Genomic DNA, 64,831 nt, shown 5'->3' with positions numbered 1-64,831 from the left:
AGTGGGGTTGATGGCTCAAATTGCTTCACTACTTAGCACACGTTAATTCGATATATGACAATGACAGTTTTTACAGAAAAGAAGTTTACCCTTAGAGTGTTATCTTATGTAGGTTCACTACCTTAAAGTTGCATTTATTGAGCAATTCCCATGTGCCAAAGACTACCCAAGGCTCTTTTTGCACATTGTCTTATGAAATCTCACAACAGCCTTGCAAGACAAGGATTCACATGCTCATTTTTTAAATGGCCAATTGTGACTCGGAGTGGTTAAATAATTTGCTCAAGTCAGGCAGCTGATAAATGGTGGGATTAGGGTTTACACATATTTGCATCTACCAAACCATCCGTGTACCAAGGACAGCGTAGGGCAGGGAAGGAAGCCACTAGAAATTCCCCATCACTGAGATACACTTCCATATGGAACAATAGGAAAGCATAGGTCTGGGATTTGACCCAGGTATCTATTAGAAGGCATACGAACTTAGGCAAAATCTTAGTCAACTGAGCCTAGATTTCTTAGTCTGAAACGTGGGGGTCAAAATAGTTTTCCTGTACTACATCTGTATCAACACTGCCAAAAGAATGACTATAGTTCCAGGGTTTATTTAGAATCATCTTTGATTTCCTTCATGGAACATTCTTGCTTTTGCGATCTACCCAAGGGACCAAAATCCACGTGAGACGTGATATTCATCTCTGGAAACTTTTTGCATCAAAAACCCCAAAGGTCCTGTCTTCCAGAACTGAAAACCCAAGATAGATGAATGCAGAACCACTCAAGATGCTTTTCTGTAGTTACAGTTCACATCAAGAGCTAGATCATGTTATTTTACCCCCTGTTATCTTGCTTCCCAGCCTTGTCCTGCTCCCCTTGGCACTCAGCCTCTTGCCCTGTCCCTTTACCATCGTGCGCTGGCTGTGGAAACTCAGGATTCGATACTGTTCTTTCTTGGCTGCTATTTGCTTCTGGTCTTCAGAATAGCTCCCTCCCTGATCCCACTCAGCCTCCCTGGAGAACGTCTCTTTGTGAATCACCATGTGACCCAAGTCACTTAATCTCTCGTGATCTCAACTTCCCTGTTTTTAAACAGAGGAATAAAATAAAATACCCAACACATAAAGTTGCGAGGACACTAAATGACAAAAAGTTTATTATAAAAGCATCTGGTAAACTCTAAGCCATATACCAATATAATATGTGCTATGCTAATTAAACGCAGTTACCATATAGGATAAAAATAGACAACCACGTGTCTTACTTAATAAGGGTTTGGTGTCAGCCTGATAGGAGACAGGAGCCCAATAACTTCTAGAGGGCTCTGCTCTTATATTTAAATAAGAGCAGAAGAGTGAGCGGATGAATTTAGGAAAAGGAAATGGAGAACAGACCCACTAGTTTATAAATAGTAACAAAGATACATTCGGTTAGCCTCCCCTAATGGGTTGTTATGGTAGAAACAGAAGTGAAGCGTGTACCAACACAACTCTAGTGGCACAAGGTCCACACACAGGTTCTTACTACTTTGGTGTGGACTAGCCCAGAGCCCAGGAAAGGCTGGAAATGCAGGGTGAAGGGTTTTAGTGGGGTACAAGGTAGACCACTGCTTCCAAAAATGAGATAGGAAAGAGCCTGAAAATGCTTCCCGATGAGCTTTAAGTAGGGATTGCAGGCTACAAATTCTAAAAGCAATCAATATTTGGTGACATCCACTCAGGATGGGGGTTCTTGCAGGTGTCTAGCAAATCTGACAGGGGTCTCCTGCAGAGCCCCAGCCACATCTATTTAGATGCAAACAAGGGGGGAAAAACCCAATGGCACAGCTGCATTTGGAGTTTCAATGAACCATTGATGCAGTTCTTGTATTCTGAAAAGTACTAGTGACACAGCTATCTGATTAAATCACTCAAGCATTTTATTTCAATTCTATTCTACATTGGGGTTAGGTTCTAATTCTTCTGACTTCTTTGCAAAATTGTCTGTATACCACGAAACTTTAGTAACCACTTGGTAGGACCCACTGTATTACTTCGGAATGCTATAAGCTCCAAGCAACAGAATACCTGACTAAAAGGGGCTTAAACCCTAAAATGGTTTAATCAGCCCACATAATAAGTGCAAAGATAAAGGTCCAGGTTTAGCACAGAAGCTCAAAAAATGTCATCAAGGATGCAGACTCTTGTCTTTCCAATCCTCGCGGTGTCAGCTTTTTGTCCTTAGGCTTATACCTCAGTGTTGCAAAATAACTGTCAAAGTTTCATTTGATATAGGAAGAAAAAGAAGCCTGAGGAAAAAAGGGATTTCCATTTACAGCAGAGGAAAATCTTTCCTAAAGGGCCCTCCCGTACCTCCCCTCTACCATCTCGTGGCCAGACCTGGGTCAAATAGTTGCAAAAGAGTCTGGGAAAAAGGGTACATGGGAGAGATGAATGATTGTCATAATTGGCCTAAACCAATCATGAATCATTGTCTGGAGCTGGTCAAATTGCCACCCTGAATAAAATCATAGTTTTGTTAGCAAGGGGGAGGGCTGGAAATAAATATTGGTAGACAGAAGCTTTTACCACAACTGAACAATGCAGCTCTAAGGTTTTTAATTCCATTGGAGATGTAATCTCCTTTACTGGGCTACAAGTAAACTCTCTGTCCCAAAGAGCTGATCCTTGCGAGGGAATTTAATATTTTTTTCTTAACAACAGAATTTATTTACTTATTTATTTAAAAAAAAATTAATGTTTATTTATCTTTGAGAGACAGAGCGTGAACAGGGGAGGGGCAGAGAGAGAGGGAGACACAGAATCTGAAGCAGGCTCCAGGCTGAGCTGTCAGCACAGAGCCCGATCCGGTGCTCAAACCTACGGACCGTGAGATCATGACCTGAGCCGAAGCTGGACGCTTAACCGATGGAGCCACCCAGGCGCCCCAACAGAATTTAAAACAAGAGTAAAAGACATAGGATTGGTGTTATGGACCAACAATATTTAGACTGAAGGCGATTCAGTGGTCTATCAAATATTTCTATATGTTCACAGCCATGAACAAGCTCTTCCAAATTAATCCAAATGAATTACTCATACATTTTCAACTTTGGTTATTATCCTCACAGGATAATGCAATGATAAATTTTAGTGCCACATTTCTGAGAACAAGATAGGTCATGAATTTGTAAGTGTGGAGACTTCTACATATTGGCACAAGACAGGAGGAACATTTGCGTAGAAACAAAGGGCTTGAAAAACTGCTCTAATGAATGGCTCATCGCATAGGTTAAGTGCTGCAGGGAAATACAGCCCAGAGAACCCAAGTGCTCCTCAGGTTGTGAGTCTCAGGCATGGGGATAAGGTTTTGTCCCCATATGGATACCAGGCACTTCAAAAACTTGTATCTGCTTCTCGTTACGCTGGAGAGCGGTCAAGAAAGTAGAAACACTTAAAATTCATCCCATTATTGGAAGTACCTCTGAGCAGTTCTTACTCTCCCTTTGCCTTGCTCCCCTTGGTTAATTTGTACTTTTCTTGCCATAGCGTAAGCAGCAGTTGAATCCTCTCCGATCCTGCCTGATGTAGGGGGAGGCTGTATACAAGCACTTAACCAACCAAACAAACTCAAAATGCATATTCCACACGTGTTCAGCGACACCGTGAATATAAAGAAAAGTCTTTCCCCCCTGCCACAGGCCATTTAAACACTCGTGAAAGATGTCCTTTGTGTATAGAAAGCATACCTTAAAAAGAAATGAAAAATTAAAGCATATAGACTTCAGCATTCCACATCAAGGCCAGCCACAGAGGAGCTGCACGGGCTCGTTCCTCTGCAGAACAAGGACACCTGGAAAAAAGGATAAAGAACAACACAAGCCATTTAAAATCTCTGAAATACTTCCAAGGGCATGCAGCAAATGAAGAAAATTTAATCAAGAAAATCCATCAAAAATCTGTAAGAACCGGGGCGCCTGGGTGGCTCAGTCGGTTAAGCATCTGACTTTTGATTTCGGCTCAGGTCATGATCTCACAGTTGGTGGGATGGAGTCTGGCGTCAGGATTTGTGCTGACAGCGTGGAACCTGCTTGGGCTACTCTCTGTCTCTCCCTCTCTCTGTCCCTCCCCCACTCATGCTCTCTCTCTCTCTCAAATAAATAAGCTTTGATTAAAAAAATCTGTAAGAACAGTGTTTGTGGCATTTGAACCACAACTTCTCTCAGCTCCTTCAAAAAACATGAAATCCTATAAAGCAGTAATTTTGCCATGTAATATTGAATTCCTTTAAAAAATTTTTTTAATGTTTATTTTCAATAGAGAGAGAGAGAGAGACAGAGTGTGAGGGGAGAAGGGGAGGAGAGAGAGGGAGACACAGAATCTGAAGCAGGCTCTAGGCTCTGAGTTGTCAACACAGAGCTTGATGTGGGTCTCCAACTCATGAACTGCGAGATCATGAGCTGAGCTGAAGTCTGATGCTTAACAAACTGAGCCACCCAGGTGCACCTGTAATATTGAATTTTTAACCTATGTCTATATGTAGTATGTGTGATAACTGTAGATCAAAAAAGGAGGGAAAGTAATAAAACTATTCAGGAGTCATGCGTCTATATCTCACTGGAAGTAAGTTGGTATAAATCTGAAGAAGATACTGATAAGGCACCTAAACTCTAAAGTAACCACTAAGACCAGTGTTATTGATCACAAATACAAGGTAACTGTCAAAATAATTGAAATGAAAACAAAACAATGCTTAAAAGTCCAGGTAGATGTCTTTCAAAGCTCCAAGCTTATGTCTTTGTTAAAGGGAGATTATAAGAAGTGTTAGAGGGTGTTAAAGACTCATAGCACTAAACTGGCTTTTGCTTTGATAATATCACAAGGATTGAAAAGGAGCTGAATGGAGATCGAGTCCTATGTAGTTCAATGTGGGTATGCGCCATCTAAATAATTTCTTAGGGAACTTGCTGGAGATAATGTGTTAAGAGTCTTGTTTTTTTCCCTGCACGTTCATGTCATTTGCACTAGAGAAATGTATTTATGGATCTATGTTAATCAGTGTCACAACAGGATGGGTCTAAGGCAAAGTATGTGTGTGTGTGTGTGTGTGTGTGTGTGTGTGTCTGCGTGTGTGATACTCTTACTACCCATTTCTGCATAACCAATGGGGTGAAGGCATTATGGGCTCTGAAGTCAGAAAGGCATGGTGTATTTCTGTCCCATTTCACGGTCACTTTTCTGGATATTACTAGAATTTCCACCTATAGTCATAAGTAAACTTGTTTTCATACATTCAAAAAAACAATAAAGTAACCACTAAGAAACCAACTCAAAAAATATAGTGAAAAATCATTGAAGGAGTGCAAATGTTATACTAGTTGATACTCACTCACTGCAAAAGGAAAGCAGGGAGGAGGAACAGGGGACCAAAAAGCACACGAGGCATATAGACAAAAGCAAATTGTCACACATGAATACAATTATCTCTATGATAACATTAAGTGCAAGTGGATCTTCATTGGACAACCATTCATTCAAGGGACCCATCACTGTGCTGGATGAAAATACGAGCTCCAAGTACATTTGTCTCTAGGGGAAAAACCGTAGGTTCCAAGATGCAAATAGGCTGCAGGTAGAAGGATGGGGAGAGATGTGCAAACAGTGACCGTAAGAGAACTGCAGAAGCGTTGCTCCTGTCGGACAAAAGATACTTTAAAACCAAAACCAGGGGCACTGGGTGGCTCAGTCAGTTAAGTGTCCCACTTAGGATTTTGGCTTAGGTCGTGATCTCACGTTTGGTGGGATCAAGCCCCACATCAGGCTCTGTGCTGAGCACGGCGCCTGCTTGGGATTCTCTCTCCGCCACCCCCCTCTCTCTGCCCTTTCCCCTGTACACGCAGAGCTCTCTCTCTCTCTCTCTTTCTTTTGCTCTCAAAATAAATAAATTGAAAAAAACACGTTTTTAAAGATCAAGAGGAACATTTTATGACAATAAAAGGATCAGTCCATCTGGAGGATACAACAATTATAAATATAAGCACTGAGCAAACAGAGCCCCAAAACACATGAAGTAAAAACTTCCAGAATTAATAGACATCTGTAGAACGTTCCACCCAACAAGAGAAGAATATGCATTTTTTTCAGAATATAGAAAAGACCTTCTCAAATATTAACCATATACTAGATCACAAAACAACCTTCGTTCAGTTAAAATGATTGAAGTAATACAATGTCTGCTTTCTGACCACAGTGGAATACAATTAGGAATCGATAACACAAAGAAATTTGGGAAATCAAAAACTATGTGGAAATCAAACAACATACTCCTTAATAAACAATGAGTCATGAGGAAATCACATAACATACCAAAATGTATGGAATGCAGCTAAAGCCGTGCTTAGAGATAAATGCATAGCCGTAAATGCCAAACATAATATGAGAAGATCTCAAATTAACAGCCTAACCCCCCAGCTTGAGGCACCGAAAAAAGAACAGCAATCTAAACCTAAAGCAGGCAGAAAGAAGGAAATAATAAAGGTTAGAGTGGAAATACATAAAATGGAGAACAGAAAAACAATGAAGAAAATCAATAAAACCAAAGTGGTTCTTTGAAAAGATTAACGAAACTGACAAATTTTAGCTAGAAAAGTATACATATTTTAAGAAAATGTGATCAATGTTCACTTTGTAGCCTGGAGTCATCTCCTGCAGCTTCCCAGTTTTCTAGATAAGATAGAGCACAGGATGTATAGCTGAAGTTCACAGCAGCAGTAATAAGTGGCTGATACGGAAAACAGTACGTGTAGCTTTACTAAGAGCAAGGCTCTCTAGAACTTAGCAGGAACAAGGTAGGGGACATCCAGACCCCTGGACGACTGTTGAACCAGAACAACTTGAAGGTACTGGCCAACCCCGAGATTCCCTGACTTTATAAATTTCAGTAAAATGTCCAAATTTGCATACCCCAAATACTAGTATATCTGGTCCCATAAATCTCTCCTATCAAGATGTTGGGAAATACACCACCATTTAGCAATAATACTTTTTTTAAAAAAAATTCCAGGGATACACAATGCTGTGATTTATTCAGTTAATTTGGCCAACATTGCTGGACAGATGCCATACATGAATATTTGGGTATACAGTGCAGTCAACAGGCACATCTTCAGGAAATACAGATAAACAGCCAAGCGAGCAGTGTGGAGAGAAGACTGGCTGGTAAGCTTGATCCTTGGTGGTCTGGTCTTCTCTGAACTTTTCAAGGACTATTAAACGAGTTGCTTGCCCTAGCTAATGAGATCACTCTTACCTTCTTGTCTCATGTGGGCGGAAGGCATCATTTGTAGCTGTCACCTTCTGTGGCAGAGATCAGCCTGCTTCTTGTATGTGTCCCCAGAAGCTTGTACTGGGCCTGGCACGCACGATTAAGGTTTGTTGGTGTAAGAACAATAAGCACGATTTTTTGGGTGCTTATGATGTGCCGGCTAGCTACCTGTCATGTGTCTCTTTTCTGAGCTAGCTTTGTGCCTGGTAAGTGCGTCGTCATTTTCTTCATCTTCTTAAACATCATCATCACACCAAAGGTTGGCTGCCTGATATAACCCTGGCACATGCCCTCTTTGATGTTGAAAGATTGTATGGAATGATTGCTGACTCAGCCACCTCCTAGCTGTGTGGCCTGGGGCAAGGAACTTAACCTCTCTGGGCCTCAGGTTCTCCTCCTATAAAATGGGGTGAATGGTTTACCCCATTCTGCCCTCTAGGTTTATTTAAAAATTTAATGAGTTGAAACTTCCAAAGCACTTAGAGTAATGCCTGGCAAACAGTAACTATGTGTTTCTTAAATAAATAGAACTCGTCAGCGAGTTAATTCTTCCTTCTCTTATATGAAAAAAAATTAATTTGCTCCAAACTTTACAGCCTTTTCTGCCAATAACCATGTGGTTTTGCCAGAGGGGAAAGGAAAATAGACTTCTGATATCCCCATTTCAGACTGGGGCACAGCCTTCTGCTGAAGACTGTATTTATCCTCACCTAGGATTTATTCCCTCCCTAACACCAGCTTGAGGGTATCCCCCCGAAACTACCTTTTCCCAGAAGCGATGCGTCCTTTTTGCCGACTCAGATACTCGAGTATTTTTGCCAAAGCAGAAACATCCCAACGAAACAGACAACACAGATACTTCTGCCAATATCCTGTTGCCCCTTCTAAGAGGAGGAGACCCCAAACAGGAAACATGGGGTCTTGCTCGATTCCCCTCCCCGGTGTGGTCACTGCTTCCTTGGAGCTTCCTATAGTGTCTGCACACTCCAGGACTCGTCTGCCTGGGGCCTCCAGACCCACAACCTCCTAAGTGCTGCACCATTTTCATTTCTTCCAGTCAGTGTTACTGCGTCAGTTACCCTGGTGGGACGCAATCAACCTTTCATACCCTTCATGCTCTGGGTAAATTCGCTATAGAAACGCAAATAGGAGAGTAGTAAAACCTCAATAATACCCAAAATGTGTTCTGCTACATGACATGCTCCGTAGGATGTCAGACTTAGCAAAAACAAACCAACAAGCAAAACCCAAAAAGGATAGCCAGTTGAATTTGAATTTTAGATAAACAGTTAGTAATTTTTTTAGTATAAGTATACCCCATGCAATATTTGGGAGATACTTATACTAAAAAATTGTCTGTTGTTTATCCAAAATTCTTATTTAACTGGACATCCTTTATTTTACCTGGCAACCGTACATGCCCCAGAAAGGAAGATATTCAGAAGAAGCCCTACAAGGCTAGTTAGTATCTCGTGGGGGACTACCTCTCTCTAGAAATTATTATTATTATTTTTAATCAAGGGGACCATGTTCTGCCTCCCACAGACAAAAGGGACCAGGGGTAGGGTTGTGGACTCAGCTGCACAGAAGCTACAGGAGGAAAGCTACACAGGGCTTCTCATGCAAGACAGTGTGTCCCAGGAAACCTCGAGTTGGACCCAAATCCCTGTATGTGACAGAGTTTAGTACCTGCATTTATTTACTTACCTCTCCCAGAGAACCGTCTCATATTTCCAAGGTCCATAATTCATCACGAATCCTCCACACTGGCCACACGCTAGCCACTCTGGAAATACGGCATGCGTACTCACCACGGGAAATGGGATTTCTTGGACTCTAATCACCAGGATTGAGCTAAGACAAAGTGACAAGCATAAAAGCACATGTACGTATTCACGCATATGCTTTTATATATTATCTTTATGCTTACTGTGGCTGAGGCTCATGTCTGTTACACAAGTAATCTCAGTACCAGATTCTGAGATGTCTCTGGAGAAATGGGAACAGCGTCCTGAACAATGGAGCTTGATCATAAAGGATGTCATCTTCAGATGTCCCATGATGGCTGTAGTTAGAATTCAAAGTTTATGTATATTACACAGATGGTGAAAGACACCTATATGGGAAACAGGAGGAGGAGGGAAGAAGGGAAGACAGAAGAAAAAGGAGATCCGAGACAGAAACAAAGAGAAGAAAAACATGCCCAGTAGTTAATTTCTCCTTAGGTTGCATGAACGTTTAACAATCAAGCTTCTAGTCTTGTGAGCCTGAGTTTAGAAAAATCTTTGAAAAAATCAAATCAATTTAATCCAAGAATCACTTTTTGGGAACACAAGGGAAAGCACCGTTGAACTCAAATGGCAGATGCAGAGTGTTTTGAGATGGTGATTCTCTCTCCATATAGTTGGTATAAGGTCCATATGTAAGTATATCTAAGTAAATACATTTATCTGTAACTAAATATCATGAATTAGTTTTTGTCCCCCAAAGGGCTTAAGGATAGTATATTTTTTTGTCATATATATATATTTAAAAAATTTTTTTTTAAATTTTTTTTCAACATTTATTTATTTTTGGGACAGAGAGAGACAGAGCATGAACAGGGGAGGGGCAGAGAGAGAGGGAGACACAGAATCGGAAACAGGCTCCAGGCTCTGAGCCGTCAGCACAGAGCCCGATGCGGGGCTGGAACTCACGGACCGCGAGATCATGACCTGAGCCGAAGTCGGATGCTTCACCGACCAAGCCACCCAGCGCCCCTGTCATATATATTTGTGCATTTTTAAAGATGATTGTGGAAATAATAACGTATCCTGAAGCAGTGTTTTGTTTTCTGTTTGTTTTTTCCCCTTGTTCCCCAGCACAGTTACGGCGCCAGAAGAATAGTGAACCAGACAAGTATTCCTGCCCTCGTGGGGCTTGTGCGCGCTCTCCCCACACCCCTGTGCCCCGAGGCAAACAGGAACATCGCCCTACAAGTGTCACAGATCACTCCTTCCCTTTTCAGCTTTGGTCTGTGCAGGCCTGGCTTCCCGGGCACGGGGCCCGTGCAATCACACAGCCCCTGCTTGGAAGGGCCCCGTGCTTGGATTAATGCTCTGCTGTCCCCAGCCTGAAATACATACTAAGTTTTGTCCAAGGGCCTCTCGTGTTCACTTTGCACTGGCTCTTGCAAATTATGTAGCCTGTCCCACATTTGTGCATTATAATAAAAAAAAAAAGATCAAGTTAATAATTATATTTCCATAGAGAATTTAGAACACGTCTCCTAAATTATTTCAATCTCTTCACATTTGTAACTTCTAAATCCCTAGGAAGTCATAACTTTTTTTTTTTTTTTTTTTTTAACGGGGACAGTGAGGCCCCAAGGGATTATGTCAGAGTTGATCACTCCACCTCTGTGCTTCCAAGAGCTGGGTCTTTCTTCTCCTCATTGCAGCCGAGGACTTCACTAAAGACGGGGACTCTGCGCTCTGTCCTTGCCACTCTTCTGTGCATTAAACCCCATTTTTATAACCTGTGGGACTCAGCACTTCACAGCCAATAACTTTCCAACCATCAAATTTCATTGTGGTTTGGCTGATCGTGGGCAGATTTCGACCTCTTTTCTCTAGTTGGTAGACAACAGGAAGCACAGGTTAGGGATGAAGCGGGCGGGAGGAATCTCGTTTTCCTAACTCTGGCCTCTGGTCCAGCAGGCTGGACCAGCCCCAGAGCGGTCAGGAGCCGCTGACGAGGAAAGTCCTGGTGCAGGAGGCCGAGGCGGTCCTGTCACTGCAGACTTGCAGTGGTCCAGAGGTTACTGATTCTTTTGTTTTCAGAAGCTCCTGTATCTTGCACTTATTGCAAATTTGTGTTCTGAACACATGACTGTTGTGGAGAAAAACATATCACAGCTCTACTTTGCAAGGATCAGGTTAAATCCGTAGCAGGGTCTGGTGCTTTCCAAGACATCGTGATCTTCTACCTCTAACGTAATTATCAGATCTCTGGAGGTGAACGGGAGAAAGAGGATTTTCCTTTTCTGTGGGACTGAATCCCTCCTATCTTGTTGTCAAGAATCCATGACCTCAATCATGTTTTCTTGTCTGTTTGTGTTGCATCTCTGTGTGGGTATATCTGATATATACATATATACACACATTGTGCGTATACATATATATATATATCATATTTATGCAAACTATATATATATATAAATCATATATATACATGGTTCTGACACAGAAGCTGCAAAAATTGTTTGCTGGATTCAAATCTATATTTTGATCAATCCGAAATACATTATCTACTTCAACATTGTCTGAAAAGTTTAGAGAAGGACTTGGCCATCCGTCGCCTGATTTTCCAATGTGACTTTTTTCCTGAGGGCCCACTGAAGAGGTATCGTCCTCCTCCCTCAGCAATGGTTGTGTGCAATTCGGAGCAGGGAGATTCTTTCACATCTAAAGTCAGTGGTCAGATTAAACTTGGGTGACATGTAACACCAGTGCATTGTAACAATCTATTTTCTGCTTTGCGGTCCACGATATCCATTTTAGGTAAATCACAAAAGATTCTTGCAACGAAGGCTATTCCCCTAACAAAAATAGAGATGGAGTGATCTTCCTTTTTTTCTTTTTCTTTTTTTTTTAATACAAACCCCACAACTTTCTCATAGAGAAAGAAGTCCAGTGTGCCTGATCAGGATAGTCGTTGCAATTTACAAAGGCCAAGGCTCCCCCAGCCCTAAATGTAACCCCCTTTCCCTTTTTTTCGAGCCCGAAACTTTCCTTCTGTATTCTCAGACTTTGAAAGCAGTTTGCAGATTTTCAGGAACAATGGCAAATTTTCAAACATTCCCTAGAAAGGGTGTAGCCCTGCATTTCTCATTTATCTGCTCTCCTTACATCAGCCATCAGTGATGTTTGCAACCCCAGGCAGTTTTTTTTACTGCAGTTCATTTAAGGGTGAACCAGAGATGACAGGCCCTCTGGGCTATGGCGGGAAGGCCATAAGAATCAAAGAACAAGCAAATGCCCTCAAGGAAGAAAGTTTGATAAGTCCCTGCTGTATGATTTCTATCCCTTCTGCAAAGCTGTTTTGTTTCCAGCCATTTTCTTATAATTTTTGACTCTTTTGGAAAAGTCTTGCTACTTTCCTAGGAAAAGTCTCCAGGGGAGCAAGCTTTCAAAGCCCGCTGCTAAATATGTGCCAGGCTAACATGTGGAAGGCCGTTTGTTTACAAAAATGGGGTAAACGCACAGATTGCTCCCCACCAGGCCCTATACCCCCACGGCCACTCAACAACCAGTGCTGAGACTTGCGGGCGTCTAGGGCACATGCTGTTTTGAAGCCATTTGTTCTCTAGGATTCTTGACTGTTATTATGTCATGCATGTTCCTCTGGTTTTATTCCAGATGTATAACATTAACATGAAATGTTGGAGGTCATGACAGTGTTGGACTCCAAAAACATTACTGCTTGTCTTTTCAGCGCCGGTCCCCAAAATGACTCGCTAAAGAAGGAGCTGGCATCCCTTCTGGCATTTTACACCACCGGAGGTCTTGTGTGTGTAGGGTGGGAGTGGGGATGGAGTGGGTCCACTTCACCGGGGATCCCAGTAACATTACAGACCCAAGAATGTGTCCAGTTCTCAAGGTTTAACTATTGTGAAACGATTGTTTAACTATTTTTATGGGTATTTCAGAAGGGCTTTGGATTGTCTTACAAAGTTATGGAAGGGCTACTAAACACACTTATAAGATTCGTCAACTGCAGAGATACTTGCACAGCCACAGTGATGTTCAGAAGCGGCCATCTCCATTGTCCTACCTCCAGCTGCCCTGAGTGAAAATAGTGGCTTGGTATGCAAGCATAGCTTCATTACGAATCCCCAGACCCTTCTTCTAACCAGACGGCCAACCCCAGGCCCATTATTTCTTCTACAGAGATTCATATATGCTGGCAGTGAAACCAGAGTGATCTCCAAAAGTCTGTGCAACGGTTATCGGTTGCCGCATAACAAATGACCCCAAAACTTCATGGCTTAAAAGACAATCATCCTTCGTTATTTCTCCCCAGTAACGAAGACCTCCCCATGTGACCTGGGCTTCCTCACAACGTGGTGGCTGGCTTCTCAGTGTGACCATCGTGAGACAAAGAAAGATCCAGGCAGAGCTGTATGCCTTTTATGACCTAGCCTTGGCAGGCATGCAGAATCACTTCTACTGTGTTCTGTTGGCCAAGGCAGTCACAAAGGTCTGCTCTGGTTCATGGAGCCCACCTCTTATTGCAGAAATGTCAAGTAGGACTGTGAGAGTATGTGGGATGGAAAGTATATTGCTTCAGCCACTTTTGGAAAATACAATCTACCAGAGGTACCGCCTCCATGTACAGTGGCTCTCTCTTCGGCCAAAGAGGTGGATTTTTTATCAACGTCAGTAAAGGCACCACCTGAATAAATACTAATGCAGCCTTGTGAGATGTACAGAGACTCCAGATCTCCTGTGGGATGAACAGCGGTCAGAAAGCCCAACAATTCAGTGGAAACTCTAGAAGAACTTGCCAACTGGGAAGGGAGGAGAGAGGACTGCTAGGTTCTTCTCTCAGCTATGCTTTTGGATAAACGTCTGGAGAGCACAGGGCTCAGCAGGTCAAGAACCAGCTAAAGCAACACCATAAAAACAACACCCTACGTGTTATTGCACGCAATGTTTTTATATGCACTATCCCATCTCATTCAGCAGACAGCTAGCTCACTGAAGGGTGGGCAGTCTTTCACAGGGATTCAACAGCAAACAGGGGAGACGCTTCTTCTGTGTCCAAGGAATCTGCACTTTAGTAGGAGGAGATGGGCAATAGACAAAGCGGAATAAGCCAAGTGACAAATGAACAGGAAGGTGACAGCTAGTGATGGGCACTGTAGTAAAACCAGTGCAGCGTGTGGTAGAGACGTACCCAGTGCCGTACCTAGCACAGCAGTGCATGTTAAGTGGTCAATGATAGCCTCTCCCAGACTCTGGGGATATAGGTCAGACACAGCTTCAGTCTATGGATGGAGGAATTCAAGTCACTGGGGACATCCTGTGGCTTGGGTTGGTTTAGCAGCAAGGCCAAGGTGAGTACTCCAGATTGTTGGCTGTAGTCCCTTGTTCCCCGCAGGCTGCACGGCTCCAGGCAACGGTGGCTGATCAGGGCCTGGTCATTCAGTAAGGGTACGTAGCCTGGTGTGGGTGCTGTCTCCACGTGGGGCCTGGAAGGTGTGCCAGGAGCCCTTTGAGAATGGAGAAATCAGCGAGTAGCCAGCAGAAGAACACGATCTTCCCTATCTGTTTAGATCAGGAAATGAGTTAAAATTGTCTTTCTTGGGGCGCCTGGGTGGCTCAGTCAGTTAAGTCCACTCTTGGTTTCAGTTCAGGTCATGATCTCATGGTTTGTGGTTTTGAGCCCTGCATTGGGCTCTGTGCTGACAGCTTACAGCCTGATTGGGATTTTCTCTGTTCCCTCTCTCTCTCTTCCCCTCCTCCACGAGCTCTCTCCTTCTCTCAAAAACAAATAAACATGTAAAAAAAATGTCTTTCTTTACATAGTAGGCTTGGCCATGAAAAGCTAGATGGAAATACAATCTTTGTGGATTAAACTGTATTTTAAGAGCTGACATCAGGATTGGCAAAATGCTGATAATCCTTGAAGTTGAACAAATGATCCATGGGGCTCACCATATTATTCTACTTTGGTGCATGCTTGAAAGTTTCTCAAATGAAGAGTAAGTAAATACAAAAATATTAGCAGAAGATCTCTCTTTCTCTCTACCTCTCTTAAAATAAGAACAATTAATTCAAGCAATCTTTTTTTGAAAAAGGAAATTTTGCAAAAAAAAATGTATAACTCTCCAAACATATGCTTTTTTTCTAAAGCCAAGCAATAGCGTATCGAAATAATTTGTAATATTAGCTCCACCTTTATGTTCAGTGATAGTTAACATGAATAGGTGTGTTTCTACCCACTGGGAATATATTATGAAGTACCAGAAGGAGACAGCGTGGTCACAGTGGTCACTCAGGAGAGGCAAGGTGAACCTGGACATTCTGGGAACAGGGTCTGGTCCCATCTCTCCCACGGCAGTTCTGTGGCTCCGGGCAGGTCTCCTCACATCTCTGGTCCTTGGTTTTCTCAAGTAAAGGAAGCATTTGCTCTGGATCACTTCAAGGATCCTTCCTCCCAACATCGGAAAGAGAATTCTGGGGGTCAAGGCATGACGGGACTGAAAATACCAAGACCACTTAGGACAGACGACAGGGAAGACAGAGACAAATTTCCAGCTCCTTGGACGAGGACCCACCTGATGCCTCAAGGCCTTTCAGGATGTCCAGATCATCCGTGGCTCCTCACCTTCCATCTGCCTCCCCGCCTCCCCAGGCTAACATCTTAGATGTTCTGTAAAGGAAACCGATGAAAAGATGAGTAACAGCTTCTGAGTAACAGCTTCAACAGCTACTGAAGATATTTTCACAATGTCCTTGAATTTCTCAGACAACACAGCATATAAATTTCTTTCTCTTCATCTGGAAGAAGGTACACAGATCTTCCGCCAAATGGTGACCACCACTGCTGCTCTGCGTGGACAGAAACCCTGTGCGTGGGCTCGGAGCCACGGTTTCCTTTCCTTTCCCCTTGGGGGATGATGTGACCTCTCTGGGGACTCTCTCCTTTTCACCCCCCGACCAGAAACCAACCCCAGTATCTATAAAATACAGCAAGGAGACGCTCAACGCTCATGGTTTAATATGCTTACAATTCTTTCTAGGTGATTGGATTGTGATTTCTCATTTTTCATAAATTTTATTTCCTTTAACTTTTCTCTTAGTGTTTCTGGACTCTCCAACTTTTCTTCAAAGAGCACGCATTCCTTTGGACTTGGGAAATGAACCCCAATACACAGGATTTTTTAAAAAGTATATATTATTAACCCCCAGCTTAAAATCTGTCACCGGTCCTTCATCGGCTGGCCTTGCCAAGTGTATAGAATCCAGAGAGCTGGGCTGGCCCCTCGGCCTCCAGGACCGGGGACCCTACCGACTTTACCTTCTGGCCCCCTGTCCTCCTGCCCTCACTTCCCCAGGCCACCCGGGGCTCGCACCCACTCCCTGCACCCACATGAACCCGGCCTCTGCTCCTGGACCTGCCGCGGTCCAGCCGCCAGGGGCCTCCACCCTCGGACCCCACCTCCTCCTCCCTCTGGCCGGCTGCAGTGTGCAGCACGCGCCGCAATCTCTTCAGGAGGCCCCCCCTGCACCTTCCCGCACCCAGGCTCTTCTGGAAGAAACCCCAAACCGCACTGTACGGCGCGTTCCAGGGCTGTTTCTTCACTGGCCGAGAAATGCCCTGACGCCAGACTCGGCGGCTTTCTTTCTCTAGTTTTTTTCTTTTGTCTTTTTTGTCTTTTTGGACTTCTCGGTGTCCAGCAATGTCAGAGACCCAGCAACTTGACCCATGAACTTATCCACAGGATGTTTGCTTGGGTTTCAGGAGGTCTACGCAGCAGTTATAAATCACCAGAGGTTGTTTCTCTTTGCTCCCCCAATAAAGGCCACTTAGGCATAAAACCATGAAGAGTATTACGTGCAAAGGACCAAACTAAACACAGATGACATACCGGGGATGGACGTTACCTGCAGCAAGGTTCCCCCCTCTATCCGCGCACTGTTCCACCTGGAGCCCCTGTCGTGCCCTCTGCGGGCTGCAGCCCAGGCAGCATCCGGCTGACTTACGATGACGTAATGCGTAGTGCGTTGGCCGTGGGGACCCTCTGGCTGGTATACTGTAGGTGCTCATTCGATGCTCGTGGAAGGAGGGAATTTCATATTTAGGTAGCCCGTGTGTCAGGAAGGGTTCAGTCCATATGAATCAGGGCATTAAACAAGGCACGCAGGGGGAGCCCCACGGAGACTTTCTGGCCTTGTTTCCTGCAGGCACTGGGGCACCTGACTGGTGGGAGGGGCCTCAGCGCCACAAGCTCCGCCCCCGTGAGGGGCCGCCCTTCTGCAGCCAGCCAGGCGCTTGGGACTCAGCCAGTGTCATGTGGGCTAAGAAGGCTAGGCGAGCGTTTAGAAAGTGCTTGCCTTTCCTCCTTCCCACATTAAGCTCCAGATTCTCCGTTATTTTTGAATTCTCCTCCTCTGTCCTCTCTCCAGAGTTTTACCAGCCCCGAGGCTGAAGAGCCTCAGAGCGTCACCCTTTAGGAATGTAAAATGATTCTTGCCCCAACACAGCTTTGCTTAATAACACACTCTACAAATTCAGGGAGCTCATTTGGGTAAAACACAGTTTTTCCTTTTCGTCCCTTTGCTGCTTTCTCCAAACAAATTCTAAGAAAGACTGCAACATCAGCAATTTGGCAATTTGGGACTGAAATAGAGAGTCTAGAGTCTGGAATCTCATGTCTTTTTCTGATTGAAAAAGTAAAAATTCTTTGAAGTGTATAAATTTGTGCTTGGCAGTGCTTGCATCTGGCGCTGTTTCATTTTTCACAGACCAAGCCAGAGCAGGGAACACTATTCCTCAACCCTTCCGCACCAAGATTCTCTGCCCTGTAAACCTTCACACACCAGGACAGGAGTCCTCCTGAAAAGGGGTATAACCCCCCTTCGATCACGTCTGGCCACAATGATGAATCCCTCCAACTGCCTCTTCTTCACTGTCCTAACCATCTTGTCCCCACCTACAGTGACATACACCACAGAGCCCAACACCCAAAACTAGGCAATCTGTTAAGCGCCCTCTGAAGTATCAGGTGATGGAAAATGGGAGAAAGCTTGGTTAGGTGGCCGCCACCTATGTATCCAATCACGGAAGTTCCTTTCTCTCTCCCGGGTGACTCAAGCACAGTGTTGGGGGTGTCGGATATTTCAAGGGGAGAGGTCAGCTGCAGCCCACAGGGAGACTTGTGTGGCTTGCTCCTTCCATGGATTCCGGCTTCATGTCGTGATAATGATAATGATGACCAGTTGCCATGTAGACTCTCCATGGAATTGTGTGCACAGTGACCATTAGATTCCTTCATTATGTTCTGGAACAGTAGAAGACAGTACCACTTGAAGCTTGAAAGAGTGAAGGGCCCATTGAGCATGTTGAAGGGCTGCTTTAGCCCACAGAATATCCCCCAGACATTTAAACACCACCTCCCCCACCCCCCTACGACCCCTGCCCAACACTCTGGAGACTGTGTGAGAGTGCCTGATGGGGACTGGAGTATGCATTATTTTGAAGCTGGGAAAATGAGGTTTGGGGAGCCAAAAAACTTTTTTTTTTTAAGGTTTCTTTTTGCAAGAGAGAGAACTTGTGAGCACAAGTTGGGGAGGGGGGCAGAGAGAGAGAGAGAGAGAGAGAGACATAGAATCCAAAGCAGGATCCAGGCTCCAAGCTGTCAGCACAGAGCCCGATGTGGGGCTCAAACCCATGAACCGTGAGATCATGACCTGAGCTGAAGCGGATGCTCAACCGACTGAGCCACCCAGGTGCCCCGGTTTTCTATCTTTTGAGGTGGAGATTAGAATATCTTCTAATTCCTCTTCTAGAAGAACTGCTTAGACAGTGTCCTGATGAAACCCTGAATGCAATAAAGTAACCCAAATAAAGATGCTCTAGGCTGAATGTTGCAGCTAGTAATGTCAATTGGGCATTTTACTAGCACTGTTCCCCCTTGGAGCTAGGCTGCCTTGTGCTCGAACATTATTGTTCTTAGAGCGTGATCATATCTAAGAACTGTTTCTAGGACTTTGGGAGGTAAAGACAAGGGCAGCAGGGACACCTAGCTGCTTTTCTCTTCCTCTGACCCTGGAGGGAATGATAGAAGGAGGAATGGAAAAGCATGGCACACACACTGGGCTGGACACTGAGGTCCCCTGAATGGCATTTTACTGAATAACTAGGACTGAGAGAATGGACAATGGGTGATTTTGGACTTTGGAGTGTTTGATGGGTTGTGTTTGTCCTGTTTAGCTCAAGGAGTCAGACCACACGCTCTGGGTGGCAGGGGGCTTTTCACTGAAAAACAATGGATGTTTTCAACCTCAGTCATTGGGGGAAACACTAATCCTGAAGCGAGATATCTAGAAAAGGAAGACTGTGAAAATTGAAGAGTTGTTGCAGTTCTCATGGAGATGTGACCCAGGCCCTGCCATGTGGTTGGGCTGGGACCAGGTAAGTAGCTCCCTGGGAGGGGACCTGTGGGGTCATTCGGGGGCCTGTGTATGAACCCTAAGAACAGACCCTTCAGAAACAGCTGTGTTTTACTCTGTGAGTTGTGATTTCCTAATCCCAGGGGCTCTTGGTGAAGTGTCATTTGGGGCAGAGCCCCATTTCACTCATGCTATGGGGAGCTGTGAGCATCTGTGTGGTGATCTCCTAGGGCCACTGACAACCAAAGCAGCAGTCATAACAGCAGTGGGAGCCAGGCAATAAGCCAGGGGATTTTAGCAACTTATCTAGCAGTGTGGTATAGAGGGCAGCTTCTAAAATGGCCCCCGAGTTAATATCCAAAATCTATAAAGAACTAATCAAACTCAACAGCCAACAAACAAATAGTACAGTGAAGAAATGGGCAAAAGACATGAACAGACACTTTTCCAAAGAAGACAGCTAGATGACTAACAGACACATGAAATGATGCTCAACATCACTCATCATCAGGCATATACAAATCAAAACCACATTGATATACCAACTCACACCTGTCTGAATGGAAATGAACAAATAGGAAACAACAGATGTTGGTGAGGATGCAGAGAAAAGGGAGCACTTTTGCACTGCTGGTGGGAACTGGTGCAGCCGCTCTGGAAAAGTATGGAGGTTCCTCAAACAATTAAAAATAGAACTACCCTGTGACTCAGCAATTGCAGTACTGGGAATTTATCCAAAGGATACAGAAATGCTTATTTGAAGGGGCACATGTACCCCAATGTTTATAGCAGTGATATTAACAGTAGCCAAATTATGGAAAGGGCCCAAGTGTCCATCAACTGATGAATGGATAAAGAAGATGTGGTATCGGGGCGCCTGGATGGCTCATTTGTTTAAGCGCCAGACTTCAGTCCGGGTCATGATCTCGCAGTTTGTGGTTTTGAGCTGACAGCCCAGAACCTGGAGCCTGCTTCAGATTCTGTGTCTCCCTCCCTCTCTGCCCTTTCCCTGCTCACGCTCTGTCTCTCTCTCTCAAAAATGAATAAATGTTGAAAAAAAAGATGTGGTATATATTCACAATGGAATATTACACCGCGATCACAAAGAATGAAATCTTGCCATTTGCAACAAAGTGGATGGAACTAGAGTGTATTATGCTAAGCGAAATAAGTCAGTCAGAGAAAGATAAATATATGATTTCACTCACATGTGGAATTTAAGAAACAAACCAGATGCACATCAGAGAAGGGAAGGACAAAGAAGATAAAAACAGAGAGGAAGGCAAACCATAAGAGACTCTTAAATACAGAGAACCAACCGACGGTTGATGGAAGGGTGTTGGGTAGGGAGATGGGCTAAATGGGTGACGGGCATTAAGGAGGGTACTTGTTTTTTTTAATTAACTAATTAGTTAATTAATTTTTAAATTTATATCCAAGTTAGTTAGCATATAGTGCAATAATAATTTCAGGAGTAGAATTCAGTGATTCATCCCCTACATATAACACCTGGTGCTCACCAACACCTGCCTGTTGCCTGTTATCCCATCCCCCAACCCACAACTTCTCCAGCGACCCTCAGCTTGTTCTCTGTATTTAAGAGTCTCTTATGTTTTGTCCCCCTCCCTGATTTTATATTATTTATGCTTCCCTTCCCTTATGTTTTGTATCTTAAAGTCCACATATGAGTGAACTTATATGATATTTGTCTTTCTCTAATTTCACTTAACATAATACACTGTAGCTCCATCCACTTTGTTCCAAATGGCAAGATTTCATTCTTTTTGATTGCTAAGTAATACTGCATTGTATATATATATATACCACATCTTCTTCATCCATTCATCCATCGATGGGCATTTGGGCTCTTTCCATACTTTGGCTATTGTTGATAGCACTGTTATAAACATTGGGGTGCATGTGCCCCTTCAAATCAGCATATCTGTATCCTTTGGATAAATTCCCACCAGCAGTGCAAAAGGGTTCCTCTTTCTTCATATCTTCACCAACATCTGTCGTTGCCTGAGTTGTTAATTTTAGCCATTAATTTTGCTGATTGCGAAGCGGCACTCCATCACTGGGTGCAGTGAGAGGAGCCAATGACAGCGGATGACCAATAGAAGCAGTACTTAAAAACACGCTAACTGGGGTGACATAATCAGACATGTTATGATGGCCAATTCGGCACTAGGGAACTTTTACTACAAAATTATGATATTAGAAGGAAATGCAATTTACTTTGTAGTCACAGATTAATGAGGCTAGAAAAGACTGGTTATTTGAGAAGTACTTGTGAATTATTTATTTCCCAAAAGTATGTTTCTTACACCTTGCTTGCATCCCCTTCTTTCTTCCTCACTTGTTTTCCCATTGCCTCCCACCTGGAAGTGGATTTCCTGCCTTCCTTGTTGAATCAGTGACTCAGTCGAACCAGGTGCCTGCCTTTGACTTTAGTTCATCCAAAAAGAGTCGACTCCCATTGGCTTCTCTCACTGCCCCTAGTGATGGAGTCCCGCTTCCCACCCCCCGCAGCCACCCTGTGCTCAGGTCTGGGTTTGGGGACATCACATCCCAAATAGCACCGGGACCTCAGAGCCTGCACGTGTCTGGGACGGGCATCAGACGTAGTTTGCACCTGCTCAAGAAAGACTTAGTGCAGTTGAGGTATAATCGATCTAAAGTGAGTTAGTAACAGGAGCAAAGCTCAATATTTAAATCACTACATATCGTGATCAACATCATACGACTTTTAACTTTGAAGGCTTCGGACGACAAACATGCTCCACACGGTCTGTTTGTTGGGATCACTGTTTCAAAAGGAATTCAGGAAAGAACCCTGAATTCCTGGGATAAGTCTAATCCCTACAGGCCAACCCATGCTGGCCATGTCACTCTGGCCTGTGGTCCTTTTACCAGATGGGATCCTTGGTGTCCATCCACGAATGGTGGCAGTTTCAGCCAGGGCTCACCACCGCAAGGGTCTGGAGGAAGCCTAGGGGAGCTCTGCCGTCCATGAAGCTGCTACCTCCTGGTTCGCCATACTTCTTAGGTTTCTTCGGTCCGATTCAGACCAAAGGCTACTTTCTCAATGTGTTTTTACTTGGCTGGAATCAAACAGAAGTAGAGAAATGGGATGTTTCACCACTTAAATTTGGAATTATAATATCAGTAATTCCTCATCAGCTTTTGAATTTCTGAGATAGGGTGCCTGACAGGCGCTCTCTTTCAAGTTGCTTTTGCGATGTTACCAGCTCTGCTGACATACCTTTAAGGGTCGGTGAAACACTGGAGAACAGTTCCTGCAATGAACAAAATGCTGTGTCTCAGAGATTACCATCACTTTGTGGTCAAAAATATTTTTTCCTGTATGACTTGTCTTATATCAAAGTGTCTGGATTATGTTCACTGTAACCATAAACTGTTAGGAAGGTTTTCTTGAATACACTAGCCATTTGTACCTCTTCATTCTGGATGACAAAAACAAACAAACAAAAAAAAAAAACACAGCACCACCCAGAAAGACAAAAGGATCCACGAGTGTGATCACTTTCTCGTGCCTGACCTTCCCGCGGATGTTCCAAAACAAAGATGAAATCAGACAGTGAGGCCTGCAGAGTAAATAATCCCTTCCAAGTTTATCCATATGGCATTCCTGGTCCTGGAAAGCTGATTCGTTTCTAGATCAAAGGGAGGTTGGCTGGGTGGACCCAGGGGTTAACAATGCTGAGTTCTGCAGGATGCTGATGATGCCTTAGCCTCAGCCTGACTGTTGGGCCGGGTAACTCGCAACTCTTCTAGCCTGATAAACTTAGTCACGAAACCCTATCTTCCTACCACCATTGGAGCGAGCCAGGGATATTCTGCAGAGGGCCGGAGTGCTCATCTGGGGCAACAGGAAAGTTCAGACCAAGGGAAAAAGCAAAACTGAGCTGCGTGTGTCCGAATTTCTTTCCTTGGCAGTGGGCGTCCAGGGATCTGGCCTTGGCCTGGGCTCCGGGAACTGGCCTAGCATGGAGGAGGGGTGCGGCTACCCATCTGGAGCCAAAAATCAACATTCAGGGTCAAGAAGGCAGACTTGGAAAAATAGGAGGGGACTGAGCAGAGAGGTTGCAGCAATGACACTGTAAGCCAGGACTTCAGCATGAGCGAAGACAAAGGCACACAGAGAAGAGAAGCCAGAGCCCCAGGAGATTCTGAGAGGGACAGGGCCCCTTGTCTCTGGGTGGAGAGGGAACATGAGGACAAACTCAGCACAGCACCACCAGGGTTCCCAAGCCAGGAATGGAATTTAGAGAGTTGACAAGACGGAAGGGAGGCCAGAAGCTGGTGTCAGAGTCCCAGCCTAGTGTTAGCAAAACAGACAAGTTCAAGTAAGGACCAATAGCGGCTGAGATGGGCTGGTCCACGAAACAAGTTTTAGTTTCCGCTCGCGTTAATAAATCAACCGATGCCCGATTCATGGGAAGATCAGGTATGTTACCAATAGGGCCAGGACTGGGAGGGATGGACTTCAGACACAGGAGTTCTGATAAATGCTATTCTGCAGGATTCCCAAACAAAACAAAGCAAAAACAAGGCAAAGCTGCACTTCACATTTATAATACCATACACTGCATTAGGGAGTATATTCTCTGTAGGGGAAAACTTTAATTTTGAATAAGCATTGGTGAGAACTTAAGTCCTTAGCTTACAATGTCCATGCCTGATGCTAGAAAGCTTCCCACGGGGTGACTCCTCATGTCAAAGTGGGTTTCTCCTCCGTTGCCCACCTGCGTCCGAGGTCTGGTGCCGGAGGACCCATTCACGTGGTGATATCCCGTATCCCTGGACCTCTGTCTGAGCTGGGTGAGTCAGCAGGTGCGTGGCAGGGGAATTCCTGGAAGCCCTTCCTGGATCAGGACCGATGGCCATGACTTAACTATATACATGGGAGACACTGTGAGATTAAATATATACATAGATCTCCAACTCAGCTTCTCTTTTAAGAAGACAGATCTCCAAAACTCCCCTGGACTCGCCAGTGCTACTTGACATCAGGGAAGTGTGACAAAAGGGAAGTTCAAGGGCAGAGAGGTAGTGTCTTGACCGCAGCAGCCAAAATATCCCATGTGCGCAGTTTACCTGAAGCAGGTGACCCCGTGAACACGCTGCTGGGTGCCGGAGGTGTTAGGAGAAGCCCAGCAAATGGAAAGCCCAAAGCTGAGGCACCAGTGGCTGGAAAATCAAACCTTTTCCCAAATATACTCATTTCTCAGAGGTCCTGGTCTTGAGCTTCTCGATTTCATTTTCTCCCAGAGAAGAGTCGATTTTTAATTCTTTCTCTTTGGGGCATATTTTCGTATTTTCTTCCTTGTTTTCGCAGTGGGCACTTTAGCTGGCTTCCAGGTGGTGACGTAAAGTACTTCGGGTTTTTCATGAATGCTTATTATTGTTATTTGAAAAGCGGAAATTTTTCAAACGTCATAATTGTTGAGGTTGGGGCAGGACAGAAGCGCAGGGGGCCAGCGGCCGACCTCTAGGCCACCCTGCGGGTGCCTGTGTCTCCAGACCAGGTCCTCCTCTCGCCGAGTCCGCACAGTTGGTGAAGCGAAGGTCCGGCAGGGCACCGAAAAGGACGTTTACTCCCAGGGTTGAAACGCACTCAGTACATTTCAAATCACCAGATTTTTTAAAACTGCGTACAGAATTTAGACCTCCGGTATTTCTAAAACATCAGACATGCCACAAAACAGAGTGTGGGCAAGGGTGGTTTTATAACCCCGCCTGATCTCATGACTCAGGACGCGGGGTTGGGCAGCTCGCTCAGCTCCGCATGGTCCCCTGAGGGGCCTGGACTCAGGGCCGGCACCGGCAACAACCTGGTCCCAGCCTGGCCACTCACAGACCCGGCCTCTAGTTCACCCGCCCCCCCCCCCCCCCCCCCCCAGTCGTGCAGTCTGCAACCTGAGCTACAAGGAGCAGGGAAGGGAGAAGGTCCAAATCCCCTCCTGGCTCTGTGGCTCCAGGTTAGAATTCAGGCCTCATTTAAAAATTACATTCCAGAATTTCAGTTTCAGCTTCTCCCCCTCCCCCCCTCCTCCCCTCCCCCTCCTCCTTATCTCCTCCCCCTCCTCTCCTTCTTTCTCCCCCCTCCTCCCCTTCCTTCTCCCCCCCCTTCCTCCCCCTCCTCCTCCTTCTTCAACTTTCAGCCCCAGCACAGAAGAAAACCTACAGCAGCTCCATCTGGCAGGACGAAACGAACGTTTTACGTTTTGCAGAAATGTCTGAAGGAGGGGGTCTTTCGAGGTAAAGTAGCTGGTTCCTCATTCTCCCTTCAGGGCAGGACCACAGCCCAGACCCCGAAAGGCAGGAACTTGTTCCCGTTTAAGAACTTCCAAAGCAAGAAGATTCCAGAAGCGTTATTGATCGCGTCATTGCACAGCCCTCTATTCCGTATCTTTAGGTCCCTCGGGTGGGGCACTTGAGCCCAGAACGTAGGTTACGTAGGATGCAGCCCGTCTGGGTCCGGGAGGCCCTGGGCTGGGGGTGGAGGGAGGGTTGCAGGCAGCGCGGGGGTGGGGGGAGGTGGGGGGGGTGCTGAGGTGGGGGAGGGGGGAAGGGTGAGGGGGTGAACGTGCCGCACACGCTGCCGGCTGTGGGTCACGTCGGCCTCCCGACATGTATCGTTCAACTTGAACAGTGTTGTGCTACATTAGCTTTTAAAATTATGAGACAGTTGCGAACTTTTGAAAATTTGGCAAATTCACGTGCGCTCAGGCTCACTCACTGCCCACACACATTTAGAACCTGATTGCCAATGTTTCTTTAAAGACTTAGGTGATGTTTCAACTATACTTGAATTAAAAAACAAACAAACTTGGGAGAGGTAGGAACAGTTGAGGCCCTGTTCGCGCCTGGCTGTAGGCACGTACTCCACGGTCCCCATCGCTGCCTGCAGACTCCCAGGGGGACCACCCGTGTCACCAGCCAGCCTCTGTGGTCATCCGACTTGGTGACCACAGCTAGAGCCGTGCTAATGGAAGTATAATGCCAGCCGAAGGTGCAAGCGAGCAACATAGGTAATGCACTTTTTCCAGCAGCCACATTTTTTAAAAAGGAGAAAGGAACAGGTAAAATTAATTTTAATAATATGTTTTGTTTAGCCCAACATGTCAAAAATGTGATGCAATTAAAATAAAAATTATTTTTTTAAGTTTATTTATTTTGAGAAAGAGTGCACATGTATGAGGCAGGTGGGGGGTGCAGAGAGAGAGAGGAAGACAGAGAGAATCCCAAATAGGCCCTGTGCTGTTAGCACAGAGTCTGATGCAGGGTTCCAACTCATGAACTGTGAGATCATCACCTGAGCCAAAAGCAGGAGTCGGACCCTTAACTGACTAAGCCACCCGGGGGCCCCAATAAAAATGACTAATGAGACATTTATATTCTTTATTCATACTATATCTTCAAAATCCACTTTTATTCTCTGGCACATCTCAATTCAGACTTGCTCCATTTCAGATGCGGCCGGTGGGTGGGAACCCAACAGCCACAGGACGCTGTTGTGCTACCTGGGAGAGACGGACCAGCAGTGGAAGGTTAGGTTGGAGAGAAAGACTGAGGCCAGATCATGACCTCAGGGTTCCCGGGTTAGGCAGAATGCTCAGTTCTGGGTGGCCTTAAAGGAGGTGCTTTTGTATTTCCTTTTATCAACAATTAGGAGCCACTGGAATCTTGTTCGGGGGCTTCTGTGCAATGTTTTAAAAGTCCTTTATTTTATCCGACATTCCTACTCCCATATCTCAAATCCATTTACTCTTGGACTGTCTTGAATGTATATGGAGAACAGCTGAGCCAATGCTTCCAGAGGTTTCCAAACTGTTTCCTTTAGAGTGCCAGGGTTCCAAGTAGGGGCCTCGGAGGAATGGTGAGTGGGAGTGCTAGACCCGGGGCCCATGCCAGCATCAACTGGAGGAGGTTCATCAATCTGACATGTAGTGGCTTGTGCAGGATTGTATTTACAGAAACAGCACTACTGTTTTTGTGTCTTTTTAGCTGTTTGAAGAATACTCCTTTATGATATAATCTTCCAGAATGGATAAAATAGTCTCTCCTGTGCTAGGTGTTTAAGTACTTGGTGTGATCCCTATTCCCTGCGTCTGTATGTCTTTTATGGATCCTTCATTCACTTTAAGCCCCTTTATCCTGGGTGGTCCAATATAAGTTGGGGACCAGGTATGGTCATCACATGCTAAAAGGGGCCATTAAAAAATACAGTCATACGTAATGCTTTAAAAACTTAAAGGAGTTGTTTACTTACCATGTGTCTTCACAAATCTCATGTTAATCAGCGATTATGGATCTGATTGTGCCATTATAAACTTTTAAAACTCCACTTTCTATTAAGTCAATCAGGACAGTGTTCTTTTGTAGAAACAGATTTCTCGCAAAAAGGAAATGAACTGTGAAGAAAGAATTGGCTCCTAGACCTTCTAATCAAATTGACCACATTTACTCACCCACCCCCTTCCCCAAACCCGTTTGGTAAGCTGATCTCTTAGCAAAAGAGAAAAAGGCTTTCCATTTTTATGACTTACATGGAATAAAGAACAATGTCTCCGCCTCCAGACCGTGACCGTCTCTGACTTTATTGTGATCTGTGGTGAGAGAGGAATTCGCAGAGGAACATTCTCCCAGACGGCCACAGACAGGCTTCTTGGGACAGTTTATCTGCCTACATGGCTGAGCTGCTTGCTCTCTTTCTCCTTCCTCTTCTGCTCACATGCTTTCTTTTTATTTGAGATCATAATTCATCATTCCTTACCTGCTGATCAACTGAAACAAGTCATGGTGGTTTCAGACACAACTTCATAGCACCAGGTGGTTTCTTTTAGTGAATTCCTTCAAGGTGAATCTGATGTGTCCAGGCAAAGCCAGTGATGGAAACCCACCCAAACCCAGTAGTATTTGCAAAAGAATTCCCCAGGGTGTGTTCAGTTACAGAGTTTCGGTCAGGTTTCTTGGTATCCTTCACTGTCTTCTGAAAAGGCAAAACAGTAAGGCAGAGGTGTCTGTGAAGAAACAATGCTAATGTAACAAAGGTGCAGTGGGGAAGGTATGCTTGGGGCTCTGGGTGGGGCAGAGGCTATATCCCAACACAGGTGTTCAGACATTCAGATTTCATCCAGGAAATGTACTAAGAAGCTCATTGATCCAGGGACAAGTGCACGGGACATCCTCCAGAAAGAGGAACAGGGCTGGGGAATCCATTCTGGGGAGAACTTTGAGGGGACACAAGATGGTCCTCCCATGTGTGTCACACTTAGGAGAAAGTCCCAGCTGATTGCTGCGATTCCACCTTCGCTCTTGCACAAGAAAGGATGGAATAATTCCAGGGAGAGTGATGCTTTCATAGGCATATATTTGAATCGGTTCTAACTTACATAAAGAAGTAGGTAATTTGCAAACTTTGATACTCGAATATCAACCTATCACATTCCTTAGAAATGATCCCAACAACCCATGACCTTCAGCAACAAGTTCAAGGGTAAAGCAAGGATACAAGCATCTCATCAGGAAAAGATGGCACATTAAATGGGGATAATTAAGGAAAGTTTAATATTACGATTATTTGCAAAAACATGAATAAGCTTAAAAGAAATGAACATGGAATGATGAAACACCATAGGGCCAATTTCAACAAGGAGACCTTTTGCCCCCTGGGCCTGATGGGGGAAGGCCAGAAATGCTCACTGGATTCCTGAGAGAGAGGGGGCCATGTGGAGGGAGTTACATTCTTTGGGGAAGCCACCAACACTCAGTCTGCAACTCAGCTCCTTCTGTCTTCTGAGTTGTTGCTTGTAAATGCCACTGTAAGCCTAGGGCAATGGATGATGTTGCAGCTGCCTATAGAACCCAGCACAGAACAAGATGGACACAGCGGGTTAAAGGGAAAATGCCCAGTATAGGCATCAATTCCAACAGGACAAGGCTGTTCATCGGCCAGAGGACCAGGGATATAGGGTAATCTAGCTCAGTTTGAATGATCAGAATCTGAGGTAGCAGTACATTTTCTCCCAGTTATCACTATGAAGCAATTGCTACTCTACTAAATGGCCCACTCTGTGTTCTTTCTCGCCTGCTGGACTGTGAGCTCTTTGAAGGAAATACCTGGCCTTTAATCTGTACACAGTTTACTGCACGGCGTTTGACATATAATAAATGCTCAACAGATGGTGGTGAATTGAATCAATGAATGTCCCAGGCCGCTACTAAATTGAAGCTTTATTCCTTTTGACTCTTTACCTTGGCCAGAATCAGTCTTCAAGAATGGTGCAGACCAATAAAACTAAGAGTTAGTTTTTTGAAAAGAGAAACAAAATCAACTTTTAGCTAGACTTACCAAGAAGAAAAGAGAGAGAGGACTCAATTAAATAAAATTATTAATGGAAAGAGGAGAGAGACATTATCACTGATATCACAGAAAGGCAGACCATAAGAGACCACTCTGAACAATTACACAACAACAAGTTGGAAAAGCCTAAAGAAAAGGATAAATTTGTAGAAGCATACAACCTACCACGACTGAATCATTAAAAATGAGAAAATTTGAACGGACCAATAACAAAGAGGAGATTGAGTTAGTAATCAAAAACTTCCAGTCAAAAGCAGCTCCAGGACCAGATGGCTTCACGGGGGAATTCTACCAAACATTTAAAGAACAATTAATACCAATCCTTCTCAAACTCTTCCAAAAAAATGAAGATAAGGGAACACTTTCAAACTCATTTTATAAAGCCAGCATTACCCAGATAAGGACACTACAAGAAAAGAAAACTCCAGATCAATATCCCTGATGAATATGGATAGATGCAAAAATCTTCAACAAAATACTAGCAAACTGAATGCAACAGTACATTTTCAAAAAAAGAGCATACTGTGATCAAGTGGGATTTATCCATGGGAAGCAAGAATGGTTTGCATATGCAAATCAATAAACGGGATATACCACATTAATAGAAAGAAAGATAAAAATTACATGATCATCCCAATAGATACAGAAAAAGCGTTGGATAATTCCACATCTTTTCATGATAAAAACCTTCAACAAAGTAGATATAGAAAGAATATACCTCACCATAATCAAGGACATATATGACAAGTCCACAGCTAATATCACAATGGTGAAAAATGAAGTTTTTCCTCTAAGATCAAAAGCAACACAAGGGTGCCCACTTCCATCCTCTCTATTCAACATAGTACTGGAAATCTTAGCTAGAGGAATTAGACATAGAAAGGGGTAAAAGGCATCCAAATTGGAAAGGAAGAAGTAAAATTGTCTTTATTTACAGATGATATGATTTTATGTAGAGAAAATTTTAATGATTCCACTAAAAACCTGTTGAAACAAATAAATTTAGTAAAGTTTCAGGATACAAAATCAACATAAGAGATCATAGCTACACAGTAACAGTGAGCTCTCTGAAAAAGAAAGAAAACAATCACATTTACAATGGCATCAAAAACAATAAAATTCTTAGGAATATATTTAACCAATGAAGTGAAAGATCTGTATACTGAAAATTATAAGACACTGATGAAAGAAATGCCAAAAGATACAAATAAATGAAAGATAGCCCATGTTCATGGATCAGAAAAGGTAATGTTAAAATACCCACAGTACCAAAATCCATTTATAGATTCAATGCAATGCCTATTAAAATTCCAGTGGAAATTGTCACAGAAATGAAAACAATCCTAAAATTCATATAGAACCACAAAAGACCCTGAAAAGCCAAACCAGGCTTGAGAAAAAACAAACCTGGAGGCTTTACATTTCCTGATCGCAAACCAGATTACAAATGTATAGTAATCAAAATATGATGGTACTAGCATAAAACAGATGCATAGACCCATAGAACAAAATAAAAAAAAAAAAAAACAGAAATAAACCCGTGCTATACTGTCAACTAATATTTGATAAGGAAGCCAAGCATATGCAATGGGGAAAGGGTAGTTTCTTAAATAAATGGTGTTAGGAAAATTGGATATTCACAGCAACTAAATAAAAATGGGAATATAAATGTAATGCAAGAATATAAATACAATGAGTATTATTAAGCTATGAGCGGCAACATAGATGGACCTTGAAGGCATTGTGCTAAGTGAAGTCAGTCAGACAGAGGAAGAAAAGTACTGCACGATCTCACTCACGTGTGGAATATTAAAGAGTCAAACTCATAGGAACAGTAGGATGCTGGTTGCCAGGTGCCGTGAGTTGGGAAAATAGAGACGTTGGTCAAAGGGTACAAACTTCCAGTTATAAGATGATTAAGTTCTGGGGATCATGGTGATTAAGTTAACAATATTGTAATGTATGCTTGCAAATTGCTAAGAGAGTAAATCTCAAATGTTCTCATCACCCACCATCTCAATAAAAAAAAGCTAATTATATGAAGTGATGAGTTATTAAGTCAACTTATTGTGGTAGTCATTTTTTAATATATACATATGTCAAATCATGTTCAACTTATATAATTTTATGTATCAATTATATCTCAATAAAGCTGTAAAAAAAAAAAGGAATAGTGTGGAGATCACCTTCAGGTTTAGTTATTAATTTGGGATTAAGAAGCTCATGGCTATAGCTGAACTAAGTGGCAATATTCAAGATCCTGAGACTTTATGGGACCCAGAGGTATGTTTAGAAGGTCAAGGAACCCAAATGCTAGCAGGTAGGGATCTCAGTGGGGCCTGGGGGGTTTACTTATCACAGCCAACAGGAGCATGGACAGGTCTCTCGGTAGGCTGAACTATAATCTATGCATCTTAGTAGAGGCCAGATTGAAGGCCTATTGATAGAACCCTGATAGCAGTGTTGACTATAATAAATGGAATAGGCCAAGTGACAAAGGTAAATAATGCTATGCCTGATGAAAATCATATTCTGGGTATATAAACTTACAGAATATACATAGTTACAGGATTAGAAAATTACAATAATTTATTCATTTTTCCTAAAGATTTATGAAAATAAATTGGGCCATTTTTCAAACTATTGTTTTAGAGAAAGTTACATACATGAACACGGATGAATATACAAGCATTTGCAACAATTTGAGATTTGCCACAATACTTTAACTCTGGAAAACTTCTAGTGGTTCTGCCTTGAGGGCACCGTATTTACCATGGGACCGGGTCTTTAGAGAAATGCATTTGGAGGCATGTATACTTCAATAAAAGAACCACCACAAATTTGGCATGGCTTAGGTATGTTAGTTCTTCCAGAAGCTGGGGACCTGGACCAGTGAAACCCTCTTTCAGGGTAATAAGACCGTCACACACATGATATTCTTAATAAAATTCTACTGTTATCATCTTTGGAGATAGTCTTTTGCCATATTTCCGTAGGAAAAAAATAAAAGTCATCAATAAAATTAACCATAGAAATCTTCACCCAAAAGACCTTTTAGGAAAATGGGAAAGGTCTTTAATTACAGAGAAACTAGTAAGCTATAAAATGAATTCATAATAGGGACCCCACCAATCTGAACTCCTTTGTAGGGCTGTTGAAATTGACCATGCTATATGAAATCTACAAGTTGGAAAACAATACTGAGGACAACTGAGAGATTCAGGGAAAATATCAGCAAATTTAATGTCTGTACACATTATCAACAGCTACAACAGAATATTATCCTAAGATGTAGTGGGTTGAATTGTGTCCCCCCAAAAGATACACTGAAGTCCTAATCCCTGGGACCTGTGAATGTCACCTTATTCGGAAAGAGTACCTGCAAATGTAATCAAGTTAAAATCCAATGACTGGGGTCCTAGTAAGAAAAGGAGACAGAGATTTAGACATGGAGACGGAACACACATGGAAGGAAGGCCGCACGAAGACAGATGCAGAGATTGGAGTGAAGCAGCTGTAGGCCAAAGAATGCCAAGGGCTACTGGCATTGCCCGTAGCCAAGAAAAGGCAAGGAAGGATTCTCCCCTAGAGGCTTCAGAGGCAGCCCAGCCCTGCTGACACCTTTATTTCACACCTCTGGCCTCCAGAACTATCGGAGAATAAATTTCTGTCCCTTCAAGCCACGTAGTTTGAGGTAATTTTGTGATGGCAGCTCTAGGAAACTGATAGAAATGTAAACAAAATTGAAAAACCAGTATTTCCTGTTCTGTGCGCAGTAAAAACCTGGAAGCCGCCCTGGCACTCCCCCCACCCCCCCATATCCAGTCTGTGGCTGGGTCTTCCCAATTTCACCCCTACTACCTCTGTTGGCTGCTCCATTTCTCCTTCTCCCCGTCACCTCCTCTCCAGACTGGGGCTCGAGGACCAACTCCACCGCGATGGCCTCTCTCCAGGCCTTCCTGCCCCAGAGTTTCCTCAGGCTCCAATCCTTCCTCCTGCAGCCAGGTTGGCCTGAAAATGTAAATCCAATTAAGGGGTGGTTCAGTCGGTTAAGCACCCCACTTTTGATTTTGGCTCAGGTCGTGATCTCATGGTTTGTGGGTCTGAGTCCCGCGTTGGGCTCTGTGCTGACCGCGCAGAGCATGCTTGGGATTCTCTCTCCTTCTCTTTCTGCCCCTGCATGCGCGCACGCTCTCTATCTCAAAATAAATAAACATTAAAAAATTTTTTTCCTTAATGTAAATCTAATTACACCCTGCTCCTCACTGCCCTCCCAACCTCTCCATTCACTTTTATAGGGCTTTAGCCACTGATGCCTTATGTGGTCTGGGTCCTTCCAGACTCTCCCTTCATCCCACTCTGTTGCTTGCTCCCTGCTCTCAAGATGTTGCAGCCTTCTTCCTGCTCCAAGAATTCTCAGAGCTGTATCCTCTCCCAGGACATTTGCACATGCCATTCCCTAGGCCCGGCACTACTCATGCCTCCCCTCTCATGCTAGCTTTACCCCCAGTCCCTCCCTCAGAATCGGTCAATCTGCACCTGACATGCTCACAGCTCCTGAACGCTGTGACAGTTAGCCCGACTCATAATTACACATCTGTTTCCGTGGTATTTGAGAAACGTCTATCTCCCAAGCTACTCTGTAACTCCGTGGCCGGTTCTGTTCCCAGGGCCTGACTCAGCGGGTGCACGGAGGAGGAAATCAGCAAGCTGTGACTGAGCGCCTGAATCTGTTACATCCTTTCAAAGTCTCCTTTCCAGTAACTACCACCTTTTTTTTAGGAGGGAAAAAACCCACAAAAGACGTACCCTCTTTACCGTCCCTTCTTCTTACTCCTTCCATCAAACTTGAAAGAGTTTGAATATGGCTGACCAAAAAAAAAACAAAACAAAAAAATAATCTAGCTACAGATTTCAGCCCCAGGCTTGAGAGATTACTGAGCGATGATCGCATTGATTGCAAGAAACATTTTCTCATTAGAAAAGGAAAGACATCTTGAAAAAGATCTTATCTTGTCTCTAAAGCTTTTTGTCAACATGAGCCGGCACAGCTCTTCACAAATGTCTGGTCTGCCTCCACGTGGGAAGCTTTTTCAACTACTTTACTGATAAGACGATTGGCTCTGATTAAAAGTGAATTGTTCATGAGACCAGTCTACAAAAGATAAATAGAAAACTGTGCTTTTAGGTCAGGAAAAGAGCGGAGCATTTCTGGAAGACGCTGACCTCCCTTAAATGAGTCGCCCTCGCTGGGTGGTGACTGGTGGGGCTCTGTCCCTCTCTGGTCAGAACGCATGCTTTGTCTCCAACACATCCCCCTGCGCCTCCAAAACCGTCTCCTCCTAGGCAGCTCCTGGAGTGCTCTCCTGTCTAGAAGAGTGGTCCCCAAAACATCTAGCACCAACCCCTCCAGGACAGTTTGTAACTATCTGCAGGTGACTAAACATACTCCAAATGCTATGGGTGTGTTGGGGACGGCCATTTCTCTGCAGCAGCTGGATGTGGCACACAGAGAGCAGCAGCACCTCTACCCCACGCTGGGGTGGCTGCTGTGGGAGGAAAGACAGCTGCGGGGGCCCCTGTTCCTTCCATCCCTTCCCCGGGTCTCCAAAGCAGCTCCTTCAGTCCTCAGACACACGCTCTGAGACAGCCACCGTGACTTAATCCGAAGTCCCTAGGGAGGCCAGGACCCCCGTGACCACGACGAGAGGAAGTCAAAGGTCCGGAACACAGGAGGGAGCCCCACCTTGCCATCAGCCCTGAGGCCCTCCATGCTTCCCTGGCCAAGGCACCCACTTCCGGTTCTAAAGAGAGAGGACTTCCAGGAAGGGGAAGGGGTCCGTGGGGCGGACAACGGGCTCGTCTCCACCTGCTGTTATAAAACACAGTGTCTAACAAACGATACAGCCCACATAGCTGCAGAGCACCCCTTCACCATCCCAAAAGACCTATTGCTTTGTTGGCAACTTGCCCAAGAACAGCTTTGCATGTTATTTGTTAGTTTACTTGTATTTTATGGGTTTGTTTATATGCTGTATTTATTTATTGATGCAAACGGATATTCATGTGCTCTTTGAGGTTATATAAAATGAGGGTTTACGGCAAGAACCCAAAGGGAACCAAGAGCCACATGGGGCTGTCGGCTTCTTCTGAGCTATAAAGTCACTCCAAGTCCCAGAGCCTCCTGAGATGGGGATTATAGGAGGAGGAGGCTTCAGGGAGGGCTCGGATGGTGGCTCAGACATATTGAGAAGCAGGTCAAGCATCTCGTGTGTGCATCTGCCCCAGCCACACCAAGGAAGGGAATGTTAATAGGTCACCGCTCAGTTTTACCCAAAGGCACCTCATGTCCTGCTGGGATCCTCGTTATCTTTGGCTTGTGCACCTGTGTGACCCCCGTGGCACTGTGTGACAAGGGCCACCAAGAGTAAAAAAAAACAAAAAACCCTGCCTGGAGAGGCTTTCCCTAGAGCGGATATGTGGCCTGGCAGCCACCAACATCCAATGGCAGTTTCAACTCTAGCACTTTACAAATGTTCAAATACCTTAATTCTCACAGAAAACATAAAGCCAGATATCACTATGGCAGTTTTGAATAGGAGGGAGCAGCAGCCTAAGCGACAGTTGGTCAGTTGTGGGGCATCTGGGATTTGACCCAGGCTCGGGGCTTGCTTCAACGCTCACACTTCCGTGCACGACACAAATCTTCAGGGGAGCTTCGCAGGCTGGCTGATGGCATCCTTGCTGCTCTTACGAAGTCTTGTACATCCCCACGCAACTGACTGGTTTAGTTTTGTGTGGCAGGAACTGGTTCTCGTCGTCATGAGCTGGAAGGGGCAGAATTTAACTTGATTTTTCAGAAGTAGAACGATTAGGTATATTTCTGGTTCTGAGCCCCGTTCAGTTAAAAGCTAAACACATCCAGACATGATTTTTGTCTAGTCATGTCTGGGAAACTCCATCAGATGTATTCCCTGTTTATGCTTCATACTCAACTCTCCATGCCCGTCCCAGCCCCGAGGCATGTTATCAAATCTGGATGCCAGGAGGGAAGGCGGCAGAAACGATTATGCCAGACCACATCTCTTTTCAAACCCTTTCTGTTTTATACCTGGCTCAGTGGCTTTTGAAGTTAATGGTGAACGATGCTCATTTTTTGTTTTCTGGCCCCAAAGGGGTAGAGTGTCATAAGCCAACTGTGTGGGCTGTGGACTGGAAGGGAATGGGCTGTGTAAAGAAATCCTACGGTGGGGGCAGGGAGGGGTGGGTTGGTGGAGCGTAAATAACCACTTATCAGAGGCTTACACTGACTCCCGCGTACAAAACAAACCCCTGTCCCTGCCAGCCATCGCTTCCTCTCCTGGACCCAATTTTGTTTCGTTCTCTTCATAAATGTATCACCTGCTAGCCTGCATATTTATTTATTTGTTCATCCTCTGTCTCCCACTCCCCCCTCCTCCACAAATATTGTAATATCATTTACTTGACGGGTGGGCTTTCTTACGTTCATTGCTGAATCTCTAGCAGCCAGAGCAATATCAAACCTAATATCAACTTTCATGACATATTTATTGAATGAACTATGAATTGAATCCACAACCTCTCCCACTTCAACTGGTTTTACAACAAGATCCAGTCTTAGTCTTACAAAACTACTCTGTTAGTGATGTGCTGTTTACACATCTCATTCCCCCCAAATCCACCAGCGCATGATCAAGGCCTTGGTAGCGGAAGACCGTTTCTCGTTATGGCCCATCAGACTGCAGGGCATTTTACTCCTGTACCACATTGCAATAAAAGAAACCAATAGAAAAATGCAGTCAGTCTGTGTATTTCCAGTGGCTTGCAGAATCTAAAGGACTTAACTACAGAGTAAGTGGCAGAAATAAATGGGACAAAGCAGAGAAAACTCTTAAGGGGTGTATGTGTTCGGAGGGGAAGTTGTTAGAAATCTAGTTGGAAGTTTGAGCTAGGAGTGGAAGTTCATTTTTTACCATTGTTGGCCAAATATTCTTTCCCATTCCAGAAACATGTCCAAGCCAGTATTGGTGTCAGCAGGTGACCCGAGGATTCTCTGTTCATCCATTTCCATGGTAAATACTGTAACTATGGACAAATCAAGCATCCCAGTTCGAGCAATATGATTAATTTCTCTCTGTTGACAATATTTTGCATAGTTTTAAAAGATAATAGAATAATGAAATGAACTTGCAAAAAATGCAAACGTTATGTAACCATAGTTGCCAAAGATCCAATATTTCAGATGCGTGAACACCAACGAGTACCTAGGTCTAAATGGGAGAATTTGGAAACGTCAAGAAAAGTACTGTGCTGAGGAATCCCTCTCTGCGGAAAATCAGTCGGGCTGCTCCGATTTCCTGTTACTTCCTTGATCCTTTTAGTTTTTTAGCTTAGCACGCATTCCCAAACTGGATCCTAATATTTTCCCAGATATTGCTTTTAAAATTCTGTCGATCAGTTCCTCTGGCTTGTCCCCTGGATTCTGCTGTTATAGACAATTCTCCGTTGACTTTCCCCTGTTGCTTCTCTGATTTGGGTTTTCTCATGCTGCATAATCTAGTTGTGTGCATTGACTAGTATGATCTGTTGAGAGGTCATCCATGCTCCACTTGGCCTCAGTTTTTAAAAGTGTTCTGAGCAAGTATAAACTTTGTTATCAGCCAATACATCTTTGGGGCTGTGTGGGAATAGCCGTATAACATGAGTGGCAAACTGAATGTTCAGCATCCATTAAAATTTCATTTTTCAATTGATACTAGAGATAATACAATGTATTTGGAAATATGCATGACCATTTCCCTTGCCGCCTATATGTTTGACATTAAAGGTAACTCAAATCTGGCAAAAAAAAAAAAAAAAAAATTCTGGTAGTATCTTTACACTGTGAGCTGGCAGAAAAAGTGAATCTGGGATGGAGGAGGTAATTTTAGCCTATGGCAAACATGAGCTCCCTAAACAATGAGGTGCCTGTTCAGCAGGAAAGCGGAGGGAAGGCAGGGAGCTTGGCTCTGGGTCCCAGCAGCTCCTCAGGGACCAGGTGGCTGAGGAGGGCCCGAATGCACTTGTCATGGTGGCTGTGCGACCAGGCAAATTTTCAGGGGGTGAGGGGGAAGGGGGCTCAGAAGCTGTGCAATATTTAAAATAACTACCTGATTCTTTGTCCTCTAAAACTTGATGTCCTGGATCAAACCCTGCTCTCCATTATGATTCTGGAGGAAAGATGGAGCATTTATTGTCCTTAGAGCCCCTTCAGGGGAGGGAAGAAACACTCACGCCCTCTTCCTGTCATGAGGAGAAGCTCCATCTAAAGACAAGACAACCCTGGGCTATCAGCGTCTGCCCCAACACAACCTCAGTGCTGGAAGGGGAGTGAACAATGAGAACACGGATGTCTTGGAAATAAGGGTTCATGAATTTATTAGTGCCTGCGCTCTCAGACTCAGACCTCACAACGTGTATGGCTTGTCTGCAATTTCAAAAGGAGAAAGAAAAAGGGTTACCTAATGAGCTAGCTTATTAACGAGCTAGGGACTTCCTAGGCATGCACGCGCTCACTCGTGCTAGGTTAGGACTGCGGCCAGATGTTATGCCACAGGCTTGGCTTAATTAGCACTGGAATTGTGGTTAAATATAAATGGTAATTTAATTTGGAGCTAAATGAAATGAGTACATGAAATTGAGGTTACTCCTAAAAGCTGAAAATTACTGATAAAAAAAGACACAGTTGTAAGAAGAGCCTCTGTGGGCACTGGAATGAAATGAAATCAAATCAAAGTGGAGTTAAACACCAGTTTAGACCTGTTCCACCTAGTCGTCTTGATCTTATAATTGTCGATCGTAAATCATGTTGACTGCTCAAGTCAGAGTTTCGGATCCCAGGTCCCGCTGTGTAAACAACGTGGCTCTCCGGAATTAAGAGGTTGAGACAGAGAAGACGTGTCTCTTTAATGAGAGAGGTAGCAGAAGCCGACCTTGGGTCCAATCTTTTGACTCTCAAACTGTTCAGAGCAACTGGGGGAAGAGGAAAGGGTCTGTTACGAGTTGAGTCGTGTACCCGCCGTGCACCTCAGTCATATATTGGAATCCTCATAACTGGTACCTCAGAACGTGACTTTATTTGAAAATAGAGTCATTGCAGATGTAATTAAGCCAAGATGAGGTCATACTGGAGTAGAGTGGGCTCCTAATCTATGATATGGATATTTTGTCTTTGCAAAGAGAATACCATGTGCAGAATGAATATGAATCTTGTCTTTACGAAAAGAATGGCATGTGCAAAAAACAAGGCACATACAGAAGGAAGACAATGTGAAGGCACAGGGAGAACGCCATCTGCAAACAAGGAGCCTCAAAGACTGTCGGCAAACCACCAGAATCTAGAAGAGAAGATGGAACAAAATTTCCTCACAGCCCTCAGAAGGAACCAAGCGTGGCTGCACCTGGATCTCGCACTTCTGGCTTCCAGAACTCTGAGACGATACGTTTCCGATATGTTTCCGTTGTTTAAGCCACCCAGTCTGTGACTTAATATGGGGCCAATATGAAAACGTAGCAAAGCAGCCACCTCTGTTGGTGGGCCATGATACTGGAACATAACCTTTCCTGCTGCCATCTTTCTCCTAGTCAGAGGTTACATTTTGGGGTTAGCGCTGACAATGGGACACCGGTAACTTGGCAATATAGTATTTTTGAGGTAATCCTTGAGGTTCCCTCCACGGTGGTCCCCTGTACCCATTACTTGCCCCACCACTGGTGGCATTGATGGCGTTCTTTGTGCAGAAACCTCGGGGAAAGGGATGGTTAGCCGAGAGTAGAATCAAAATCTTGGCTCAGTTTCTATACAAGAGCTGGAAGTTTGGGGGAGAATTTTCTCTAGGGATTCACAAGCTTGACCTTGACTATAAGGAGGAAAAGGGTCTATGGAATTTGGGACATACAACTTCTTTTTTTTTTAATTTTTTTTTCAACGTTTATTTATTTTTGGGACAGAGAGAGACAGAGCATGAACGGGCGAGGTGCAGAGAGAGAGGGAGACACAGAATCGGAAACAGGCTCCAGGCTCTGAGCCATCAGCCCAGAGCCCGACGCGGGGCTCGAACTCACGGACCGCGAGATTGTGACCTGGCTGAAGTCGGACGCTCAACCGACTGCGCCACCCAGGTGCCCCTGGGACATACAACTTCTATACATGGAGTGGGGAAGAGCGTGTGATGATGTTAGGACAGACGAGAAGTTTCTCTGTTGGTGATTGGTTTGGGCTCAGATGCTAGTGAGTTCCGGAGGAAGATATTCCACTCTGTTTTGGGCCCAGCCCCTGAAGATGGGAGAATGAAAGAAATCCCAGAAACCTTGGGGGGTGGGGAACCTCAGCTTTGTCTCTGAATGCAGAAGGGCAACAGGCCTTATGGGGAAGGACCCTGCACAACAGAGAGCAGCGTTGGTAGGAAAGAAATGGCTTGTGGATCACTGAGGCAGAAGGGAGGCATCCACCGTGGAGAGGATACAAAAACGTTCTGTTCCCCTGACAGTGGTGCAGAGGTGCCAGGGGGATCGGCAGTGCACATCTGCGGGGGGGGGAGGGGGGGGAGGGTAGGGGTAGTGTCACACCCATGACCTGGGGGGAGAGGTGGGGGAGAGAAGTGATACGCAGATGCTTTGATCAGGACCCAGGAAAGAAAGGTGGCAGCAATGGAGAGATCCTATCAGTTGGAGGTCAGAGGGGAGGTGTGGGCTGTGGTCACCTTGTAATGCATAAATCTATTCTATGGCGAGTACGTCCAGTCAAACTCGGACGTGTGAAGGAGGTTTGTGAATGGGCGGAGGAAAGAGGTAAGAAGTGAAATAGAGACCCAGAGAGGGAAAGTATAAAAGACCACTTTTTCCCTTCTTTGGGACATGTACCATGTTGTCTTAGTCCCCTTCCATGTTTTTCCCCTCCTCGTGCACATGCGCACATACACGCACACACACGTGACCTGTGTAGAGTAGTGAGGTGGGCAGGGCTGGGAAACCATCCTGTCTGACGTGGTTGTGTTGTGATACTTATGGAGAACCGAGCCATAGGCTCCACCAGAAGCTTTGCTTTGGGCCACAGTGGACACATGCACGAACACTTCTCCATCTCTCTTGTTCCCTTCACACTTCAGCAGACCTGAGGAAGAGCTCCACGAACCGTCCTGCATGGCTAGCCTGTGTTTTACTTGCCAACCAGGTGCCAAGAAGAAAAGATATCTCTTTCTGCTTTCCCAAATTGTGAAGGATTATTGAATATGAGCCCTTTTATGCTGCAATGGATCCGTATGAACCTACGAAATGGTGAGGGATCCATGAAATTATATTTTATTAAAAAAAATTTTTTTTTCCAACGTTTATTTATTTTTGGGACAGAGAGAGACAGAGCATGAACGGGGGAGGGGCAGAGAGAGAGGGAGACACAGAATCGAAACAGGCTCCAGGCTCCAAGCCATCAGCCCAGAGCCCGACGCGGGGCTCGAACTCACGGACCGTGAGATCGTGACCTGGCTGAAGTCGGACGCTTAACCGACTGCGCCACCCAGGCGCCCCTGAAATTATATTTTAAGCAATACTTCTAATCTGTACCTTGTATACCCATCCTTTGTCCAAACTTATCTTTCCCTTCTTATCACCAGCAATCATTGTGAGATGTGTATACTTTTAACCTGAAATACAGATCTTATATAGCTAAATAAACTTTGCAGATCTGGTTCACACAAATTGGATTGGAAACCAAATAAAATTTGCAGCAAATGATTATTGACGGTCTTACTAGTTTGCTTCTATAGGTATACTGTCTACTCAAACCTCCTCAGAGTTAGAGAATATTTTTTAGTTAATAAGAATTACTTTAGGCTTTATCTACCAGTTGCAAACCCTATACCCTAAACAAAGTATACCAATGAATATGAATACATAAATATGGCTTGCCATATGTATATGCACCACTTAAGGTTAATGCCAGTTGAATGGTTTACCAAGAAGAGGGGGATAATGTTCCCATATTATTCTAATTAGTATAATCCATGGGGAATAACATTTTGAAATGGAATTATTAACAGAGTTGCAACTGTCTTTTATTTAGAAAAATGTTTTTGGCCTGGTGTCATTAAATGTATAGTCTGCAGTGTCCTCAAGTTGAGAAACATGACTGGCAGTCATTCCTCCCACTCAGAGGGATCCCCAAATCTGTCTCACTTCTCACTGGGTAAGTGGTTTTGTTGGAGCCCAAGGCTTTCAGAAGTACTCTCAGGAATGGACTACAAGCTTAGGAAGAGTCATGCTGTCTTCCTTAAGTCTAACTATTCTACAACTAGATATTGTTACACTGCCATGGTGTTGGATCAATACACACACACACACACACACACACACATACACACACACAATCCCCAAGTTCTTAAAGTCAAATGTACAGTAGATATAATCTTTGCCATTTCACAGATGATAAAACTGAGACCCACAGGTCAAGTAACCTGCTGCCAGAAACCTATACCCCGTGGAGGTGTGATCCAGACCAAGCCAGCCCAACCCCACTATGCTTTGTTATCTCTGCAGAACTTTCCTATTTCCAAATTAAAAATCAAGCAGTCCTTGGGGAGAAATTTGCCTCTGGTATTTAGAGAGAGAAAACTCACACAGAAGGACTGGGTTCTCATTAATTCAATGCAGTTGAGCAGATAGGTTCCAAGCGTTTGCTGAGGACAGTGGCGATCACACTGATACACAATACAGGTCCCACCGTGTGGAATCTGGTATTTGGGGGGGAAGTGGACGGGGGGATGAATATGTGAGGCATCTACAGAAAGAACTCAAAGTTCAGATTATCCTTGTCCAAAAAAAGGAACCCGAGTGCAATGCGTCGAGGGCCAATTGGCATTGTGTGCGTAACTGCTGAAGCCGAGTGATGGACATGTGGCAAATGCTGTTGATTGTGCAATTGTCTTTACTTTGAATCTATTTAATAATTTCCATAATTAAAGGTTTTAAAAACACTATGGGGTACATGGAAGAAAAAGCTTGCACCTGTGCAGAAGACTGGGAAAATGGTTTCAAAGGAGAATTGATAATTATGGGATTTGAAAGACAGAAAGGATCTCAACAGGGGGAGATGGATGCAAGTTCTTTTCTACCATTTCCCCGGGAATGTCACTCCTGCCTCCGTTCTCAACTGAGCTGTGTCGTTATTGCAAGTGTCCATGGTTGTCCTCCATACTTGGCTCTATTTGACACCGTGCACTTAGCCTCACGAATACCGGTAGCCATAAATCCACTGGGGGAATGCAAGTGGTGACAGGTCTACTCTTGTGGTTCTGCCAGAAGCTCCCCCAGATTTTGCAGAGAAGCTGCATCTCCCTGGTGCTGCTGAATGCCAATGGAACAAGCATTCTCCTTCCATTCAGTCCATTTGGCTGTGTATTTGCAACAATTCCAATTCAACTGGAATCTTCAGTAGGCCTTTTTCCCTGAGCAAAGTTGCAGTTGAAACCATGTGTTCCAGCATGACAGAGGAGGAAGCCCCCCTCCCTCTGCTTGGGCTCCAACACTGTATTCTGTGTGGATGTCCTGCTCACCTTCTTCAGGCTCTGTTCCTCACTCCTAGCCACCACCATGCTGGGCCATCTCATACCCTATGTGGACACCTTTCTTGCCCTGCTCTGGATCCTAATCCCTATGATGGATCACCCCCATCTCGCCCATATATTCTCTTTACCTGCTTAAGTTCCAGCACCCATGTTGGGCCTTCCTCTCAAATGGACATACTCTTCACTCATCCTTTACCATCCTTTGCTGAACCCTGCCCCCCCCCGACCTTTGAAAGCTTTACTAACACTCATAGGATCTGACTTCCCACTTCAGTAGATGCCATACTCACTGTCTTTGAGATCTGACTCCCTCTACCAGGCTTGTCCCACATAGTGACGTCCTCCTCATCCTCTTGAGCTGTGACATCTCATGAAAGGCCACAACTCAGGAGATGCCTCCCACACTCTTGACAGACTCTGAGACTCCACTTGGGCCAACTGTGGCTCCTCCACACACATATATGCCGACCTTGCTAAGCCTACCAGCCTGGCTCTAAAATTTAACTTTTTAGCAAAGAAGAGAAGAGGAAAGAGGAGAGGTGGAACAGCCTTGGGAGATCATATTTTGTTCTTGTTTAGGGGTAGAGGTCAGAGTAACTGAAGTATAATTTGCATACCCTAAAATCCACTGCTTTAGGTGTATGGTTCTAGGAATTCTTATAACTGCTGCAAAAAATAAACAAGTAAATATCTCATCCCCAACATTTCTTTAGGCCCCTTTATAGTCAATGCTTATTAGTAATGATTTCTTTCCCAACATTTTTTAGTGATTGCCCTAGGATTCATCATATACATGTTCAATTTATCATTAAGTGAATGATACCACTTCACATACATTGTAAGAACCCTACAACAATATGCTCTGATCCCTCTCTTTTATCTTTGGTACAATAGTTGTCATATATTTTTTATTTTTTAAATATTTATTTACTTTTGAGAGAGAGAGAGAGAGCATGAGCAGGGGAGGAACAGGGAGAGAGGAAGACACAGATCTGAAGTAGGCTCCAGGCTCCCAGCTGTCAGCGCAGAGCCCGATGCGGGACTCAGACTCACGAACCATGAGATCATGACCCGAGCCGAAGTCAGACGCCTAAGTGACTGAGCCACCCAGGTGCCCCAGTTGTCACGTATTTTACCCTTATGTGTGGCATGAACCCATCAGCCAAGCTTTGCCTTGTATCTGTGGCAGACACTGATTAGAAGAGAATCTTCCACCCTCAACCAGGAGTAGGTCCCTAATTATATTTGTATAGAACCCTGGGCCCTGGATTATTTCCTTCCCCTCCCCAGGAATAAAGGTTTTATTTTTCGTTTGTTCATTTCTGTTTTGTTGTCCTGTACTTTCCACAGCAACAATGGATCTTTACCTGTGCCCTGGTGATGACAAGGTTTGCTTCCCTGAGAAGCTCAAGATGTTCATTTCTGTGAGAAAAATCCCCAAAGGGCAAGGCTTCAAGCCTTTGTCATCACGGCAGCTGCTCTGCTTCCCACCATCAATGTCACTAGGGAGGGCTCTCTCTGTCTCCTACCCCGCACCTGAGCTTTCTTGTGGGCCACCCACAGAGGTCTGTAGAAAAGATCCTGTAAGTTAGTACAAACTCCCTTCATATCTGGGGCCTCCACGGATTCTATGCTGTCATGTTAGCCCACTGTTGACCTTTAGAAATTCTGTAAAAGTATAGCTGATTTCTTTTTCCCTACTTATATGGCAACTCCCCCTTCCTCTGGTGCTGTTTCACACATGAGCTAGTACGTGCATCCCAACTCTCCTGGGGAAGCCTATCCTCCTTGGATTTTGGACTACTTGATTGGTTGCCCCATAAGGTCAGCTCTCTGATGGGTTCAAGAAACGCTGTGATACTACTTTTTTTTTTCTGGATTTTTCTCCTTATTACAATGGGTCAATACCCTTGTAGCTTTCTACCTCTTAGGTGGAAGTAGAACCCCAAGGAGATTTTTAAAATTTGAAATGTTTTCATTAAAACTGTGTTTTTGAAGGCATAATGTAAAGTTACTATTAATCATATAATTATGTGGAAGGAAATTTTAAACCTAGCACAAAGAGAATGACTAGATAACGAGAAGAAATAAGCCTGTATACTGTAGAAATAATTTTCGGATATGGGCTAATTCTATACAATTATGTATACAGTTAAGTGTGTACATAAACAATGACTGATAATCTTGGGAAAGCAATACTATTTTGTGAACTTTACTTTTAATTGATGTATAATATATATTTAGAAATGCATGTAAGTGTAGAATTCGGGGCACCGGGGTGGCTCAGTTGGTTGAGCATCTGACTCTTGATTTCAGTTCAGGTCATGATCTCACTGTGCATGGGTTCAAGCCTGTGTCCGGCTCTACACTGACAGTGCAGTGCTTACTTGGGATTCTCTGTCTCCCTCTCTCTCTGCCCCTCCCCATCCCACTTCCTCACCCCCTCTCTCTCTCTCCAAGATAAATAAACATTAAAAAAAAAAGAAAAAAGAAATGCACTTAAGTGTAGAATTCAACAAGACTATTTAAAAAAACTTTTTTTAAAACATTTATTTATTTTTGAGAGACAGAGACAGAGTGAGAGCGGGGCAGGGGCAGAGAGAGAGGGAGACACAGAATCCAAAGCGGGCTCCAGGCTCTAAGCTGTTAGCACAGAGCCCAACACAGGGCTTCAACCCACGAACAGTGAGATCATGACCTGAGCTGAAGCCAGACGCTTAACCAACTCGGTCGCCCAGGCACCCCTCAACAAGACTATTTTTAAAGACGCATCTAACTTCTAAATATATCCTTGTGCTATTAGAAATTGATCATTGTTTTCCATGTGAAGTACTCAGCTCCCACAACAAGTACCAAAGGAGAATGGAAATGATTATGTTGGGAATTGAGCTGAGTCTGTAGTTTTTCATGACATCTTTTATTTCTCAACATATTTTCCCAAGTCTCAAAAGCTTCTTGGATGAAGCTGAAACCTCTTGAGTAGATTTTGCCAAAAATTGAATGAGAACAGGAGCTGCTACAGTTGGAAGCAAGGGCTTGAATGAACTTCTCACATCCTTGCAAGAGAAAAGATTGCCCTTATGGTTGGACCTAGGGAACATCAACTCCTGTCTCCTGTCACCTTGCTGGTAATAGGTTATGGAAAATTAGGATTTTTTACTCTAAATCAAATTAAAAAAACAGTTTGGTTTGCCCATCTTTTTCCTCTTGGAAGCAAATTCACCCTGGGAAGCCTCTATTTCAGACAAAGGGTATAGGTTGTCTTAATGATATTGACTCTGGAGAGAAGGTTAAGCTTTTTTATGGAACTTGAGCTTCTGTGGCTGAGTGTGGAACTTAAGCTTGTCCCTCTGAGTGTGTAGCTGACTTTGACTGAAATAAAAGACCTCTCTGTATTCTTCAATGAGCAACTGTTCCCCTTAAACTCTTCCTGGGAATCAATCAGTGTCCCCCAGAAACACATGACTTCCTGCTTATTAGATTGTGTTTTTCAGATCCCTCTGTCCGGCCTCTCCTTTGTGATGCAATTCCCATCAGACCACCAAGCAACATCAGCTAAAGGACCTTTAGCTTTAATAGACCTGGTTTGATCCTGCTTTCCGAAAACAGTAGAAGACTTCCTTGGGATTCCTGTGTTCCTTTAGAGAATTAGTCTGTGTCTGGGTTAGTTCATTTCTTGTGGATGCATCCAATATTTAATTTTCTCCTTCAACACCTTAAAGAAGTTGTTTCTGATTTTCAACCTCCATCAGTGCATTCATCCCCGAACTGGGTAAGACAAAATAGAGAATTTGAGATAAGCTTTATTCTGGAGTCTATGATCTGGTTGCACCAGTAGATAGAAAGGTCCAGAGCCTACAGAAAGTTTTGGTTTAACTTCCTGATTCTTCTGCTAGAAGCATGAAACCAAACCAGGCTTTGCTTCCCCAATGGAGTAGGTCTGGGAGGCCATGGACTCTACTATTGTCTCAGGGTAAACTGAGTCAAGAAGGATCAGGTTTCCTGAATGCAGATGTGATGGATAACTTGTAATGCTCCTGGTTTTCTTCAGGCCCGGAACCCAAACTCTCCAGGAACAAAGAAGCCCAGGAATCTAGGAACGTCCCAAGTTGGCTTTAGCGTGTGATTCTGTCTTCAAAGTGTAGAAGTTGAAGTTCTAATAAAGAGCATCCACTTTTCACGGGAGACTCAAAACTGCCTTACCCGACCTCAGCCCTTCAAAAGAATCATGCTGATGGGGGTGATTGAATAGCCCTGATTTGAACCTTGGATGGAAGGCTCTAGAATAAAGTTGGCCCCAGTTAAGGATCTCTCTTAAGGCAGCTCTTCTCTCTGGCCCACTTATTTTTGGAAGACTTACTGTGCTTGCTGATTCTAACCCTGCTGGTCAGCCAGGCTGGCCTCAATATTCCTGGTATATCACCCTCTTCCAGATGGTGACCACCTCACGCAGGGATGGCCCTAGCTCTGCCTTCTGTGGACTAGTTCACCCAGGGATGGCCCTGGCTGGTCTGATGAGCTCTTCCAGATAGTTTCAACCTAGCAGCTTCTAAGTATGTCTGAGTTCCCCTTCCACTGGTAAGGTAGCATTGAATCTACCAGAACGGAGAGCCAAAGATTCATCTCCTTTTTCTGTAAGATCATACTCAAGACTGTGAACACTGGTTCCTCTCTCAGTTAAAATACAATTTTTTTTTCTTATGACAAAGCAGTAATTATTTACTGCCTGTAAAGGAGAAATTATAGATAGTTCACACTCTTGAAAATTACTGAGTGAAGATGTGTAAAAGTGTGAGGCTTTCAGTAAGATCCTCTTCAACTACCGACCTGGACACCTTCGGACTCGATCTGCTCAAGCTCCAGGTGCTTATGTTCAAGAACGTGCTTGTGCAGAGGACGTTAATGTCTCTTAAAACTACATTTACCTTGAGACTGTTCTTCTGCATCAATACAGTCAGCTGTGGAGAAAAGAACATTCTTCTACGAGGTTTCTATGCAGTGAGTGAGACAAATAACTTGGCATTTGATAACTGCTAGTCTGATTCCCTTGAGATCTATGCCCATGAACTCAAATGTCTTTCTTCTGAGTTCACGTGGTCTCTTTGTTCTGTATCGCCGCCGTAAAATGGGGATTTGTGTTAATGAATTCTTCTCCTGGGAAAGTTCCATGAATGTAGGACTGTAGGTACAGTTTTGGATCACATGCTCTTAAGTGACTAGTAAGAGCTTATTTATGAAGTCCTCGTGTGGTGCTGAAGAACATGGTCCTCCCACAACCCTACGAGAAGGAGTGATTACCTCTGTTCTGCACATGAGGAAATCGAGAGGCTCCTAGAAAATAAAGCCTCAAAGATGGGATAGCTGGGAAATGGCAGCCACTGGGTTTGGCCCCTCATTGGTGCCAGGACCCCAGCTTGAGTCCTTATGCCCCTTCTTCTCGGTTTAAGCCATTACTCCCAGCTAGTAACCAAGCAGCACCATCCCCCCACCGCCCAGCCTCACAGTCTGCAATGTCTGTGCCACCAGGATGGGGATTAATGTGGCTCATCTGGAGTTTGCCAGTCCCCAAAGCACAGCTCACAAGAATAAATAACCAGCCTAAACCAGGGGGCAGAAGTGTTCCAGGGAAGCATATCTGCCTAACTCCTAACAGAGCTCTGTTTCCCTCCCAAAGAGTGCAAGGTTTTCTTGGTAACTATTAAGATTCCTTTGTGGAATCCAATATGCTTGACAAATGGTCCTGGCTTCAGGCCTCCCGAGTTTCCACATGGCTGGGGTTGCTTAAACTGCAGTGACAATTTAGGGATTTGTCTTGTTCCAAGCGCATGGTAAAGTGGAAAGTTTGTTCACCCCTCCCACCCACACCCCCAGCCCCACTGCCTCCCTTGGTTTTCAATCCCTGGCTGAGGACACAGCTGCAGGAATCCACCGCCACTGAGAAAAGAAGGGTATCCGGTTTGCCTTTGGCTGTGCGGAGAGGCCAGGACTGGGCCAGAGCCCCCGAGGCCCATGAATGCACTTCGCTGAGGTGGGGCCCTTGCTGCCTTTCTGGGCCCTGCTTCAGCCCCCTGCATTCTCCTTCCTGGGCAGTTCGGCCGACACGGGACCGTGCGCTGTTTAGCTTGGCTGCGAAGATAGAAACAAAGCTTCATTATGCCAACCCAGGATCTGCTTTACAGCTTTCTGTGAAGAGAAAAATCTATTTACCAAGGTTTGAGGCAAGAATGTGCCCTGAGGCTAAAGTGCAGCTTCCCTAAGAGACGTTATGAGGATTTGTTTTTATTGCTAAACTTTGCTTTAAGAAGTCATGTACTTTTTTTGAAGTTTCAGTTTTCAACGTGTACATAAATATTAAACCCATCTCATCTTTTTTCAAGGCTTGACTATCCCTTCCCCCACACACTCTCCAGTCAGACCACCTTGGTCTGCAGTTTGGGTGAAGTTCACTTTTTCTTATGACATCCTTTCAAAACTGTTATTTTCCTATTTGCAGAGCCCAAAGGCTGAAAACACAATGGCAGAGAGCGAGAGAGAAGTACGTGCATTAAAAGTTAAAAAAGGAATGAAAGTCTGACGTTTTCCAAGTCTTAAATACGACTTCGAGTGGTTTTTGTTTGTTACTGTTGACAAGTTAAGGCTAAAACCAAGATTCATTCATTTTGTTTTTCACTAAATTCAATCAGCATATATTCTGCACATCAGTCTGTGTGCTTTGCCCTGAGGCGACCGGATAAACACACCACGGTGCACCCAGAGGAGGAAGACTTGCGAGATAAACAGCTGTAATAAGTGTGGTAAATTGCAAAAAGAGCACTTTGGTAAATTGTCTGCAGGGTGGTCAGCATTGCTGACGGGTGCCAAGAGCGCCCCCTCCTTGTGTCCACGGGAAGCCCCTCCTACCCAGAGGTAGAACCAATTTCCTCCCCCGAACTCAGGCTGCTGGGAGGCTTGTGTGACCAACAGGCGGCTACCCTGAGCCCTGACCTCAGGAGGCCTCCCCGTTTCCGCTTCCGCTTCCGCGGTGCCCCTTTCGAAGCCAGCGGCCATGTTGGAAACTCAGCGCCATCACCGAATGGTGAGGGATATAGGGAAAGAGAGGTCACGTGGGTAGGAGCTGAGTCACCCAACTGACACCATGTCAGGGAAGCATCGCTTGCAAGTCCTACCCGGTCCCCAAAGCACAGGATGGCAGGCACGGAGATGGTTGTGGTTTTGAGCCCCTCAGTTTTGGGGTGGCTTGTCCTAGACCGATAGACAGCTAAGGTAATGGGTGATGGTCACCAATGCAATATGGACTAAAGAGGAAATACGATTAATCCTACCGGCATCACCTGGGAACACCGGAAAGGGGCCTTGGTGTGCATTGTGAAGGGGAAACACCTCATGAAAAGTCGCTATTACCAAGCTTCCAGCTCAGGCAGCTGATTCCTGTTTCGCAACAGGAATGTTGCGACTAAACAGGGCGATGTTTAGTCCCTGCTACGTGCTGTTCCCAGTGCTTTACTCTCTCATTCAGGCCTCACCACAACCCTCTGAGGCAGGTGTGCAACTATTATCACCTGCATCTTGCCAGTGTGAAAACTGAGGCTAAGAAGCGTTAAGGATCTTGTCCAAAGTCAAACAGCCAATGAGTAGTGTAGCAAGGAATCAGCTCCAGACCCTGCAGTACCAGAGTCTAAGCTTTTTTAATCTCTCTGCCTAAAGCTAGGGTTCAGGACAGCAGCTCGGGCTTTGTCACATAAATATCCTTTGGCAGGCCATTTAGCTGCTCCAAGCCCAGCTTTCAAATCTGTAAAAGCAGGGAGTTGGATTAGATCAGTGGTTTTCAAATTGTGACCCCTGGCGCAAGGAGAGGCCTTTGGGACCCAGAGAACTGGGAGCTGGGTGTTTTCAGCTTCCTCCCCGGCTTGGCCAGAGGCAGCTCTCCTGGTAGCTGACTTACACGAAGGGGTTCCACGCCAGCATTCTATCAAGGAGTAGATTCTGCTGATGAAGACACATTCGAGAACGGCCAAATTCTGGAGTTCTGCAGTTTGACTGGCTGCACCTTCAGACCCCATTACCACCACCCGCTCCTCCCACGTGGCTGAATGCTGGACCCCACCAGCACGTGGCGTCCCTTCCCTGTCCCACATTAGCTTGGCTCGTTCTAAAAGTTGCAGGGCCCGGTGACACAGTCAGAGCACCTGCTTTGTATGTGATCCTTGTGTAAGGCAGGCATTATGGGGAGCTGCAGGTCCTTTCCAGTAATTTGATCTTCACGTTATCATACCAAACCTCGGCTGGAGTGCCGTCCCATTATTTAGTATTTTGTTAAAGGGCTGCCTTCCCAGAGTGGGGGCTGCGGGATGAGAATGAAGAAGGTCAAGAGCCTCCAATATCACAGTGGGAACAGATGGGCTGGATCCAGGGCTGAGAGGAGCCTGTCTGGCCACAGATGGACCCAGTACCGGTTCTGAGGAGAACCGAATTCTTCTTTCAGCTCTGACACTACATCATCACGCGGCTTCAGACGAGTCATATTTACAAGGTAAAGATAATCATATCTACTCTTCCAAGTTTATGGAATAATTATAAGAATTGAATGAGAAAAGACTAAAGAAAATATTGCATATGCTGAGCACAATGTCATTATCACCTCTTAAGTGTTAATCACGTGGTACATAGAATTCATTTTTCTCATGAAGTGGTGGCCTTCTTTGTTTCCCATTATTATTATATTTTTGGTAAGAGATGAAGCAGGTAAGTTTAAAAATATCAATCTTGGGGTGCTTGGGTGGCTCAGTCGGCTTCGGCTCAGGTCATGAGCTCACGGTTTGTGGGTTCAAGCCCCACATTGGGTGGGCTCTATGCTGCTGACAGCTCAGAGCCTGGAGCCTGCTTCGGAATCTGTGTCTCCCTCTCTCTCTCTCTGCCCCTCCCCTGCTTGTGTTCTCTTTCTCTCTCTCTCTCAAAAAGAAATAAACATTAAAAAAATTTTTTAAATAGGGGCGCCTGGGTGGCTCAGTCAGTTGGGCGTCTGACTTTGGCTCAGGTCATGATCTCATGGTTCGTGGGTTCGAGCCCTGCATTGGGCTCTGTGCTGACAGCTGAGAGCCTGGAGCCTGCTTTCGATTCTGTGTCTCCTTTTCTCTCTGCCCCTCTCTTGCTCGCACTCTCTCTCTCTCTCTCAAAAATAAATAAACACTAAAAAATTTTTTTTGAATAAAAAATAAAAATATTAATCTCATTTCAACCTATTTTTTTTCTAGTACACTAATAAAAGCCAGTGCAAAGTTGTTTGGCTGCAGAGAGATAAGCAGTATATTTGACATCATGATCCTAAAACAAAGGTTCAGTATCCATTGATTCTCTTCTCCTTTTTAGTAAACTGATTTTTGCCAGTTCTTAAGAGCCACCTAACACTTCAGGAGCCCCAGTCGGTGAGAAGAGGTTCAAAGCATCCGCAGGGATCCTAGAGAAAACACGCAAGCCATCAATGGTGGCTAAGATAGAAGCAGACTGTGTTTTATGGGTGAAAAAGTGGTCAGCACCCCCTTGGTAGGGACGCTAAGACTCTGATTGAGCCAGCAAGTTAGAAAACATTGGTCCTTTGTGTTCTCTGAGTCACTTTGCCGGAGGAGAAGCCCCAGGACCGCAAGGCCTGCATCTGCAGAGGCAAGAATGCTTGTCTGGGAGACGATGGAGCTAAGGAAGTTTGTGTTGGAAGCTGCAGTGGGGACACGTGTTTCTTGGCTTCAAGTAGCACCCACAGAAGGGCGGTTACACTGACCAAACCCCTGTCGGAGCAGCAGAAGCTGGAGCCTATTGCTTTGAGGTTCACCTCCCACCGAAACATGTTTTCCTGTTGTTTGAACAGGAACTTCATGTGTCCTGAAGTTGGCAGGAGGGTTGTTTATCTGCTCCCATCACAGTTGTCTTAAGGGACCAGTGGCAGATGAAGACAGACTTTCTCCCCTGGATCCAGAGCCAGTTTCAGGAGAGGCTGACAGGTAGTTGGTGCCCCGGGGCTGGAGGCTGAAGCCACGTGGCTTTCTTCAAGGGTGGAGCCCATCGCGGCGTCTGCCACACGGAGTTTCTAGAACGTTTTTGGTCTTCTTGTACTGTGCCAAAAAGCCTTTCTTGTTTTACTTTGCGTTCTGAAATGCTTTACCATTTTTTAAGGTGAGGCCTGGGTATGGAAGGTTCAAAATGCCTCTGCTCCATTGGCTTTGCCACCTCTCCCCATGCTTTTCCTACTAGCACGCAGAGGGGGCTGCTGTCACTGGAAGAAACGTCCCCAGTGTGTCGGAAAATGGGGAAACAGTGTGGGGGCTGCAAATAATAATAAAGAACGGTGATGTTTTCTCTTATTTCCTATATTTTTCCCATCGCCTCAACACATTTTCAAGTTTGAGAACTTTGTAAACCTTGTCACAGACTGTTCAACACCCCTAATGAAAAATTCTGTTACCGGGATGAAGATGAGTCCTTGACTAGTTTAGAGATTCTTCTCTTGGAAAATGGAAGAGAGGCCACTGGACCAGCCAAATGCCATGCCCACTTGAAGCTGGCGGGGTCTCGGCTTTGTGGCCACGGGGACGTATCATAAGATACCGTAAGCTTCCATAAGGCACACCAGCTTCGTGGAGCTTGGGGAGAGAAGCAACAGCTGAAGTCGCCCGGAGCAATGAGCACAACACGAAACCTTTGCCTGTGTGTTTGCTTCAAGGCAGCTGCTAAAAATTGTGTCTTGTGCTCAGAAAACACCTATGTGGCACTTACTGTGTGCCAGCGCTCAGCTAAGCACTTTAGAAAACTCAGTTCTCGAAACAACCCACAGGGCAGGTACTAGTATTGTCCCCACTAGAGAAGAGGAAAGCCAGACATGGGGAGGCTGCAAACCTTGCCCAAGAACAGAACTCCTGAGCGGCTGGGCCAGCCATACGGTCCCCCAGGCGTGCTCCACCCCAGACCCCAGGATGTCTACGAGAAAAGCCCTCAACCAGGACGTTCGCTTTGTCAAAGCACGCCTATGGGAAAGCTTCCTAAGAGAGTCAAAGTCAATGCCAAGCAGGGATAACCCTTGTTAGGCTTCTTATTATGTATTAGTAACTATGACTTTCCAGTCACCATCACAGGGGCCTCGCATCCAAAAAGAAGTATCAGGTGAGCCGTGGTACCGGTGGTTGGAGAGCAAACTCCTTACCCTTTTTTGGAGTGAAAGTAGGAAAGGTTGGTAAAGTAGGGCCCCTGAAGGTTTGGTTTTGCTACACCCTTAATCTTTGGCTGAAAGGGGCTCCACAACTGTTTCCACTGTCAAATTGGATGTTATTTCTTTGCTCTTCCATGGGAAAGGATAGTCTACCCTGGAGCCCCAGGTTCCAGCTCTAATGGCACGGACTTTGAAGCTCTGTAATTTAAAAAAAAAAAATTTTTTTTTTTTTAATTTTTTTTTTTTTTCAACGTTTATTTATTTTTGGGACAGAGACAGAGCATGAACAGGGGAGGGGCAGAGAGAGGGAGACACAGAATCGGAAACAGGCTCCAGGCTCCGAGCCATCAGCCCAGAGCCCGACGCGGGGCTCGAACTCACGGACCGCGAGATCGTGACCTGGCTGAAGCCGGACGCTTAACCGACTGCGCCACCCAGGCGCCCCTAAAAAAAAAAATTTTAATGTTTATATTTGAGAGAGAGAGACAGAGACAGAGCACAAGCGGGGAAGGAGCAGAGAGAGGGGGAGACACAGAATCCGAAGCAGGCTCCAGGCTCCGAGCTGTCGGCACAGAGCCTGATGCAGGGCACAAACCCACGAACCGCGAGATCATGACCTGAGCCGAAGTTGGATGCTTAACCGACTGAGCCACCCAGGTGCCCGGGAAGCATAAACATCATTAAGAGCATAGACATTTAGGATTTTATATCATCTTGATTGTTTGACCTTTTGCCGTTATGAAATTACCCTCTCATATCTGATATTTTTTTCTTCTAAAATAGACTTTTTTGATATTACTACAGCTGTCTTGGTTTTCTTCTGATTGGTGTTGGCCTTTCTGTAGGCCTTCACTTGCGATCTTTTTGTGTCTTTATATTTAAACTGCGTTTCTTGGAGGCAGCACACAGTTTGGCCTCTTCGTGTTGTCAGTTCTGACAGCCTCTTCCTTTTCGTTGGGGCAAGACACTCCCGAGTACTCCTCCTGCTGCCCCAGAAGTGCCTTGAAAGCAGTTGTTCCATATGTTTTCTCAGTTTTTTCACTGGTTGGGGTAGGAAGGTACATCTGTCCCTGCTACCCCATCCTGCTGGGGGCAGAAGTCACCAACCCAGAAAGAGCCCTTCACTCTGGGGTGAGCAGAGGCTGAGCCCAGGGGGCAGAGGTTGAAACTGGAAGGCGTTTGAGGAGTCCACTACTATTCCATTTTGAAGAACAGAGTGCTATTACTTTCCAAGCAAGTTCAAAGTATTTACAAATTGAATTTGGCCACTACTAGTTATTAGCTATTTCCGTCTCAGACTTTACACTCTGTGATCTCCCTTTTATGTGAAACATACAGATCTAAAATCATGGGGAAAATAAATTACTTTTTACAAACCCCAGTAGACAAATGGATAAATAAAACCTCAAGGGTATTTGACCAGCATTTGGACCAATCCCGGATGTATCTGTTGCCCCTTACAATCATGAGAAAAACCTGCCACACGTGGAACTGCTGTCACACCTCAAAACAGAACAAAATACATTATATTATATAATTCTAAAGTGAGGGGACACAACTCTATTGGCAATTTACTTTATATTTCAGGCTTGTCTCTGAGTAGAAAAAAATAGAAAGTTAAAAATTTTTGCAGGAATAATAAAAACTAGATTTGTTATAGGTTCCCTCTTCCTGTCTCTGGTAAAGAAGAATCAAAATGTTTCAGGATCTCGTAAGGACCCCAGCGATCAGCCTTACTCCTGCAGAAGGTTGGGGGCGGGGGGTGTTCCTCCCTGAGACAAACCAGGGAGATGTCAGGTTACAGACACTCAGCAAGCCTTGTTGCAGAGGCCAGAAGGATACTTGCAGTGGGAGTAAACGGTCTGCCACAAGGAGGATCAGGGAAGGAGGAGTCCAGGAAACTGGAAATAAGGAGGGTCTGTACTGGGAGAAGTGACAGGAAACAGAAAAGCAATGACTCTGAACTGTCCGAGATCTCCTGAGCATGTTGCTGGCAGTGGACGCCCAGACCTCCAATCTAACTCGCTCCAATTTCCGTTGTTGTTAGAAGCTAGACATGTAAACATAGTGTCTCTAAGGGTGTTTTAACTGCTCAGAATATTTGTTTGATTTAACGAGGCACCAGGTCCCAGCCATCTTCCAGCTCAGCGTTCTGCAGGGCATGATTCTCATACCACCAATCTGGATCATTCATTTCAAATTCAGAAGAGAAAAGATCAAACAGTGGGCGGGACCTCAGGAGGTCTTTGCTGGAGAGGGAAAGCATTTCCTGTTATCCTGCTGTTTATCAATATCCAAGACAACCTTCCTTCCCTGCCCCACAAAATGCATCTAGGACTGGACATGTGTAGAGGCAGTTCTAGATGCATATGGAACAGGGTTTTGGAAGGATGCTTTATCTTCAACTCTCAAAAGAAAGCATGAGTTACTGGAACATTAAAACCATCACAAGGAATAAAAAAGAAACTGGTTTTTTAGGGTAAATTTTCTATTGCATTAGTCCCCTAGATAAGTGTCTTAGTTTTCACATCTTCTGGAAGATCTGCTGGCAAAAGCAGTGGGTGTCTATATACCCTCTGAGACTGCAGCTGACCCTCTTGGGCTGCTCTACGCTGGGCTCTTCTGAAACGATGCCACACTTTGTCATGGCTCGGCTCACACTTTGTCTCCTCCAGCCTGCTTTGACTGTGCTTCTAGAAGTGGTTCCATCCACAAGCGACCATCATATTAAGACTAGAGTAATGGCACCCCCAAAGGCTCTCAGCAGAAAAAGCCCCCCAGCAGCTCAGGCTGAGCATTGGGCCAGAGCCACGCCTACCCATTTAAATAATTTAGCTCACTTAATGGAATGAAGAAGCTGAGTGGATAGCACTAGGTGGAACTGTACCCAGAGATTGCTCATGACTGATCTAGCTCCCTAAGTGATACCATTTTGTAGTCCTCAGTACTCATTTCTTTGAACATTCCAGAGATGGCTGAAAGTGATAGACCGGAAACAGCATAAACCAATATCAAGTACAATCAGACCTAGTGGAAATCTCCCTAAATAGCCACCCTTGGGGTGAAACTGAGACACACTGGACTTTCGAATGTTTTCAAAAATACTCTGACAAGTAGGACACAATTCAGGATAAGTTCCCTCAACAGTGAATAATGCCAGAGGAAAGTCAAAAAAGTTACAAAATTAGTAACAACCACCTAAAAGGATGGGTGACTTGATCTGAAGACCTAAAGTAAAAGCTTTCCTCATGTGATTCTCAACTTGGCAACACGAAACACGTTTCAGGGAATCACCGCTGCTGCCCCCAGATGTATTGTTAATATCCACTGAGTCAATGTTAAAAAGCAATACTTTTAAACTATATTTTACTAATTCTAACAGCATCTACATACATTTGAAAAATATTACGTCACACTTATCGTCCATATGGCTTTATGAACCCCTCGCCCTTTGCCCAGAGTTTGGGGATCATTAGTCCATTCGGTGTAATATCAGTGGTACTACAAGATTAATTCTAGGATTAATTAAATCTAGAAGCCTCTGGATTCACTTAGCCACTATTTCTGTAATTATTGGTCCACTTAGGTTAGTCCTCAAAAGATAATGATTTCTAGAGATGCATGCTTTCATCTTTGGTAGCCAGGTTATCTTGGTTGATGTTGACCCAATAGTCCTAAAAATATTCCCTTGAATCAAAGATAGCAAGTGAGGGGTGCCTGGGTGGCTTACTCTTGACTTCATCTCAGGTCATGATCTCATAGTTCATAGGTTTGAGGCCCACATTGGGCTCCTGCTGACAGTGTGGAGCCTGCTTGGGATTCTCTCTCTTTCTCTCTCTTTGTCCTTCCCCAGCTTGCACACTCACTGTCTCTCTCTCAAAATAAATAAACTTAAAAAAAAAAAAAAAGATAGCAAGGGAATCCTACTTCTGCAGGCTGTTTGGCTTCCAGACAAAACATGAATGGAGATTACGTTTCTAGAAGGAATCCATTTGTTCCCAATCTGAAGTGTTCCAAGTTTGTGTTTGTCTAGACAATGCTAGGCCATTTTACAGGTAGTGCCATCACTCTTTTTATGCGTGAATTGCTCTTATGAAATGGGCATTGCCATTGTTTAAGTGCTTTTATAAAAGTTAAGACGTTTGTTTCACTTTTTAAGTGTCAGTAACTTATATTTCAATAAGAAAACGTATTTCACATAAAGCACCATTTTCAGAGGCCTGAACATATATGATTATGAAAAAGTCACAGCACACTTTTTCTTGGTTTGTTTTATGGGTCTTAATAAAATAGCTGGTGTGCATTACACTTTCCTAGACACTGCGGACACGTAAGGCCGTCGTATAGAGCCCAGGACAGGAAGATCTTTGATTCTGCCTGTGTGCATCTGATGTTAAAGCTACATACATGGCCAGGCCATTTGTGCCATTTCCTCTGAGACCAAAGAGGCCACCAAGATGGTATTGGACCATCTCGGCATTACAGCATCCTGACCTGGCCTCAGGGTAAGATTTCAGGCCGCCTGGATTCTCCGTGGGTGTCAAATGGCCCCTTGTAGACATGATCGTTTTGAGAGCACGATGTAGAAGGTCTGCTGGGGGGAAAAATATGTAAATATGTTTTCTCTCTCTGGGCCTTGTTTGCAGGGAGCCAGGAAGAAGTGGTAGATGACTGAGGGTGGGAACAAAGAGAATCTAGCATGGAAGGGGCTGAGGAAGCAAAGGAAGGACCAAAGGAAGCTGGGCAGAGCTCAGCAGAGGGACTGCCGCACGCAGCACCACCTCCTGTGGGAAGAGGAGCCTCCGAGCCACCTGAGCTCTTTGTCTTCGTGGAGGAGATGAGGGCGTGGGCACAGCGGGACGACACTTGGACCCTGGCCCCTGAGCACGGCCAGAGCAGAAAGAGTAGGGTGCCCACGCTCGCATGCCACAGGGCTCGCGGGAGCTACCCACCCCATGACGGGAATTCCCTGGGCTGCGGCTGGAGAGCGCCGTGCCCACCAGAGATGCACCCGCACAGCCCACATCAGCAAAGGCCAGGATGCTCAACACAGCTGCATTGCCCCTGAAGAGCAGTCAGCTGTCTCTCAGCTGCCCACCCCTGCCGTTGCCCTTGGAGGGCATGGGGTCCTGTAGGGCTGGGGAGAGGGAGTAAAAAAGCCACTGTCACTAGATTAGGAATTGAATAAGACTCTCTCTCTCTCTCTCTCTTTAAAAAAAGGTATTTATTTATTTTGAGAGAGAGCGCGTAAGCATGAACGAGGGTAGGGACAGAGAGAGAGAGGGAGGGAGAGACAGAATCCCAAGCAGGCTCCGTGCTATTAGTACTAATACTAATATAATACTGTGCTATTAGTACTAATGTGGGGCTCGATCTCATGAACTGTGAGATCATGACCTGAGCCAAAATCAAGAGTCGGATGCTTAACCAACTGAGCCCCCTAGGTGCCCCAAATTGAATAGGACTCTCTTTTGCCACAGGTCACAAAAGCCTAAGATGCTCTGCTTGGCATGGCAAACACACACCTGTGGCCTTGCTAGTGCTGTCACCTTTTCTGTTCTGTATCTGTGGGGAGCATCAAGGAGGAAACAGCTCAGAGCTGACAGGAAAGTGGAAGCCTGTTTTGTTATTTCTGTGCTGAAATATGTCATCATTTCTCCCCTATCTTGCTGCTTTGGCCCCATGGACCCTGGGCTGCACGGAGAACCCCTCTGAGGCAGGGGCACCCAGACACTACCACTTAACTCTATCCCCTTTGACGGCCCCATGATGCCAGGTGTCGGAGGCTTGAAGGGCAGGTGAGCTCTGCTGGAGTCTGTTGAAAAAAGAACAGGCTGGAAAGCAAGCCCTGGGGGGTGGCACTGGTTTCTGAGGTGGAGGAAGTTTCTAGGGGGCCAGAATCTTTTTTAGGCTATGCCAGTTCATAGCTGTACAATTCCATCTAGTCTTCTAAATCCACAGCATTTCAGAACATCAAGAAACCTTAAGGCCCAGAGAGTGTGGCTGACTTCCAGGGGATCACACAGCTATTTAGTGGCAGAGCTGGGGCAAGAACCACATCTCTTTTCCAGTTGCAGGGCTCTTTCCCACTAAGCCACTTTTTTCCAAAAGAGCTCTCTAGAGGACAGCTTCCCATCCCCTCTCACGACCTCAGTGTGACACATGGGGCAGACTGAGGATGTACAGGACTCTTGCCTCTACTGTGCTGTTACTCAGTTTACAGAACTTAACATCTCTGACTCCTTTCAAGCACACAATTTCCTGGTCCATCTCTGGTTGCTCCTTTTCTGCTCCTCTGAGTTCTGGAATGATTTACATAATCCTCAGCTGACTGTGTTCACGATACAAAGACTATTCATGATTGCACATAGACTCACGTGTGCACACAGGCAGGTGTGTCCACAGCTGACATCACAACCTCCATCACTGAACCTTGGACCCACTCAACCATTCCAATGGGAACAATTCACTGGGACATCAGAGGAGGGCTGTCCCCACCCTTCTCTACATTGTGGGTCCAGCAGCTGGGGTACCATCCTGAGCTCAGGTGCAGCATGAAGGGGAGAGGGGCGGGTAGCAGGAAGGGATGTAGCCTGGTCTGAATAAGAAACCAATGAGAAGAGGGGCTGCCCCCCACATATGCATCTTTGTGGGGATGAAGAAGGTACCTCTTCCAGGTGGGTGGATTATGTCTTTGGGGATGAATGAGAAAAAGGCTCCCAAGTGGCTCCATGCCAGAGGTGAGGGCTCAGCAGAGCTGTGATGGGCTGCCTTTGCCAGGGCACTCTTGTGTGAGGTGGAATCTGCCCGAGGGCACGTGGACCTCCAGTGACCCCGTCTCTTTCTTCCACCCTCGTCCCCAGAACGCGGACCAGAGAAGAAATGCAAGATTAATTAGTGAAGGACAAATCCAGTAAAACGAGGGACACTGAGGCAATGATGTAAAAGATAATGACCCGACTGTTCCAGATCACAGGACAGTTTCCTCCACTCATACACAAGAGTCCCCTAATCCGGTGGTTACGACAAGGCACCAGGACCCAGCACAGCTCAGTGGCAGGACATCAGTGGACAAGAAAACACAGGGCAGTGTGTGTTCCTCTTCTCTGAGGGGACCCTGGGAGTGCTGCTTTATAAATATCTTCAGGCCCCCGGCTGGCACAGGAGTGCCGTTCTGTCACACACGAAAGCCACTAGGTATATTTGCTTTCTTCCTCGCTATCTGACCAGGCAGGCGATTGCTTCTGCTCACAAAGCCATCAGTAATCTTTGTTGCTGGAAAGTTCATTCAGCGATTAAGGTCCCTCTTTCCTTCAGAAAGGAAAGGTCCTCCTTTCCTTCCGGTCCCCACCCTTCCCGTCCCCACATGTGTCTTCGCCCTTCCTGGCCGCATGTCTTCCTCTGGTTAATTTCCCAGTCGTAAGCTGAGGTGCAGCCTCCCACCTTTGAACGTGAGCTCTGGGCTTCCCTTCCCGTGTCGCAGTCAGCCAACAGCCAGCGAGGCCGGCTAGTGAACAGGGCGCTGGAAATTCAGCTGACGAGTGGAGGAGTGCCAGTATAAATTTCCCTTTTTTCACCACACTTTTATAGAAGGTTGCAAAGATGCACATCAGCACTTTCACAAGCCGGGCTTCCTTCTGAAAAGAATCAAGCCTGTCAAAGCTCTGAACTTTTCTGCTGTTATTTTTAATGGTTTGATCAATTACCCGGCACATTATGTTCCTGTAACCCTATCCTATGCCATAAGAAGAGGGTTTGAATTCCAGAGTTCCAGAAAAGTCTGTTGGCCACATCAGCCAGGGTTTTATGTAACCCACCTCCTGCTCAGGGACTCATTTATTACATTTTCTCTTGCGTTCTCAGATACTGACCTCCTTTTATCCTGACATCTCATTACTGTTTCTTTAGTATATTGGAGTACATTTAAGGTTTGACTATACAAGGCAACATTTCCATAAACTGTCTTTCTAGCCTCTGTTCATAAACGAATCTCCAGCAGGGAGGGCTGGCTCACTTCAGCTGACTGATTCTGTGGGATAGGACTGAAGTGAGAAAGTGTTAGCAAAGTGACAGCCCTAGGTAAAAATGCAAGAAGTTCCAGCAAATTCCAAAAATATTTTATAGGTTCTTGATTTCATTATGCCCTCCTTGGCCGAGGAAGCTGACTGTGCAGTTACTTCACTTTTCTGCACTTCACAGAGGAAAGCTCAGAGCTCCCGAGTGGGAAAGTCAACCTCATTGTCTTGACCTCAACCCATCGAAGTGAACCAAACAATAGTGAGTGGTGAAAACATGCTTCAGAATCGATAATGGGGATTTCTTTGATTATAATGTTTTCTCACTTAATGTGCCAAAACAAAAACTTGGCCAAAAAAAACCTATTTTGGTTTAGACAGCGTAACTGTCTAAATCAAAATGCCATGGCATATTCCTTGCCCCTGGTCTTATACAGCTGCCTCCCTGCGCACCCCATCTGCCAGGGCAACGCCTGCTCTCTTTCAAGACCTACCTTTTCCAGAAGTCTTTCCTGAGCGCCTTCCATTCCCTCCCACACAGGAGATGTGATCTTCCTGCTTACGGAATCCCCACTGCATCGTGGGTAGTCCCATCCCACACCTAACACTGTATTGCACTTACAGAGGCACGTGAGCGTTCTACCAACCCAACCAGGCTTTCTCAATCTCTCTATTATTGGCACTGTGGACCACATAATTCTTTGCTGTGGGGGCTGTCCTATGTATTGTGGGATATCTAGCATCATCCCTGGCCTTCGCCCCCTCCCCTACGGGTGACAACCAAAACTATTGCCAAACAAACGTCCCTTGGGAGGCAAAATCGCTCCATCTGAGAACGACCATTCTAGCCTCTGAGGTCAGGGGGTGATGACAAGGTTTTATTTATCTTTAAATCCCTTGCACCTGGCACAATCCTGCTCTATGGTGGCATTTGTAAGTATGCGTTGAATTTTGAAAACCAAATGAAACAATATATGCTAATACGGTGCCTACACTCAACAAATTTCTACTACTTTCTACTACCACTGTTCTCTGGAACTGTTGGCCCACCTCAGCTATGGGTCATACCTACTCTGTAACTGTGGTGGGGATAACTATATGGTGCAGGTGCTTGGCACCTGTGATGTGCAGTATTGGTTGACTCTGAA

At 45.0% G+C, this 64,831-nt stretch overlaps 3 long non-coding RNA genes across 5 annotated transcripts; all 3 read right to left on the bottom strand.

Annotated features, from left to right (window-relative positions):
• Window positions 1-13,977: 13,977 nt before the first annotated feature.
• On the bottom strand, window positions 13,978-15,787 carry LOC147581346 (uncharacterized). Its single transcript, XR_015250895.1, has 2 exons — window positions 15,288-15,787; window positions 13,978-14,554 (listed from the first exon to the last, which is right to left on the bottom strand). It is a non-coding gene; the product is annotated as an uncharacterized LOC147581346 (long non-coding RNA).
• A 6,399-nt stretch (window positions 15,788-22,186) lies between these two features.
• LOC147581345 (uncharacterized) lies at window positions 22,187-25,316 on the bottom strand. Of its 2 annotated transcripts, XR_015250894.1 has the most exons (4): window positions 24,479-25,315; window positions 24,152-24,378; window positions 22,726-22,759; window positions 22,187-22,564 (listed from the first exon to the last, which is right to left on the bottom strand). It is a non-coding gene; the product is annotated as an uncharacterized LOC147581345 (long non-coding RNA). The 2 variants fall into 2 exon arrangements; XR_015250893.1 differs by having other exon boundaries at window positions 24,152-25,316.
• A 1,558-nt stretch (window positions 25,317-26,874) lies between these two features.
• LOC147581344 (uncharacterized) lies at window positions 26,875-34,360 on the bottom strand. 2 transcript variants are annotated; one of them, XR_015251692.1, is made up of 4 exons: window positions 33,715-34,360; window positions 28,264-28,479; window positions 28,037-28,096; window positions 26,875-27,901 (listed from the first exon to the last, which is right to left on the bottom strand). It is a non-coding gene; the product is annotated as an uncharacterized LOC147581344 (long non-coding RNA). The 2 variants fall into 2 exon arrangements; XR_015251691.1 differs by having other exon boundaries at window positions 28,037-28,479.
• Between the last annotated feature and the right edge of the window lie 30,471 nt (window positions 34,361-64,831).

The sequence above is a fragment of the Puma concolor genome, chromosome B2, assembly GCF_028749965.1.
Source record: "Puma concolor isolate L17-30 chromosome B2, mPumCon1.1.hap2, whole genome shotgun sequence".
Classification (NCBI taxonomy): domain Eukaryota; kingdom Metazoa; phylum Chordata; class Mammalia; order Carnivora; family Felidae; genus Puma; species Puma concolor.
The sequence above is the reverse complement of the archived record's forward strand: the minus strand, read 5'-3'. Positions and strand labels throughout refer to the sequence as shown.